Source organism: Neomonachus schauinslandi, chromosome Y (assembly GCF_002201575.2).
Source record: "Neomonachus schauinslandi chromosome Y, ASM220157v2, whole genome shotgun sequence".
Classification (NCBI taxonomy): Eukaryota; Metazoa; Chordata; class Mammalia; order Carnivora; family Phocidae; genus Neomonachus; species Neomonachus schauinslandi.
In genome coordinates, this window is record NC_058420.1 from 3,491,035 (window position 1) to 3,563,123 (window position 72,089).

Genomic DNA, 72,089 nt, shown 5'->3' on the forward strand with positions numbered 1-72,089 from the left:
AAGGGCCTTATTATTGTAATTAAGGGGTCTATTCATCAAGGAGATCTAACAGTTGTAAATATTTATGCCCCCAACTTGGAAGCACCCAAATATATAAATCAATTAACAGCAAACATTAAAAAGAATTCGTTGATAATAATACATAGTAGGCGACCTTCCAACACCCTACTATTGGCAATGGATAGGTCATCTAAACGGAAAATCAACAAGACAATCATCTTGTATGACACACTGGACCAGATAAACTGAATAGATATATTCAGAACACTTGAACACTTCATCCTAAGGCATTAGAATACACATTCTTTTCAACTGCACACGGAACAACCTCCAGAATAGATCACATACTGGGTCACAAATTCACCACATCCAAGTGAGATGTATTCCTGGGTTGCAAGGATGGTTCAACATCTATGAATATATCCACGGGATCCAAACCATTACTGAAAGGAAGGAGAAGCACCATATGGTCCTCTCCATAGCTGCAGAAAAAGCATTTGACCAAATACAGCATCCTTCCTTGATAAAAACGCTCAACAACGTAGGGGTAGGGAGCACACACCTCAACATCATTAAGGCCACATACAAAAGACTGAGAGCTAATATCCTCCTCAAAGGGAGAGTCTTTTCTCTATGGTCAGGAACAAGACAAGTATGCCCACTCTCACTCCTGTTATTCAACTTGGTACTAGAAGTCCTAGACTCAGCAAACAGACAACAAAAAGAAATAACATGCATACAAATTGGCAAGGAATAAGTCAAACTTTCACTATTTTCATACGACATGATACTCTATAAAAAACCTGAAAGACTCCACCAAAAAAACTGCTGGAAGTGACACAGGAATTCAGCAAAGTTGCAGGATCTAAAATTAATGCACAGATGTCAGTTGCATTTCTATACACTAAAAATGAAGCAGAAGAAAGAGAAATCAAGGAATCAATCCCATTTACAATAGCACCAAAAACCGTAAGATACCTAGGAATAAATCTAACCCACGCGGTAAAGGATCTGTAATCAGAAAACTACAGAACACTCATGAAAGAAACTGAGGAAGACACAAAGAGATGGAAAAACATTCCATGCTCATGGACTGGATGAACAAATATTGTTAAAATGTCTATGCCACCCAGAGCAATCCACACAATTCAATGCAATCTCTGTCAAAATAACACCAGCAATTTTCATGGAGGTAAAACAATCCTAAAATTTGTATAGCATCACAAAAGGTCCAAATAGCCAAAGCAATTCTGAAAAAGAAAAGCAAAGCTGACAGCATCACAATTCCGGACTTCCAGCTCTATTACAAAGCTGTCATCATCAAGACAGTATGGTACTGGCACAAAAACAGACACATAGATCAATGGAACAGAACAGAGAGCCCAGAAATGGGCCCTCAACTCTATGGGCAACTAATCTTTGACAAAGTAGGAAAGAATGTCCAATGGAAAAAAGACAGTCTCTTCAACAAATGGTGTTGGGAAAATAGGACAGCCACATGCAAAAGAATGAAACTGGCTACTTTCTTACACCACACACAAAAATAAACTCAAAACGGATGAAAGACTTAAATATGAGACTGGAATCCAACAAAATTCTATAGAACAGAGGCAGCAACCTCTGTGACCTCGGTGACAGCAACTTCTTGCTAGAAATGTCTCCAAAGGCAAGGGAAGCAAAAACAAGAATGAACTATGGGACTTCATCAAGATAAAAATCTTCTCCACAGCAAAAGAAACCGTCGACAAAATTAAAAGGCAAGCTAGGTCGTGGGACAAGACATTTGCAAATGACATTACAGAGAAAGGCCTACTATCCAAGATCTATAAAGAATTTCTCAAACTCAATACCCAAAAAACAATCCAGTCAAGAAATGGGCAGAAGATATGAACAGACCCTTTCCCATGGAAGACATCTAGATGGCTACCAGACAAATGAAGAGATGTTCAACATCGCTAGGCATCAGGGAAATACAAATCAAAACCTCAATAAGATACCACCTCACACCAGTCAGATGGCTAAAATTAACAAGTCAGGAAATGACAGATGTTGGCGGGGAGGCAGAGAAAGGGGAACCCTGCTACACTGTTGGTGGGAATGCAAGCTGGTGCAGCCACTCTGGAAAACAGTATGGAGCTTCCTCAAAAAGTTAAAAATAGAATTACCCTACATTTCAGCAAATGTACTACCACGTATTTACCCAAAGGATACAAAAATACTGATTCAAAAGGGTATTAGTTTATTGCAGCCCCAATGTTTATTGCAGCATGATCAACAACCAAAGTATGTTAAGAGCCCAAATGTCCATAAACTGAAGAATGGGGAAAGATGTGGTGTGTGTATATATATATATATGCAATGGAATATTACTCAACCATCAGAAAGAATGAAATATTACCATTTGCAATAACGTGGAGTACAGTATTATGCTAAAAAAAATCAGAAGAAGGCAAATACCATGTGACTTCATTCATATGTGGAATAAAGAAAAGAGATGAACATATGGACATATGATATGAACATATGGACATGTGGTATAAATGTATGTGCATAAGATATGAACATATCTTCTGTGGAGAAAGGAAAAAGAGAAAGAAGGAGAGAGATTAAAGAAAATCTGAGGAAACAAACTGAGGGTTGTTGGAGGGGAGGTGGGTGGCAGGATGGGGTAACTGGGTGATTGATATTTAGGAGGGCATGTGATGAAATGAGCTACGGGTATTGTATGTAAGTGATGAATCTGTGAATCTACTCCTGAAAGCAGTATTGTACTGTATGTTAACTAAAATTTAGAGAAAAACAAGAAAGCTCCTATTACTTGTAAGGGGCAAGTAACAGACATAGGAATAGGCTTCTAAGCCCCTATTACTACTAAGGAAGGACTGTATCAACCAGAACATAAAGTGGGAAAGTTTAAGAAATCTGGACTCTTTGACAAAAGTTTGGCCAGGCTTAATTAAATCACTGTTTTAACTCGTCCCTTTGACCAGAAGTCGAAATCTTTTGTCTATAATCAGGGTGTCCTCCACCACATATATTCACATTTTAAATAGTTGGGGGGAAAGAAAATAGTTTGTCATGTGAAAATTTCATAAAATTCAAATTTGTGGTCATAAATGAAATTATACTGAATACAGCCATACCTATTCCTTTACATGTGAAGAGCTGAAAATAGAGGATTTGGAGTTTTTCCTTGGTATACTTGCTTGGCACGCTACAAATCACAGTAAGTCAGTTATTAGTTAAAATAATGTTTCAGGGCGCCTGGGTGGCTCAGTTGGTTGGGCGACTGCCTTCGGCTCAGGTCATGATCCTGGAGTCCCGGGATCGAGTCCCGCATCGGGCTCCCTGCTCGGCAGGGGGTCTGCTTCTCCCTCTGCCCTCTTCCCTCTCGTGCTCTCTGTCTCTCATTCTCTCTCTCTCAAGTAAATAAATAAAATCTTTAAAAAAAAAAAAAAAAAAAATAATGTTTCAAGTGGCATATATAGTGCTACAGGAGTTCATTTTTTCTGATTACTAGTGCAAACTGATCACAAAAAGACTGGATAATGAACGTCAGGAATGGTTTAGACATCTGCATGTATAATTACAACTGTATCTGAATTACATCGTAAAAAATGTTTTTCAGTAACATGACAGCTATTAAAAAACACAATGTATACTGATATTACTAGATGAAGTACTCACTTCCAACGGCATACAAAAACATGAGTCAGAAAAAAGTAGAAAATTTAAAATAAGAGAATCTCATTTTAGCACGATTTTTAAGATTTATTTTAGACAGAGACAGAGAAGGAGCAGTGGGGAGGAGAGCACAGCCGCAGGCAGAGGGAAAAGTAGACTCCCCGCTAAGCAGAGAGCCCAAAGTGCTGCTCCTATTCCAGGACCCTGGGATCATGACCTGAGCTGAAGGCAGATGTTTAACTGACTGAGCCACCCAGGGGTCCCACCATGATTTTTTCTTAAAAATAAATATCATAATGGAATTAAAGTATGTTTTTAATTAGTCAATGACACCAATTAAGGAAAGTTACTTATAGATATTGAGTTAATTGTGTTTCATAACAGCAGCTTGAAGAACTGTGGCTCAATTGGTTAAGCATCCGACTCTTGCTTTTGGCTCAGGTCACGATCCCAACATTGTGAAACTGAGCCCCACATCTATTGCAGAGTCTGCTTGATATTTTACCTTCCTGTGCTCCTTCCCCTCTACTCACATACACTCTCTCAAAAAAATAAAAATAAAAAAACTGAGTATCCTTAACTGCCAAGGTGAAATTACTACTACTGCTTTTCTTATTTTTGAGAAGTCAGTGTGAAGTAGAAAGTAAAATAAAGGATGAGCTTTTATTAATAGCCTATATGGAACAACTACCAGTAACAGTATTTTTAGCGTAGATAAGAAAACACAAAATCACTGAATCCTAAAGTGGAGTATGTGAAGAGGTATTAGAAGTGCTGGTGGTGGGCGCCTGGGTGGCTCAGTTGGTTAAGCAACTGCCTTCGGCTCAGGTCATGATCCCGGAATCCTGGGATCAAGTCCCACATCGGGCTCCCAGCTCAGCGGGGAGCCTGCTTCTCCCTCTGACCCTCTCCCCTCTCATGCTGTTTCTCTCTTTCTCTCAAATAAATAAATAAAATCTTAAAAAAAAAAAAGTGCTGGTGGTAAAAATCATATAAAATACCATCATATATTGCTATACCAATAGTATCAATGAACTTTATTCTCATGAACAGTAATATTATTACTTCCATGAATTTTTGTCAGAAACAGAAGCTATTTAGCCTTTAAGCCATACCACACAGGACTTTGAAGGCTTAGTAATCGTGAAGTATTATTACAATTGCATTTTTTTTTCATAAAAATCAACATGAAAATTTTCCTGCAATAGAAAAATTACCCTGAATTATTATAAAGCACTAAATGGCCTTGGAAATTAACTTTATGCTACAGATTTGATGTTTTTTAATTCAACATACAATCACAGGATCATCAGCACTTATATACAAAACTTAATGATGCATCTTTGTATTTGGTTTTATGTTAGAACTTGCTCCTGAAGGGTGCCTGGGTGGCTCAGTTGGTTAAGCGACTGCCTTCGGCTCAGGTCATGATCCTGGAGTCCCGGATCGAGTCCCACATCAGGCTCCCTGCTCAGCGGGGAGTCTGCTTCTCCCTCTGACCCTCCCCCCCTCATGCTCTCTCTCTCATTCTCTCAAATAAGTAAAAAAAAAAAAAAAAAAAGAACTTGCTCCTGAAGTAAAACAAAGGTGGTCCAGAAAAAGATGTACAATTGTATTAGGAGCATTTTCCATTACACAGTGATTCTCAAATGGCCATATGCAAATATAAACTCTGGGAAAACAAATACAGGGAGCAAAGGCTGTATTTAAAAGATACTTTGGAGAATTAATAAAAATTTTCAGAGTGCATACTGAGAATCAAAAACCTACCACATATGTGTGGGAGAACAACACCTGTAAAACTTCAGAAAATAATTCTTGTATGTAGATGAAATAGCACAAGACTTTAATCTGATTGCTATGTTACAATAAGCTATTTTTCTGACAGATAAACTAAAACTGGGGTAGGAGGCTATGATTATGTTTGTAATCAACAAAGTTATGTCTGAGGATAAACTGATAGTGTGGAAAAGAAAGACAGGAAATAAGAGGGAGAAGACAACCAGGATGGTGACAACAATTATAGGTATGAAATTTTATACACACTAGGCACTTGGGTGGCTCAGTCAGTTAATTGTCTGCCTTCAGCTTAGACAGTGATCCCAGGGTCCTGGGCTTCCTGCTCAGCGAGGAGCCTGCTTCTCCCTCTCCCTCTGCTGCTCCCCCTGCTGCTCCCCCTGCTTGTGCTCTCTCTCTCCTAAATAAATAAAATCTTAAAAAAAAATTTATATAGAGAAATAGGTCTATACTGGCTGCGTAAACAGAAATAAAAAGTAAAGCATTCATTTTAAAGGATTCAAACCAGGTCCACAGAATCTGATTACCGAAAAGGATTGAAGAAAGTAGAATGTACGACTGGATCACTGAGACACACAAAAAGATAGATGTAAACTAAGGTTGTTGTACTAGTCTTGCTTGAGACATTTACATATTCATCTTTGTGAACTTTTAAAACAAATATATCAGTTATCATATTTTATCACCAAAAAGAACAGGGAAAGGTAAGAGGTATAATAAATTGTTCAAGTTCAGCTCTATCAAATTCAGGAGGCAAAGTAAACTGCATATAGGAAAATAAGTTTGGTACCAGGCTACCTAAAACCGTATGAAACAGAATAAAGAGGGAGGCATCATTCTACCATATTAGAAGACTTATTGAAAGTTAGTTACTTACTAAAAGTTAACAGTAATCAAGACAATGAGGTTCTGATAAAGAGATAAACATATACATCAATAATGAAGAGAACATAACAGACATACAAATATGGCCAAGAGATTTTCAACAAAGGAATAACAAAGTGATTCAATGGAGAATGAGTAACTCCCCAATGGTGGTGAACAACTGGAATCCATAGGGGAGTAAATTATCTTGATCTAAGTGTTGTATGTTATAAAGTTGACTCTTCACACACCCACCAAAAACGTATAACAGATAGTTCAAACCAGGTTTTTAAGTTTCCCAACTTAAGTCATTCACTGTTATACTGAAAGAAGTTCAAATCAGATCCACAGTTTTAAAACACACCAATTTGTTTTATTTTTAACAAAGGGAATAAAATTAAAATAGACAATAGTCTGAACCAAGAACTTCTTGTTTTGTTCTATTTTGGCTTTAACAAGTAATTACATAACAAAATGTCTTTTGTGAACCAAGGTGAGAAAAGGAGGTAGAATGTAGAAGAAGCCTTGAAGCACCAAAATATTTTTAAAATATAAGAAAAAAGGAAGAGAAATAGAGAGATATATTTGCCTTTGTCAAGTTTTATTTGCCCAAGTGCAGAACAAAACTGGCTTGGGAAATCATTCACTGTATGGTAGTCCCAGTAATGCTGGCGAGAAACTTCTGGGAAGAGGCACACAGGGCACTGACCTTAGGAACCGAGCTCAAAACATCACTTTTAAGACATAAGATATCAAAACTCTGAAGTGACAAATTAAGAAACAAAGTTCAGGACCTAGGAAGGTCCAAGAGGCAGTGGATTTAAAAAAACCCTTTTCTGCTTGGTGTCATAACTCTTCCTGTTGAGGGTAGGGCTGGTGTAGCAAGGGGGTTAAGGAAGGAAAAGAGGCTACAGAACCTGAATCCTTCTGTTGGAAGCTATTTTGGTTCCCTTTCAAGATGGGGCTATGGTCTGGAGATGTCAGGAAAATATTTTCACTATCTGTTTCCTCTTCAAACTCTTCTTCTTGGCCCTCATCAGGCTTAACCTCTGAGTTTCGGGCCTTTTTTGACTGCAGCTCTTCTTTACTTTTCCTACCCAGATCTATTTTCTCCTGTCGCCGCCGCCTTCGCTTCTCCAATGCCCGGCCTCTTGTCCGACTTCCTTGATGCTCAGGCTTCTCCAGCTACAATGATACACAGGAAAGCAGAAAGTACTTGTGGTCCAGCAGTCAGGCCTAATCTCCTGGCCTTCCCCACGACCTTTTTCCTCACCTCTAGAAGTGTACGGATCCGCTCTATGTCTGGAGGTTGTCCAGCTTGCAGTAGTTGCCAGATGCTATGGTTCTCATCCAGAGTCACCTCTAGCAGATCCCCCTCCAACATGAGCTCCTCCAATGGGGCCCGGGTTGCCTCAGGCAGGTTCAATACAGGGCCAGTCAACTTTGGCAATAGTGAGGACAATACCTCCAGGTCTGGGAAATTTTAGGGACAGGCTGAGTTAGAGGCTATGCGTAGTCTTATCCCCAACACCTTGACAAAGACAACAACAAAAGAGTTCACCTTTATGGCATCTACTCAACAGCCTACCCAAACCTAGATCTACATGTCTTACCTGAGCCCTGAATAGGAGCTATCTTTTCATGACTAGTCATACTGTCCACATTCGGCAGCAACCCTGGGACCTGCTAAGGAGAGTAAGAATGGGTAAGGTAACATGTAAAAGAAAAACCAGGTCCTAGTATTTTTTGCACCAACTCCAAACTTAGGACCTTTACCTCCTGGGGTAGGAAGGTACATACTGGCTGACAACAGGGAGCAGTCAGAGATCTGGAGAGGATGCAAAATGGGACCACGGAGGTTACACCAAGGGAGACTAAAAATTACAGGTCAGAGCGTAAAGCCTAAATAGGGATATGGCCAGGAGACAGACATTTAAGGGCAAGAGCTGGGCAGGGTAGCTAACCTTAGGCATATCGTTGCCACTGCCTTCTCTGTGTGGGTCACAGGCAGGGGTTGAAGGGTAGGTAAGGGGCTCCTCCAGTCTGGGTACATCCTGCAGTTGCTGGCGAAGCTCAGCTAGCTGTCCCAACAAAGCTGTCACATCCTCAGATGCTAGAACCTGCCTGGCACGGCCTTGCCAGACAATGGCTCTCTCTGTGAGGCACTGTAGGGCTTCACCCTCAGGCAGCCGTACTGGCAGTCTCTGCAGGGCTACCAGCAGTGCCAGGATGGTCTCCAGACGTGGGCGCCGTGACCGCATGCACAGTGGACACAAAAATTTGGTGTCCCATTCCCACCAGGCTAGCAGTGGTGATGAGGTGGAACTAGGCCTTGAAGAGCTGAGGAGGCGGGGAACTGACACACATTGACCATGGAACCAGTCCTGACACAGGTCACACTGCAGAGCTCCCACCCCGGCTGGCACCTGCCCACAAACACAGATGGAGGTTGCAGAAGAAACTGTGGTCGATGATGCCAGTGGACTGGGCTTGGCGGAATTCATGCGACGCAGCTGCAGGATACCCTCCTTCTCCTTCTGCTCCCCGTCCTTGAAGGCCATGATCTGACATGCCCAGGACAGAGGAAGAGAAGGTCAGCAGTCCATTCCATTCCCTTCTCTGGTGCTTTTACCATCTCACTCACAAACCAGGTAAGGTTTAGAGAGCAAATGGTCTGACTATAGTCACCCAGCTCAGATACTCTTATTGTAAGTCAGCATGCTCTTCTCCCCACCTATGCCCAAAATCCTTACCACAGAGCCTGGATCCCTGAGGTCCTGTGCAGACAGTCCAAGCAACTCTGTGTCAGATCTGTACAAGCCCAACTCCTTCTCTATCCACCGGCTACGCTTGCTGGTGTCTGAGCCAGCATCTGTACATGGGCAAAGTACCTGAAGCAGGCAAAGAGTGGGAGCATGGCTAAAGTTCCCCTCCCCTTACCACATCCCCCAATTCCTGATGTTCTCACAATACCCACGCTAGAGGCAGGAAAGGATGTGCGTTAGTCTCAGGTCTTACCTCCAGCAGGGTGTAGCATGAATTCTTCTTGAGGAAAGTCTTGGAAGCCTTCTCCCTCCACGAATGTGCTGTCAGAACCTGCAGCTCTAACTGTCTCAGCTCTTCCAAGCCTACGGGTAGGTCCCGGCCTACAGCCACCAGGCCTTCCAAGTCATCCAAACAGGGATAGTGGTCACCATTCTAAAACATGGACAACAGAAATTAAATTATGGCAATTACTTTGCATTCAGATTTATGCTGGTCAATGCTAAACATCATGCTGCATAGTTATAAAGAAAATACATAGACCATTCTAAAGAAAACAGTGGGATAGCAAATACTTTCACCAAGAAGTCATACTTCACTGACTCAGAAAAATATCCACTTCCGTGTCAAATATTTTGTTCTGGTTCCTTTGTATGGCCCCCTTCCTTTGGGATAGTCGATGTTCAGGTGTAGGCCCATGCCTAGGCTTCTCCTTCTGCTATTTTTATCCTGATATCCTCACAGCTCTAACCTGTCACCTCTACTTACTAGCACAAGAGAACTGTGTTATTAAAAAGCCAAAGGCGGAACTGTTTCTTCTGCCTATACATCTGCACTAGGAAAGGAGGAGGCAAGTCCTTACTTGGATCTCATCAACATCAGCAATCCAAGCGTGTGCTTTAGCCAGAGCATCTTTGAGTGCTTTGATGTTAGGCAGGTGAACTGGGATATTTTCTGCCTCATGGATTATGGCTTCCAATGTAGCTGGTGGATGCTTCTGCCTAAACATGTTTGGAAAGATAGGAATCCATCTTTCAATATTATATGCATAGGCATTTTTTTTTTGTCATAGGTTTCAGTATCAAAAGCATAAGAAACAAAAAGTTCAAAATAGTAAGTGAGCAATAATAATCCCTCAAGTCTCACTAAACACTGAAGCAAACATCTGAATCTCTCATTAAGTTAGGTCTGGTACGTGTGATTTGAGAACTACGCCCAGAAATATTTCAATTATTGCCTTTTAATACAGTAGTAAATAGACGAGTGGATGACATGTCACACCAATCCTTTACAGTTCAGCAGATGCCTAATTAGAGGCCTGGTGTCAGGGTGACCCACTAAAGCCATCCCCAGAGTCTGAGGGATGGAGTTACACAGTATATTTGAGGAAAGGCTGCGCCCCACCTGGCCTCCAGGCAGAAATGGGCCTTTTCTTCCCAGCGCTCTGCAATGGTCAGCAGCTCCTGAAGCTCAGCCCGGGCCTTGTCCACAGAAGGGCTGGAGGCTATCTTGGCACCTGTAACCAAGAGCCCCTGCATGATGACCAGAGAGCCCCTTTGAGCTGAAGGAGCCAGTGCTTGCTTCACCTCATCTAGCCATCGTGCCTGCTCCACCTGTTGCTGGAGCTGTTGGGCTTCAGGTACCTCTACACCCAGCTGCTGCCCCTTCTCCAACAAGGACCGCAATAGCCCTACACTGGGGGGCAGTGAGGCCAGAGCCTCCCGGGCCTCAATTTGATAGGCCTCCACCTGTTCCAAAACATCCTGCAAAGATATAGGATAAAGAAGACACTCTTTAGTTATCTAGATATGCAACCACCTATCCTCAATCTGTTCCCTTATGTTCTCTCTTAGGCATTTATACTTACCTTCAACCATATAATAAGACATGATATACTTACTATCAACAAAAGTCCTTTATTTGCCATGATAACACTGCTTTTCCTTTAGTTATCTCAAACTTACGCTTTCAGGCCCACTTTAATATGATCTTACCCTTTCAGAAAGCTTCCTGAGACTCTAAATTATAAAAAAAATCTGCCTATCTCCTTGACATTCTCCAATGCCAAGATCCAGATATCCAGCCCTGTGTTCAGTATGAACTATATAGCTACAAAGCTATTATAATACAGACAGTACTGAAGCACCCAACTCTGTAGTTTGTAACAAAGATTTATTATAAGAAGCTATTTAAAATAATCAGAGTTTCAAGCTTCCCTGCTAACCCAGATTTTACTAGTGTCTGTTCTAAATGGGAATTCCCTCCTTACCTTGACATCCCCAATTTGATGCATAGCACACGGAAGGCTGCCCATCTGCTCAAGAAGTACTCGCAGCTCAGTCAGAGTCAGTTGTGGAGTTTCAATCCTGTAGGAGTAAGGGAAAAAAAGATTCATTCACTGAAACTGCTAAAGCCATAGTGCATATGCATTTTCAGTAACCCAACATCTTTATCCTATTTCCATGTTACAGTAATACCTTTGAAGTCATCTTCAAAGTTCAGGGACTATCAATCAGTTAAGTTGAAAAAATGTGGGGACATTTTGTATTTGAAACTGTTAGAGAAGACTGAAGATATCAAAGTGAGACAATACAAGTTTCTGAAGAAAGTATGCTTTCTGCGATACCAGTAGATAGAAAAATTAAAATAAATACAAACATTTCTTTTTCAGAGAACAACAATGTGAGATGACTTCTTCAAAACTTCTGTTTCCTATACTAATGAAGGGTTATAAGGAAATCAAAATGAAGTATAGGAAGAAAAAAAAGATTCAATAGTATCTAAGAGTAGCAGCTTTCAGAGTGAGGCTAAAATTAAAATAAATGTTAATTACATTTAAAATAAGTATCAGAATTTTTAAGAAAAACAGACAAAAGAATTGAGAAACAAGGAGTGTGATGGGATGATGCAGAACAAAATTAATAATGGACACATTACTACAGACAAAAGAGGAATAAGTAAGAATTCATTATGTGTGAAATGCAAGAGCTCTAAAAATAAGTTCTTAGATGTACTCTCTGGTGTAATTGTCCATAAGCAAGAAGAATTAAAGAGGCCAGAAGTTAGATGAATTAGAACTGGAGACAGATTAAGATCACAAATACTAAAACCCACAGCCACCTGAATTCACCAGGTCAAGTTAGGAAAAATTTTCTTTCTTTTGAAGTAGAGAAGGAAGGGAAATTGACTATGAAAAGGGAATTCATTACTACTTTGACCTTTAGTTTTAAAAAAATTCTCTGAATTTGAAAAAATCTGACTTTGAGATATTGTGATTAATATCTTCAACTGTTTGTTTTATGTGAAATTTACAAAGCATATGTATATAATCATGTAATTTTTAGAAAGAAAAACTTAATCTATGGCAACTAATAGATAAATAAAATTTAATGTCTAAAACTGTATCTACCTATAAAGTCAATAATTAATTTTCTGGAAATCTGATGTCTGAATATTTTTATGAAATCTGCTAGCAAGTAGGACTGTAATGATTGTACTGCATCTTCATTCTCATTGTCATTGATGGTGTAAGTACGCTTCTTCAACTAGATTATATACATAAGTTTTGGATATTAACATGCTCATGCATATAAATTATTAACTTTATTATATGGATTCTTTATTTAGGACCTATCTTTTTTTTTTTAATTTTATTTATTTATTAGAAAGAGAGAGAATACAAGCAGGGGGAGGGGCAGAGGAAGAGGGAGAAGCAGACTCCCTACAGAGCAGGGAGCCCAATGTGGGGCTTGATCCCAGGACCCTGGGATCATGACCTGAGCCAAAGGCAGACGCTTGAGCCACCCAGGCATCCCTGACTTACCCATTTTTTGTTGTCCATTTTCATATACTAATATCCGTTTTTTGTCCTATTCTGTAACCTACCTGGCCTCTTGACCACTGACCAGCCCCAGGACTTGGGAGACACAAGCCTCTGCTTCATTTAGGCAGTTCCTCAATCGCTGAAGTAGGTCACTGTTAGGAAATCTCCTCTCACGAGCCTCAGACTCCAGTGCCCTTAGCTCTTCAAAGCCTGAAAATAGAGTAAAAGTTGCAAAAAAGTAAGCAGTATTAGGAAAAAGTGGAGTTGCCGGGCAGGGGGCGGCGGGGGGGGTGTCTTTCCATTTCTCATCACTTACTGCGCTTCCGGCCATCCTCCACTTCCAAGGCCACTCGTACTTTGTTGGCCCAGGTGTCAAAGGATTCAGCCCGAATCTTTAGCTTATGTAGCATGGCAGGAAGCTCATCCAAGGTGTACCGATACCTGGAGAAAGGGAGCAATGAAACACACATGTGGCCCAGCTCTGTAACCTCTTGTGTGTCCTTCAAGTAGACCCCATGGCTCACCGTAGATACTGCCGACTACTCGAGCACTTGCAGAGGTCATTGATGTGGGAAAGGCAGACTAGGCCATCTGGGCAGTCATAGCATGCCAGAGCTGATAGGAAGCACGTTGTCTTGCACTTCATGCACTGGCGCTCATCATCTGGAAGCAGCTCAAAAGCCTCTCGTTCAGCCTCCGTGATGCCCTGGGGGTGTTCAACCCACATATACTGTAAAGACTAGGAGCAGGGTTGTGGACACCCCACCTCAGCCAACACTGAACCCTGCTGCAGGCTCAACCTTGTAAGGATAGCTGTAGAGAAATCGGAAGAAAAAAATATAAACACATACAGTTTCTGTCTTTCCACTTCAAAATGTATGAGTCAGAGATGAGGCACGGAATGACTACTCAATTTTTATCTGTCTCCCTTCCAGAAGCCTACTTCACTGAATCCCTAAGCCATGCTTCCCACCACCCACCTTCTCCAATAGAGCTTTTCGTAAACGTCGCTCCTCTTGCACCATAATGAACATCTCCTTGTGCACAGCCACCGCCAAATTCAGATCCAACTTCTCTGGAAAGGCAGCCATCTTGCAGATGAGCTCCTCATGGGAGAAAACACAGTAACGCCGGAGCCGGCGGTAGTGTTCAATGCACTGGCGTCCAGCAGGTAGCTGTAAGTAGTTCAAGACTGTGTGTGGCCATCTGCAGCCACAGTATTTACATTCTCCACAATGATCTCTGTCCATATTCTTTGTCCCTTTGTATCTACAAGCCTACCATACTCCAGACTCACCCAGTCAGCAGTGCAAAAGTTGACAGCCTCAGCAAAATTATAGCCTTGGTTAAAGCCACTGTGATAAGCACGAGGAAATGTGATGACAAATTCTCCTGCACATTGGTTTGTACGGACAACCTAAAAAGAACAGAGGGGAGACTATGAGAGAATGTGCATTTAACAGTATCTTTAAATTTTGTTACAGGGATGCCCTGGTGGCTCAGTCGTTAAGCAGCTGCCTTCGGCTCAGGTCATCATCCCAGGGTCCTGGGATCGAGCCCCACATCGGGCTCCCTGCTCTGTGGGGAGCTGCTTCTCCGTCTCCCACTCCCCCTGCTTGTGTTCCCTTCTCACTGTGTGTCTCTCTCTCAAATAAATAAATAAAATCTTAAAAAAAAAAAATGTTATAGATCTGGGAAGTGATTGCAGAAACATATAGACTCTATCTTCATATATGTATACCTTACAAAAGAAAATGAGAATGTGAACTTTAAAAATGATAGGAAGGGCACACAGTGGCTTCGTTGAGCATCTAACTCTTGATTTCAGATGAGGTCTAGATCTTAGTGTTGAGAAGGACATTCTAGACATGAACTAGACTCTACACCCGCATGCAGCCCACATAAAAAAAAAAAAAGGTGACATGCGAAGAAAGAGACAAAGAAAAACAATGTGTAATTCAAGAAGAAAATACACATATGTCCGTAACATATGATAAACATTAACTTATTCAATAAATAAAAACATATAACTGAAAAAAAAACAGGACATGATGTCAACACAAATGACGGAAGAAGAACTCCAAAATCTCATCCCTCCACTAAAACAATGATTAAACTAACATAAAGTTGCAAAGTATTTTAAAAACTCTGTACTAAAATCACAAACTACAAATACTAGGAGGACACTTAGTGAAAAACAAAATAGCTTCTAAATTTTGGCAAAAGACTTTGTGGTAGTGTATCTTTCCTGCCTACAATCCCTCCATCATCACCAGCCACCTTGGAAACAATACTATTAAGATCCTGGTGCAGTATCTGGTGCCACAGAACATGGATCTTGTTTCAAAGAACTGAGGTGACATGGTTTGACCTGACTCATCTCCTGAAAAAACTGGCTCAAGAACCTGCTTTTATTTAAACTTCCTCAGAGTTTAACTAGAACAAAAGTGGATTCCCAGGCTCTGCTAGCTGAAAATACTTAAACACAACTGGATTAGCTACAACCTCCTGTGGTAAAAGAAAAGACTGCACAAACAAAAGAAATTCTAAAATGCCTAGGAAGGAAAAGGCAGGGGAAGGAGGTATTTGGAAGAATAAAAGCTCTGAAAAACTCCCATGTATTTTTGGGAATTGAGAAAGCCATAAACATGCTAAGAAAAACTTAAAAGACCCTTAGCTCCATCTGTGGTTGACTTTCAGGCTAAAGGCTAACATAGTTTTAAACAGCTTCCCAAAGAGGTGAAAAGCAGTCCAAAACAGAGCCAATCTGGAAAGAGTAGAAGGCTATTTATTATTTTTTTTTTTTAGAAATATGGGGGATGGGTTAGCCTGCTGATGGGTATTAATTTTTTTTTTTTCATTTTCTGATTTAAGGAAACTCCATGGTGACAGAACAGAGAACTACACACTTGACAAGATTACTTCTAATCATAATAAGCTGCACAGTATCACTAGTCACTAAGGAAATGCACATTATAGCCAGAAGATACCACTTCTTAAAACTCTCACATCCATAATTTTTTTTTAAACAGGGAAACTGTAAGGTTGGCAAGGAAATGAAAAGAAGGCAACACTTGGTGTAATGTAATTTATGTAAATTAATGCAGCCACTCTGGAAAACAAGAAAGAGGTTCCTCAGAAAATTAAACACAGAAATACCCTTTCACCCAGTAATTCCACTTCTGGTTATATAACCTAAAGATTGGAAAGCAAGGACTGAAAAGATAAATCATATTTATACCCCAATGTTCACAGCACTGGATACAAGAAGATTCAGCCACTCTGGAAAACAGTATGGAGGTTCCTCAAAAAGTTGAAAATAGAGCTACCACATGACCCAGCAATTGCCACTACTGGGTATTTACCCCAAAGATACAAATGGAGGGATCCGAAGGGGTACATGCACCCCGATGTTTATAGCAGCAATGTCCACAATAGCCAAACTGGAAAGAGACAAGATGTCCATCAACAGACGAATGGATAAAGAAGATGTGCTATATATATACAATGGAATATTATGCAGCCATCAAAAGGAATGAGATCTTGCCATTTGCAACAACGTGGTTGGAACCGGAGGGTGTTATGCTGAGCGAAATAAGTCAATCAGAGAAAGACATGTATCATATGATCTCACTGATATGAGGAATTCTTAATCTCAGGAAACAAACAGGGTTGCTGGAGTGGTGGGGGTGGGGGAATGGGGTGGCTGCGTGACAGACATTGGGTGCTATGTGCTATGGTGAGCACTGAGAATTGCGTAAGACTGCTGAATCACAGACCTGTACCTCTGTAACAAATAATACATCATACGTTAAAAAAAAGAAGAAGTAGAAGATAGCAGGAAGGGAAAAATGAAGAGGGGGAAATCGGAGGAGGAGACGAACCATGAGAGACTACAGACTCTGAGAAACAAACTGAGAGTTCTAGAGGGGAGGGGGGCGGGGGATGGGTTAGCCTGGTGATAGGTATTAAAGAGGGCACGTACTGAATGGAGCACTGGGTGTTATACGCAAACAATGAATCATGGAACACTACATGAAAAACTAATGATGTAATGTATGGTGATTAACATAATAAAAAAAAAGATTATATACTGATAAAAGGGTCAATTCATCCAGAAGCTAAATGAAATACGTAAGAGAAAAAGAGCAGAGAATGAATAAACGCAAAGCTACTTCCTTGAAATGATTAACAGAATTGACAAACCTTTAGGTACAGGAGACAAAGAGATAGAAGACTCAAATTATTTATATCAGAAATGAGAGTGGGGATATTAAAACTACCAAGTTTACAAAAATAAAAGAGAGATAAGACAATACTATAAATAACTGGAAACTGGCAAATTAGATAATATAGGTAAAATGGACATATTTCAGTCCAAAATATGCGTGGGAGTGTATGCTGAATACATGAGGAAGAAAAAAAACAGTGAGTAAGCCAAGAATCGTGAGGCAGAACAAATGGTGTAACTAGACAGCTGCATGATTTCATCAATATTCATATTTACTTTTTTTTATGAGACAACAGTAATGTTGAAAAAGAAAAAAGTGCAAACAAGAATTTATAAAATGTCAGTAATCGAAGGAAGCCTTGGAAATGCCAAGATCATTTTATGATATAGAAAAATTGAAATGGACATGAGTTATAAAAAAATTGTGTAGAGGTTGACCTATACCTTACAAAAGCACATATGACAACATTACAGTATGTTGCAAATATATTTACTTACTTATTTATTTATAAAATATTTTATTTGACAGAGAGAGACATACTGAGAGAGGGACCACAAGCAGGGGCAGAGGCAGAGGGAGAAGCAGGCTTCCCACTGAGGAGGGAGCCCGATGTGGGACTGGATCCCAGAACTCTGGGATCATGAACTGAGCCGAAGGCAGGCAGACGCTTAACCAACTGAGCCACCCACGTGCCCCAGTATGTTACAAATTTAATGCACTTTTTTTTATTCTACAGATTGCTGGGTACTTACATTTTCTGAAAAACTGACTGATATAAATCAATCCTAGCAATTCCCAAATCTGAAACCAATCCTCAACCCCAATTTAAGTTTCATAAAATTAGAATTTATGCCCACTGATGTTAAAAAAGAACCAATCCTAGAGCAGGAGGCATATTAAAAGGCCAAAATCCAGCTTTTAACTTTTATGTTATTTAAGTAACTATCTGATCTCTCCTTTCCTTCCTCTTAAGTATATACTAGTGGTCTGTATAGGATTGCAGTTTGACAGCAATACAGAAAGGTAAGAAGACATATGAGACTAAACCTAGTCTCCACATCAAAATGCATGTAACTTTATTTCCTGTGAAACTAAGTTCTTCCTCATTTCCTTTCCACCTTAGCACAGGCCTTAAATCTGTTTTGTCCCTTATTTCCAGGTACTCACTGGTACACCATGGGACATGAGCGTGTTGGGATTCATGAGGGTGACAAGCTGGTGTAGCAGGTCAGGCTGGCTATCAAATAGCTCAGGTGTCAGCCTCTTCATCACCTCCTCCAACTGCTCTGCTGCCAATGAGGGTACCCCATACCAGGTTTTTGGTTCACCCCTGATTAGATAAAGAGGAGATATATGAAGTCTGGGCATATCCTTGCACATGGAAGAAGTCTTAATATCCATCCCAGCCATTTGGACCCCACTCACCAGTGCAGATAGTTAATAGAGTAACTCCAGTGATCCTCAATATGCCAACAAAATGCTGAGAATACCATGCCTACATACAGCCAGGGAACCTTCATGCCTGAGATGTCTGCATTGATATGGCACAGAACAGACTGATCCAGTACTGGCATTACATTCAGATTCCAACCACTGGTTGCATATTCCTGTTAAGTCCAAGATTTGCCAGGGTAAGTAGGAAGCAGGATGGGGTGAATAAAAACAAACTGAACGAGGCATATATAATATAGAAGACAGTAGTGATTTCAGGGCATGCTATTTGCTTTCATTTAAGAATACAGACTCAATACTAATGATATCTTAATATTCATGATACCTCATGATACCCCAGCCATGATAATTTGCATTATTTCTGAAAGCACATCTTTCTTTTAGGGAGACAGAAAACACTGTAACTCAAAATATTTATCCATAATCCGGATTAAGATTCATCTGTCCTAAAACTAACAAGCACTGTTCATAGGTTTTCTCTTAAGTCACTTTATCCTATTATCAGCTAGCTGCTATGCACTAGGTACAGCAATTAGGCCCCTAATTAATCCTTAAGTAATTTACATCTTCTAAATGTCATAATCATATTATTCTCTTATATGCATCTGTATTACTGATCCAAACCCAAAACAAAAAAAAATGTTATGCTCCAAATCTCACCTGAACCTTAGCTATACTGAGCATACAATATTTCAGACTCTCCATCACTCCCAAACTACTAAAATTATACTACTTATACCATCTCATCCATTTCCTAACTCAGAATTACCTCAGAGTTCAGAAGCAGCTATGAAGAACATTTCTTCAAAATACTGATGGGCAAATAAATCTACCAATCCTTTAGAGCAAAGGATAACAGCTGCATCAAACAACAGACATGACAAAAAGTCTGCACGAAAAAGCTAAGAGTGAGATGCTTTGGGGATTAAGGATTTTGAAAAGCTTCTATCTATTCCAAGAACCCAGAAGGCCGAAGGTACCCACGCTAGGAAATAAGCTCAGAAAAGGTACCTAGATTTTCATCTCTGCCTAATCTTCAAGCTCTAGGCAAGCAGGAAACAAAGAGTTTTAGGAAGATTTATAAATGACCTATCTAAGCACTGAAGAGTCATACAAAGAGCGAATCTAGAAAGAATGGAAGAGTATTCAGGAACAATGTGACAAAAAATACTGTCTGTACAAAAACAGTTTTGAAAAGTCACTTTAAACAAATACAAACTCTAAGGAGCAGCAATAAGAAAATAAGGGGCAGGAAAACTTAATTTCCAGACTCCTCACATGAAAACATTCAAAATATCAACATTCAAAATGCTAACAAAAATTATGAGACATGCCCATAGATGTGATCTCAGTTAAAGACATTTGCTTTAAAACCAAAGATATGAACAAGTTAAATGGGAAAGAATTGAAAAATAAAAAAATGTATTTCATGCAAATTATAACCAAAGGAGATGGGAGTGGGCATGTTACTGTCAAACAAGATAGACTTTAAAAAATACTTAAAACAAAGAACAAATTTTACATTGATAAAAATGGTCAATCTACCAAGAAAATAAGTTATGTACATGTACCTAAAAATTAGTGCCAAGATAAATGAGGCAAAAGTTGATGAAACTGGGGGCGCCTGGGTGGCTCAGTTGGTTAAGCGACAGCCTTCGGCTCAGGTCATGATCCTGGAGTCCCTGGATCGAGTCCCGCATCGGGCTCCCTGCTCAGCAGGGAGTCTGCTTCTCCCTCTGACCCTCCCGACTCTCATGTGCTCTCTCTCATTCTCTCTCTCTCAAATAAATAAATAAAATCTTTAAAAAAAAAAAAAGTTGATGAAACTGAAGGGAGAAAAAGTTCTGCAGTGATAATTGGATATTTTACTACTGCACTGTCAACAATGATAGAGCAATGACAGCCAAGAAGCCAACAAACACAGGTGACACAGACTACACTACCTAACAACACAATTCACATTTCTCACAAGTATAGACAGAACACTCCCCATGATAGGGCGCCTGGGTGGCTCAGTTGGTTAAGTGACTGCCTTCAGCTCAGGTCATGATCCTGGAGTTCCGGGATCGAGTCCCACATCGGGCTCCCTGCTCGGCAGGAAGTCTGCTTCTCCCTCTGACCCTCCTCCCTCTCATGCTCTCTGTCTCTCATTCTCTCTCTCACAAATAAATAAAATCTTAAAAAAAAAAAAAACTATCTTATTTGAGGGGTGCCTGAGTGGCTCAGTCATTAACCATCTGCCTTCGGCTCAGGTCATGATCCCAGGGTCCTGGGATCGAGCCCTGCATCGGGCTCTCTGCTCAGCGGGGAGTCTGCTTCTCCCTCTGATCCTAACTCCTCTCATGTGCTCTCTCTCATTCTCTCCCAAATAAATAAACAAAAAAAATAACATTCCCCATGATAAAATGTTAGGTTATAAAGCAAAACGCAATAAACTAAAAAAAGAGTATTTTAAACCACATACTCTTAAAAGTCATAAGTCAAAGAAGAAATCACAAAGGAAATAAGATACTTTGAAAAACAAACAACACAATTGACACTATAATTTTATGCCAACAAAGCATGTAACCTAGATGAAATGGACAAATTTCTAGAAATACACAACCTCTCAAAGCTGACTCAAGAAATAAAAAATATGAAGACTGATAATAGATGCAAATCAGCAATGTAAGACCTCTGAAAAAAGAAATGCTCAGAAATTGAATAGTTTCACTGATGAATTCTGCCAAATATTTAACATATAATTACACCATCTGTCTCAAACTGTTTGGAAAAAAAACCCAAAAATGATTAAATATTTGTTAACTGAACTTAACGAGGGCAGCATTATATTGATAATGATGTCAGAAAGACATCAAAGAAAACACAGAGCATTACATATTACCTAAGTGGAATACTTCAACAAAATACAAATCATTCAGTCAGTTAAACGTCTGCCTTAGGCTCACATCATGATCCCAGGGTCCTGGGATCCAGCCCCACATCGGGCTCCCTGCTCGGCAGGAAGCCTGCTTCTCCCACTCCCATTCCCCCTGCTTGTGTTCCCTCTCTCACAGTCTCTCTCTGTCAAGCAAATAAAATCTTAAAAAAAAAAAAAAAATAGGGCGCCTGGGTGGCTCAGTTGGTTAAGCGACTGCCTTCGGCTCACATCATGATCCTGGAGTCCCAGGACTGAGTCCCACATTGGGCTCCCTGCTCAGCAGGGAGTCTGCTTCTCTCTCTGACCCTCCCCCTCTCATGCTCTCTCTATCTCATTCTCTGTCTCAAATAAATAAAAAATCTTTAAAAAAAATAAAAATAAATAAAAAATAAAAAATTATATATGATGATCCAGTGAAAGTGTGCCAAAAAGGTAAAATGTTCAAATATGAAAACTAATCAATACAACACATTAGTAGAATGAAGGGGGGAAAAGCCTGACCGTACTAATTGATGTAGAAATGAACTTAAAAATAATCCACATCCTTTCCTAATCATTATGTTTGATAAATACACTTTTAGTTGCACAAAATAAAAATTATGAAGATAGACAATGGTGATGGCTGCAGAACAATGTGAATGCATTTAATGCCAAAGACCTATATACTTAAAAATGTGGTATGTTTTTGGCTCGGGATCAGGGAAATCCAAATGTAAACCTCAATGAGGTACCACCTCACACCAGTCAGAATGGCTAAAATTAACAAGTCAGGAAACGACAGATGTTGGCGGGGATGCGGAAAAAGGGGAACCCTCCTACACTGTTGGTGGGAACGCAAGCTGGTGCAGCCACTCTGGAAAACAATATGGAACTGAACCACCAGTATGGAGGTTCCTCAAAAAGTTGAAAATAGGGGCACCTGGGTGGCTCAGTTGGTTAAGCAACTGCCTTCGGCTCAGGTCATGATCCCAGAGTCGTGGGATCGAGTCCCACATCGGAATCCCAGCTCAGCAGGGAGCCTAATTCTCCCTCTGATCCTCTCCCCTCTGATGCTGTTTCTCTCTCTCTCTCAAATAAATAAAATATTTTAAAAAAAAAGTTGAAAATAGAGCTACAATACGATCCAGCAATTGCACTACTGGGTATTTACCCCAAAGATACAAATGTGGGGGGGGGGGCGGAGCAAGATGGTGGAGGAGTAGGAGACTTGGATTTCATCTGGTCACAGAATTCAGCTGGATAGGGATCAAACCATTCTGAACACCTACGAACTCAACAGGAGATTGAAGAAAAGAACAGAACAACTCTCTCATCAGAAAAGCGACCACTTTCTGGAAGGTAGGACGTGCGGAGAAGTGAGTCCGAGTATTCGGGAGCATAGACAGCGGGGAAGGGGCCTCCGTCAGCCGCTTCTGGCAAGTGATAGAGCCGCGGAGCACAAAAGCGGAACTTTTAAGTCTGCTCTGCTGAGGGATGTCATTCCAGTGGCTAAGCGAGGGGTGGAACCCTCACGGGACAGTGTGGTCTCAGGACCCTTGGGGTCACAGAAAGACTGGGGGTGCCTGAGTTTGGCAGAACTCCCAGGAATCGGAGCGGGGAAGCTGGCTGCAGGGACAGAGCCGAAGCTCAGGCTCTCAGCTCAGGGTTGCCATAAACCATGATCTGCGGCACAGTCGGGCCACTGCTCCTCCAGCAGGGACCCAACAAGCGGCAGATCCGGGGAGACTGCCGTTCCTCCCCCGGGACAAGTTGCTTGGGAGCGCAACGCAGGGATCTGCTGGGTTTGGAGACTCCGCACCCAGTCGGGTGCCAGAGATAGAAACGCGTGGTCACAGGCCGGGTGAGCACGGAGTGCAGCCGGAGACCAGGGAGACGGGAGTGACTGACGGCTTTTCTCTGGGGGCACACTGAGGAGCGGGGCCCTGAGTTCTCAGCTCCTCTGGGGCAGAGATTGGGAGGCCGCCATTCTCACTCTTGGCCTCCAAAGCTGTACGGAAAGCTTGCAGGGAACAAAGGCTCCGGAGAGCAACCCGAGCAGATTACTTAGCCCGGACAGGGCAAGGTTGGGGCAATTCGCCTCTGGCGAAGACATCTGGAAACCACGGCAACAGGCCCCGCCCCCAGAAAATCAGCGAGAACAGCCAGCCAAGACCAAGTTTACCGATCAATGAGAACGGCAGAACTCCAGCGCTAGGGGAATACTGCACATAGAATTCATGGCTTTTTTACCATGATTCTTTAGTCTTTCAAAGTTAATTTTTTTTTAACTGTCTTTCTTTTTTGAATTTTTCTTTCTCCCTTTTTCAACCGACATCTTATCAATCCCTTTTTTAAAAAACATTTTTATTTTTCATTTTTAGAGTCATATTCTATCCCTTCATAGTAGTTACCCTTATTTTTGGCATATATATATATATAAGTTGTTCTCTCTTTAAAATTTTGAGATACTTTCTTCTAACAGATCAAAATGCACCCTAAATCTCTAGTATATGGTTTTTTTCTACTCCCGTCTGATCACATTCTCTCCCTTTTTCTTTTTTCTTTTTTTAAATCCTCTTCTTTTTTCAAACAACTTCTCAATTCGTTTTATAAAATTTTTTATAATTTCCATCTTTACAATCATATTCCATCCCTTCATTACATCAACCCTTTTTTGTACATATATAAGTTTTTCTATCTTTAAAATTTGGGGAGGCAATTTCTTCTAACAGACCAAAATACACCCAAAATCTAGTTAGTGTGTGGCACTGATCTATATATACCAGCCTGATCATATTTGATCATATTCTGGTTTTTTTTGTTGTTGTTGTTTTGTTTTGTTTGTTCTTATCTTAATCTTTTTCTCTTTCTTTTTTTTATTTTTCTTTTTTCTCTCTTTCCCTTTCTTTTCCCACTGCTTCAGGTCTTTTCTGATTTGTTTAGAGTATATTTTCTGGTGACGTTGTTACCCTGTTAGCATTTTGTTCTCTCATTAATCTATTCTCCTCTGGACAAAATGACAAGACGGAAAAAATCACATCAACAAAAAGAACAAGAGGTAGTACTGACTGCCAGGGACCTATTCAAAACAGACATTAGTACGATGTCGGATCTAGAGTTCAGAATCATGACTTTAAAGATACTAGCTGGGCTTGAGAAAAGCATGGAAGTGATTAGAGAAAGCCTTTCTGGAGAAGTAAAAGAACTAAAATCTAACCAAGTTGAAATCAAAAAGTCTATTAATGAGGTGCAATCAAATATGGGGGCGCTAACTGCTAGGATAAATGAGGCAGAAGAGAGAATCAGTGATACAGAAGACCAAATGATGGAAAATAAAGAAGCTGAGAAAAAGAGAGATAAACAACTACTGGATCACGAGGGCAGAATTCGAGAGATAAGCGATACAATAAGACGAAACAACATTAGAATAATTGGGATCCCAGAAGAAGAAGAAAGAGAGAGAGGGGCAGAAGGTATAATGGAGCAAATTAGAGCAGAGAACTTCCCTAATTTGGGGAAGGAAACAGGTATCAAAATCCAGGAAGCACAGAGAACCCCTCTCAAAATTAATGAAAATAGGTCAACACCCCGACCGCTAATAGTAAAACTTACGAGTCTCATAGACAAAGAGAAACTCCTGAAAGCAGCTTGGGAGAAGAGATATGTAACCTATAATGGTAGAAACATTAGATTGGGAACAGACCTATCCACAGAGATCTGGCAGGACAAAAAGGACTGGCATGATATATTCAGAGTATGAAATGAGAAAAATATGCAGCCAAGAATACTCTGTCCAGCTAGACTGTCATTGAAAATTGAAGGAGAGAGGGGCGCCTGGGTGGCTCAGTTGGTTAAGCGAATGCCTTCAGCTCAGTCATGATCCTGGAGTCCAAGCATCGAGTCCCGCATCGGGCTCCCTGCTCTGCAGGGAGTCTGCTTCTCCCTCTGACCATCCTCCCTCTCATGCTCTCTGTCTCTCATTCTCTCTCTCTCAAATAAATAAATAAATAAAATCATTTAAAAAAAAAAAGAAAATTGAAGGAGAGATAAAAAGATTCCAGGACAAACAAAAACTAAAGGAATTTGCAACAATTTGAAAGGGGTCCTCTAAGCAAAGTGACCCTAAAAGCAACATAGACCAGAAAGGAACACAGACAATATACGGTAACAGTCACCTTACAGGCAATACAATGGCACTAAATTCCTATCTTTCAATAGTTACCTGGAATATAAATGGGCTAAATGCCCCAATCAAAAGACACAGGCTATCAGATTAGATTAAAAAACAAGACCCATCGATATGCTGTCTGCAAGAGACTCATTTTAGACCCAAAGACACCACCAGATTGAAAGTGAGGGGGTGGAAAACCATTTACCATGCTAATGGACACCAAAAGAAAGCTGGGGTGGCAATCTTTATAGCAGACAAATGAGATTTTAAACCAAAGACTGTAATAAGAGATGAGGAAGGACACTATATCCTACTTAAAGGGTCTATCCAAGAAGATCTAACAATTGTAAATATCTATGCCCCTAACATGGGAGCAGCCAATTATATAAGGCAATTAATAACAAAAGCAAAGAAACACATCGTCAACAATACAATAATAGTGGGGGACTTTAACACCCCCCTCACTGAAATGGACAGATCGTCTAAGCAAAAGATCAACAAGGAAATAAAGACTTTAAATGACACACTGGACCAAATGGACTTCACAGACATATTCAGAACATTCCATCCCGAAGCAACGGAATACACATTCTTCTCTAGTGCCCATGGAACATTCTCCAGAATAGATCACACCCTAGGTCATAAATCAGGTCTCAACCGGTACCAAAAGACTGGGATCATTCCCTGCCTATTTTCAGACCCCAATGCTTTGAAACTAGAACTCAATCACAAGAGGAAAGTCGGAAAGAACTCAAGTACATGGAGGCTAAAGAGCATCCTACTGAAGAATGAATGGGTCAACCAAGAAATTAAAGAAGAATTAAAAAAATTCATGGAAACCAATGAAAATGAAAACACAACTATTCAAAATCTTTGGGACGCAGCAAAGGCAGTCCTAAGAGGAAAGTATATAGCAATACAAGCCTTATTCAAGAAACAAGAAAGGTCTCAAGTACACAACCTAACCCTACACCTAAAGGAGCTGGAGAAAACAGCAAATAAAGCCTAAACCCAGCAGGAGAAGAGAAATAATAAAGATCAGAGCAGAAATCAATGAAATAGAAACTAAAAGAACAGTAGAACAGATCAACGAAACTAGGAGCTGGTTCTTTGAAAGAATTAACAAGATTGATAAACCCCTGGCCAGACTTATCAAAAAGAGAAGAGAAAAGACCCAAATCAACAAAATCATGAATGAAAGAGGAGAGATCACAACCAACACCAAAGAAATACAAACAATTATAAGAACGTATTATGAGCAGCTCTATGCCAGCAAATTAGATAACCTGGAAAAATGGATGCATTCCTAGAGATGTATCAACTACCAAAACTGAACAGGAAGAAAGAGAAAACCGGAACAGACCTATAACCACTAAGGAAATTGAAGCAGTCCTCAAAAATCTCCCAAAACACAAAACCGCAGGGCCAGATGGCTTCCCAGGGGAATTCTACCAAACATTTCAAGAAGAATTAATACCTATTCTTCTGAAACTGTTCCAAAAAATAGAAATGGAAGGAAACTTCCAAACTCATTTTATGAGGCCAGCATTACCTTGATCCCAAAACCAAAGACCCCATCAAAAAGGAGAATTACAGACCAATATCCCTGATGAACATGGATGCAAAAATTCTCACCAAAATACTAGCCAATAGGACCCAACAGTACATTAAAAGGATTATTCACCATGACCAAGTGGGATTTATCCCTGGGCTGCAAGGTTGGTCCGCAAATCAATCAACGTGATACAATACATTAACAAAAGAAAGAACAGGAATCATATGATCCTCTCAATAGATGCAGAAAAAGCATTTGACAAAGTACAGCATCCTTTCTTGATCAAAACTCTTCAGAGTATAGGCATACAGGGTACATACCTCAATATCATAAAAGCCATCTATGAAAAACCTACAGCGAATATCATTCTCAATGGGGAAAAACTGAGAGCTTTCCCCCTAAGGTCAAGAACACGGCATGGATGTCCACTATCACCACTGCTATTCAACATAGTATTGGAAGTCCTAGCCACAGCAATCAGACAACAAAAAGAAATAAAAGGCATCCAAATCGGCAAAGAAGTCGTCAAACTCTCACTCTTTGCAGATGATATGATACTTTATGTGGAAAACCCAAAAGACTCCACCCCAAAACTGCTAGAACTCATACAGGAATTCAGTAAAGTGGCAGGATATAAAATCAATGCACAGAAATCACTGGCATTCCTGTACACCAACAATAAGACAGAAGAAAGAGAAATTAAGGAGTCGATCCCATTTACAATTGCACCCAAAACCATAAGATACCTAGGAATAAATCTAACCAAAGAGGCAAAGGATCTGTACTCAGAAAACTCTAAAATACTCATGAAAGAAATTGAGGAAGACACAAAGAAATGAAAAAACGTTCCATGCTCATGGATTGGAAGAACAAATATTGTGAAGATGTCAATGCTACCTAGAGCAATCTACACATTCAATGCAATCCCCATCAAAATACCATCCACTTTTTTCAAAGAAATGGAACCAATAATCCTAAAATTTGTATGGAACCAGAAAAGACCCCGCATAGCCAGAGGAATGTTGAAAAAGAAAAGCAAAGCCGGCGGCATCACAATTCCGGACTTCCAGCTCTATTACAAAGCTGTCATCATCAAGACAGTATGGTACTGGCACAAAAACAGGCACATAGATCAATGGAACAGAATAGAGAGCCCAGAAATGGACCCTCAACTCTATGGTCCACTCATCTTTGACAAAGCAGGAAAGAATGTCCAATGGAAAAAAGACAGTCTCTTCAACAAATGGTGTTGGGAAAATTGGACAGCCACATGCAGAAGAATGAAACTGGACCATTTCCTTACACCACACACAAAAACAGACTCCAAATGGTTGAAAGACCTCAGTGTGAGACAGGAGTCCATCAAAATCCTAAAGGAGAACACAGGCAGCAACCTCTTTGACTCAGCCGAAGCAACTTCTTCCTAGAAACATCGCCAAAGGCAAGGGAAGCAAGGGCAAAAATGAACTATTGGGACTTCATCAAGATAAAAAGCTTTTGCACAGCGAAAGAAACAGTCAACAAAACCAAAAGACAACCGACAGAATGGGAGAAGATATTTGCAAATGACATATCAGATAAAGGGCTAGTATCCAAAATCTATAAAGAACTCATCAAACTCAACACCCAAAGAACAAAGAACCCAATCAAGAAATGGGCAGAAGACATGAACAGACATTTTTCCAAAGAAGACATCCAAATGGCCAACAGACACATGAAAAAGTGCTCAATATCGCTCGGCATCAGGGAAATCCAAATCAAAACCTCAGTGAGATACCACCTCACACCAGTCAGAATGGCTAAAATTAACAACTCAGGAAACGACAGATGTTGGCGGGGATGCGGAGAAAGGGGAACCCTCCTACACTGTTGGTGGGAATGCAAGCTGGTGCAGCCACTCTGGAAAACAGTATGGAGGTTCCTCAAAAAGTTGAAAATAGAGCTACCATATGATCCAGCAATTGCACTACTGGGTATTTACCCCAAAGTTACAAAAGTAAGGATCTGAAAGGGTACATGCACACCAATGTTTATAGCAGCAATATCCACAATAGCCAAACTGTGGAAAGAGCCAAGATGTCCATCGACAGATGAATGGATAAAGATGAGGTGGTATGTATATACAATGGAATATTATGCAGCCATCAAAAGGAATGAGATCTTGCCATTTGCAACGACGTGGTTGGAACTGGAGGGTATTATGTTGAGCAAAATAAGTCAATCAGAGAAAGACATGTATCATATGACCTCACTGATATGAGGAATTCTTAATCGCAGGTAACAAACTGAGGGTTCCTGGAGTGGTGGGGTGGGGTGGGAGGGATGGGGTGACTGGGTGATAGACACTGGGGAGGGTATGTGCTCTGGTAAGCGCTGTGAACTGTGCAAGACTGCTGAATCTCAGATCTGTACTTTTGAAACAAATAATGCAATATATGTTAAGAAAAAAAAAAAAAGAAGAAGGTAGCAGGAAGGGAAGAATGAAGGGGGGGAAATCAGAGAGGTAGACAAACCATGAGAGACGATGGACTCTGAAAAACAAACTGAGGGTTCTAGAGGGGAGGGGGGTGGGAGGACGGGTTAGCCTGGTGATGGGTATTAAAGAGGGCATGTTCTGCATGGAGCACCGGGTGTTATGCACAAACAATGAATCATGGAACACTACATCTAAAACTAATGATGTAATGTATGGTGATTAACATAACAATAAAAAATTTAAAAAAAAAACTAGAGAAAAAGCAACAAATGATGCCTAAGCCATGCATTAGAAGAGAAATAATTAAAATTAGAGCAGAGATCAATGAATTAGAAACCAGAAACACAGTAGATCAGATCAACGAAACTAGAGTTAGTTCTTTGAAAGAATTAATAAGATCAATAAACCACTGGCCAGACTTAACCAAAAGAAAAGAGAAAGGACCCAAATTAATAAAATTATGAATGAAAGGGGAGAGATCACGACTAACACCAAGGAAATAGAAACAATTATTACAATTTATTACCAACAACAAAATGCCAATGAACTGATCAATCTGGATGAAATGGAGGCCTTCCTGGAAACCTGTAAGCTGCCAAGACTGAAACAGGAAGAAACTGACAACCTGAATAGGCCAATAACCAGTAATGAGATTGAAGCAGTGATCAAAAACCTCCCAAAAAACAAGAGTCCAGGGCCTGATGGATTCCCTGGGGAATTCTACCAAACATTCAAAGAAGAAATAATACCTATTCTACTGAAGCTGTTTCAAAAAACAGGACCATAAGGAAAAGTTCCAAACTCATTCTATGAAGCCAGCATTACCTTAATCCCCCTACCAGGCAAAGACCCCATCAAAAAGGGGAATTTCAGACCGATATCCCTGATGAATATGGATTCCAAAATCCTCAACAAAATCCTAGCTAATAGGATCTAACAATACATTAAAAGGATCTTCTACCATGACTAAGTGGGATTTATCCCCGGGATGCAAGGGTGGTTCAACAACCGCAAATCAATCAGTGTGATAAAACACATTAATAAGAGGAGGGAGAAGAACCATATGGTCCTCTCAATTGATGCAGAAAAAGCATTTGACAAAATACAACATCCTTTCCTGATTAAAACTCTTCAGCGTATAGGGATAGAGGGAACATTCCTCAAGCTCATAAAATCCATCTATGAAAAACCCACAGCGAATATCATCCTCAATGGGGAAAAGCTGAGAGCCTTTCCCTTAAGATCAGGAACATGTCAAGGATGCCCACTCTCACCACTATTGCTCAACATAGTACTAGAAGTCCTAGCAACAGCAATCAGACAACAAAAAGAAATAAAACGTATTCAAATTGGCAAAGAAGAAGTCAAATTCTCTCTTTTTTGCAGACGACATACTTTATGTGGAAAACCCAAACGACTCCCCACCCCCAAATTACTAGAACTCATCCAGCAATTCAGTCATGTGGCAGGATACAAAATCAATGCACAGAAATCAGTTGCTTTCTTATACACTAACAACGCAACTGTAGAAAGAGAAATTACAGAAACGATTCCATTTACAATAGCACCAAAAACCATAAGATACCTCGGAATAAACCTAACCAAAGAGGTAAAGGATGTATACTCTAGGAACTACAGAACACTCATGAAAGAAATTGAAGAAGACACAAAAAGATGGAAAAATATTCCATGCTCATGGATCGGAAGAATAAACATTGTTAAAATGTCTATGCTACCCAGAGCAATCCATACCTTCAATGCCATCCTGATCAAAATTCCAAAGACATTTTTCAAAGTGCTGGAACGAACAACCCTAAAATTTGTATGGAATCAGAAAAGACCCCGAATCGCCAAGGAAATGTTGAAAAAGAAAAACAGAGCTGGGGGCATCACGTTGCCCGATTTCAAGCTATATTACAAAGCTGTGATCACCAAGACAGCATGGTCCTGGCACAAAAATAGACATATAGACCACGGAACGAATAGAGAACCCAGATACGGACCCTCAACTCTATGGTTCAGGAAAAAACATGCAATGGAAAAAAGACAGTCTCTTCAATAAATGGTGCTGGGAAAATTGGACAGCCACATGCAGAAGAATGAAACTCGACCATTCTCTAACACCATTCATAAAGATAAACTCAAAGTGGATGAAAGACCTCAGTGTAAGACAGGAATCCATCAAAATCCTAGAACAGAACATAGGCAGTAACCTCTTTTGACATCGCCCACAGCAACCTCTTTCAAGATACATCTCCAAAAGCTAGTGAAACAAAAGGAAAAATGAACTTTTGGGACTTCATCAAGATAAAAAGCTTCTGCACAGCAAAGGAAACAGTCAACAAAACAAAGAGGCAACCCACAGAATGGGAGAAGATATTTGCAAATGACACCACAGATAAAGGGCTGGTATCCAAGATCTATAAAGACCTTCTCAGGACGCCTGGGTGGCTCAGTCAGTTAAGCATCTTTCGGCTCAGGTCATGATCCCAGGGTCCTGGGATGAGTCCTGCATCGGGCTCCCTGCTCAGCGGGGAGCCTGATTCTCCCGCTCCCACTCCCCCTGCTTGTGTTCCCTTTCTCGCTGTGTCTCTCTCTGTCAAATAAATAAATAAAATCTAAAAAAAAAAAAAAACTTCTCAAACTCAACACCCAAAAAATACATAATCAAGTCAAAAAATGGGCAGAAGATACGAAAAGACACTTCTCTTTAGAAGACATTCAAAGGGCTAACAGACACATGAAAAAATGTTCATCATCATTAGCCATCAGGGAAATTCAAATCAAAACCACACTGAGATACCAGCTTACACCAGTTAGAATGGCAAAAATGGACAGGGAAAGAAACAACAAATGTTGGAGGTTGTGGAGAAAGGGGAACCCTCTTACACTGTTGGTGGGAATGCAAGTTGGTACAGCCACTTTGGAAAACAGTGTGGAGGTTCCTCAAAAATTTAAAAATAGAGCTACCCTATGACCCAGCAATTGCACTCCTGGATATTTACCCCAAAGACACAGATGCAGTGAAAAGAAGGGCCATATGCACCCCAATGTTCATAGCAGCAATGTCCACAATAGCCAAACTGTGGAAAGAGCCGAGATGCCCTTCAACAGATGAATGGATCAAGAAGATGTGGTCCATCTATACAATGGAATATTACTCAGCCATCAGAAAGGATGAATACCCAACTTTCACATCAACATGGATGGGACTGGAGGAGATTATGCTAAGTGAAATAAGTCAAGCAGAGAAAGTCAATTATCATATGGTTTCACTTATTAGTGGAACATAAGGAATAGCATGGAGGACATTAGGAGAAGGAAGGGAAAAATGGGGGGGGGTGGGAATTGGAGGGAGAGATGAACCATGAGAGACTATGGACCTGAGAAACAAACAGGGTTTTAGAGGGGGGATTGTTTAGCCCGGTGATGGGTATTAAGGAGGGCACGTACTGCATGGAGCACAGGGTGTTATACGAAAACAATGGATCGTGGATCACTACATCAAAAACTAATCATGGAAAGATCCAAGATGCCCTTCAGCAAATGAATGGATAAAGAAGATGTGGTCCATCTATACAATGGAGTATTACTCAGCCATCAGAAAGGATGAATACCCAACTTTTACATCAACATGGATGGGCCTGGAGGAGATTATGCTCAGTGAAAGAAGTCAAGCAGAGAAAGTCAATTATCATATGGTTTCACTTATTTGTGGAACATAAGGAATAACATGGAGGACATTAGGAGAAAGAAGGGAAAAATGGGCGGGGGAACTGGAGGGAGAGATGAACCATGAGAGACTATGGACCTGAGAAACAAACAGGGTTCTAGAGGGGGGAGGGGGGATTGGCTAGCCCGGTGATGGGTATTAAGGAGGGCACGTACTGCATGGAGCATGGGTGTTATATGAAAACAATGAACTTGGATCACTACATCAAAAACTAATGATGTATTGTATGGTGACTAAGATAACATAATAAAATTAAAAAAAAAAAGAAAGAAACATACGTACAGCCTAAGTAAAATAGGTAAAAAAATTAGTAATAGTACAAGCCCCTACTGGAGAGAATACTATATTGTGAAAATACTGCAAGTACTTGCATGTCTATACATACATACATAGTCACATGTCTAAGCATTACACATGCACTATAAGTACCTGGGGACTTCTAACAGTTTGTAGACAATATAAATTGTATACTTTTAAAAGTCTACACTTGGAACAACCACTTCCAAATACGTAACCTAGAGACTCTTACAAATACTGAAAGCGATCCAGCAGAAAATGGATAATAATGGTATAATCTCAATGGAATATTATACAATAGTGAAAAACCAGGTAAGTTCAAGCTTTAGGCAACATGTGAATGATTTTTCAAAGCGTAACATTAACTTCAAAAATTAAGTCAGAGGTACACACAGCATAAGATTTACAAAGCTCAAAAATTAGGTAACATGCTTTTTAGAAATACATTCATATATAATTAAACACTAAAAAATTAAAAGAAAATTATGACAATAAAATTTTTATCTGTCTCCTTTCGGGGCTTTTGAGGTGACACAGGGAGATATGACTTGTGGGGAAACACGGAAATAGATGTAATATTAGAAAACATCATTACATTCAAATGTGGGTTCGAGGATATTATTTAATATTATGCTTTATAACTGATAAATAAACTACATTATTCTGCTGTGGTTTTACAGTATCATGATTAAATTGTTTCCAATTTCCAAAAAGTAACTCAAAGAACACCAAGATGTCAATAAAGGACTACAGGTCATTTCCCAGTTTCCTTAGTTAATACTTTTCAATTTTCCACAATTGATACATAAGACTTTTAAGAATCTAAACTACTGGGGCGCCTGGGTGGCTCAGTCGGTTAAGCATCTGCCTTTGGCTCAGGTCATGATCCCAGGTTCCTGGGATCGAGCCCCGCATCGGGCTCCCTGCTCAGCGGGAAGCCTGCCTCTCCCTCTCCCACTCCCCCTGCTTGTGTTCCCTCTCTTGCTCTCTCTCTGTCAAATAAATAAATAAAATCTTAAAAAAAAAAAAAAAGAATCTGAACTGTTTTTTTATTAAAACACGCTGTTAAGGGGCGCCTGGGTGGCTCAGTCGGTTGAGCGCCTGCCTCTAGCTCAGGTCATGATCCTGGAGTCCCAGGATCGAGTCCCGCATCGGGCTCCCTCCTCAGTGGGGAGTCTGCTTCTCCCTCTGACCCTCCTCCCTCTCGTGCTCTCTGTCTCTCATTCTCTCTCTCCCAAATAAATAAATAAAATCTTTAAAAAAAAAACACGCTGTTCAAATGCTGTTATCTATGTACAGATACCGGTCTCTCTCTATATATTCTCATATAGTTAATATAAGTTAATATACTTACACATAAAAGCTGAGTAAGCCTTCCTAAAAATTTCTCACCTCTTAAACTGCTACTTTTTTATTTGGAACAACTGCCTCATAAGGGTTTACATGGGGTCAATGTATATACAAAGCTGAACCGTATTTGTCCAGGCTCTAGCCATCATGGTAAAACAAAAATGAGAAAAGGAATAACTGCTCAATAATACAGAGATGCATTATCTTTTAGCTTCTTTTTCCCAAGTAAGTTCTGCTTCACCCATACTGTTTGGCTGTTCATAAGAAATTTCTAATGTAATTAGTTAAATCTTCAGACATCTAAATGGGTGTGACTCTACATGAGATCACCTTGGATAAGGTAGTTTTCATATTACTCAATTTGTTCCACACGATGAACACAAATTAAAATGTCAATGAGGGCATTTCCCAATTTTCTTTCAAATTTATATATAAATATGAATAAACTGGTGACAGCAGTTGTTTTTGTCTATCATGCAGATAACCAAAAATGATAAACTTTAAGTATTTAGTTTCAGGGAAATCAGAAGAACCACTGTAGCTCCTAATTGATAAATCCAAGGTTCCATACTATTCCTTGGGGTTTTTTTTTGCTGTCACAAATGCAGAATGGAAACAGTGATGGTAATGGTGGTTATGCACACTGTGGGTTACTGACAGATCAACCAATGCCAGTAAATCTGACCTTTATTCCTGTTATGTGAAAACAGCACTATGTGGTAGGACTCATGAGTACAGATGGTTTCACATGCTAAAATGTGCTGTTAATATGAGTTACAAATCACATTACCTCTTCCTCGGGGGACAGGTTCCCTTTGCTACTGCTTACAGGAAAACCACTGCCAAATTCTTTGGAATGAATGTCTGCTCCATACTCAACTGTGACATCCTCCTCAATGCTGCTCACCAGTCTCCAGAATTCCTTCTCCACAAGTTCTGTAGGTACCATCTGTGACAAAAGATGTAAAAGATGATCACAGCACTTTGTATTTTGGCCCCATCTCTGTATGAACACTAAGACTTATCAGACACTAAACCGTATATCTCTACTCCACAATCACATACATGCACAGGCATGTTGAAGTAGTCAGCCTTGAAGGAATCAGCCATTTCACCAAAGCTCTGCAAAGTGTACTCCTGGGTAGCCTGCTCAAAGCCAAAGGCTTCAGGGGGCCTCTTACACTCCTAAAATAGAAAGTATTTCAGCAAGAAAAAGAAAATAGGCAAACAATCCAAAAAGAACAGCAGGAGAGAGATCTTATGTTCTACCATCCACCTTTTCTTATGTTTCAAGGTAGGATGGTTCCTTCACTATCTACTAAAACTATTCCTTTCTCTTTCCTCATATGGTTCACATCCTTTGTATTATGGTTCTTACTGTTTTAAGTGTGTACAATCTGTCTAACCATTCTTGCTTAATAACTCATAGATAGATGATCAAAACCTGACAGAAATATTAAGTTAGAAAAGGGCAACCATAACATCTACTCTAGTATCCCTTAAAAGCAGGAGCCTAGATTTAAATCACTAAGAACTAAATTTAAAATATTCATATTCAACAGTCATACCGCCATGATACACTTTGGGCATCTCCAGACCCCTCTGGGGATTTCAGGAAGGGGTGGTATTAGGCAGAAGATGTGGTAATTGTCATCGCAGCCATCACACAGAAGTAGTTTATCATCTTCATCCCCTCGGGAGCATATTCGACAAACATATGAGTCAATCTACCAGGAAAAATGAAAATATAAGTGCATACTCCATGATACCTTATCTCAGGTTTCCAAACCACTTATTTTGAACAGCTCCCACCAAACAACTACTACATTATGCTGTACTCATGAGTTCACGATATGGGGAAAAATATGATAGGACATAAACAATTATTAAATAATATAACACATCCAGAAATAAACCATGGTTAAGATGCTTACAGAACTACAAACTAGATTTTTTATATAAGATTTAATGGTACAAACCTAAATCATGAAGCTATAAACTGGCATGGATCATTCAAAAAACTACATATGGTTAATAATAAAATATGCTCACTGCAAGTTGAACATAATAACCCCAACTGACCAAATATCCAGTAACACCTGTTATTGTTATAAAGTTTAACAGGCATCCATTTTCACTCTAAATTGTGTCTTTGATTTTCGTAACGAATTGGTCACCATAGTAGTATGCCGTAAGAACAAAACACTAGGGGGCAAGGCCAAACAACTTGGATACTTAGATACCACTGAGATAACCTAGTATTACCAGATAAAAAACAAAACATATCAATACATTTTTACCAGGATATTAGAAAAACCACCTGAAGTGAGACTAGGCTATACCAGAAGAACCGAGAACTAAAATGATCACTAAAATAAAAGAGGTGACTCACAGAGTAAGACAAAATGTATGATGTCTGTATAAAGCTAGACAGATACATATATACAACTTTCATATTAATATAGGAGACACACATATACATCAATGTACAAATATATATACATATATGTATGTACTTACACACACATATGTACATTAGCTTACTTACCTATGTATGTGTGGCAGTAACCTTTAGTCACAGAAATTTCAATCCTTTCACATATACAATAAAAATGCCTATATATCTTTCCTAATGGCATGTATTTTAACATTACTATTATTCAATTTATCTTGAAACTGCAAACTACCAAAAATTCCATGAACAGTAAAAGAGACTAAAAAATCATAGCTGTATTTTTAAGAAGCGTACTTAATAAAACCCAATACGAGAACTTAACACAATATAAATACTCTAAAGTGTATCAATAAACAAGGCAACACAAGATTATATAGTGATACTACTTATTTAAAGTACAAAAATAAGCAAACCTGTTTTTATGTATTAAAAATTTTTTTTTAAAAAAAAGCACATTTTTCTGTATGCATGCTGTAACAACAAAAAAAGGCAATAGAACTAGATAACCAACTAGATATAGGGGTAACAGAAAAGTCCTAAAAGACTCCCAGACTTCACATTTGGATGACAAGATCTTGCTACAGCCCATAACATAAGAAACACAACGTCAACTGGGGAGGTAATGATAATATAGATAATCCCTAAATAATTAGAAAGAAATGATTAAGAGAAATGCAGGAGCTGAAGTTCAAAACAGAAGTCTATTCAAAGATAAAATTTCTAGGGGCGCCTGGGTGGCTCAATCGTTAAGCGTCTGCCTTCGGCTCAGGTCATGATCCCAGGGTCCTGGGATCAAGCCCCACATGGGGCTCCCTGCTCAGCGGGAAGCCTGCTTCTTCTCCCTCTCCCACTCCCCCTGCTTGTGCTCCCTCTCACTGTCTCTGTCAAATAAATAAATAAAATCTTTAAAAAAAAAAAGGTAAAATTTTTAGGAACATTAGTAGTATCAGAGTAGGAGTGCTCAAACAAAAATTATAAAAAAAGTAAAATTTGCTAGAAAAGAAAAAGGACAATCAAGAAAGAAAATTTACCATTTTATAAACATACAGACTCCAGAATATTCAAGTGATTCTAAAAATCTTTCTAGTAAAAAGTACAAAACAGGAAAAGAACAAAAGGCAAGATCAGAGAAGAGAGACACTGCTATATGAGATGTGGGATTTCTGAAGCATCTGCCAAAAACAAATAGCTTTCACATTATGTCCTACCATACACAGCTGTAAAACAAGCTGACAAAATACTTATCACTGTATTAGAAAAGATTCAGCAGTTTGGTGGAAATTTCAGATTTTAAAAATAAGGAGACACAGGGGCACCTGGCTGGCTCAGTCGTTAAGCATCTGCCTTCAGCTCAGGTCATGATCCCAGGGTCCTGGGATCGAGCCCCGCATTGGGCTCCCTGCTCAGTGGGAAGCCTGCTTCTCCCTCTCCCACTCCCCCTGCTTGTGTTCCCTCTCTAGCTGTGTCTCTCTCTGTCAAATAAATAAATTAATTAAAAAAAAAAAAAGGAGACAAATTTTCCTCCTAACTATAATACCTTGAATATGTTTCTTTCCCTTCCTAACCATCTGTCTGTTATATATGAAGGGCCCAGAAATAAATGGAAGGGAGGAGAATGTAAGCTGGGATAACATAACTTCAAGTTCCACCTAGTTCTGATAATTCAAAAAGAGTGTTAGAAAATCATAGGTTAAGTCCTTCCATGGAGCCCTGGGTGTTATACACAAACAATGAATCATGGAACACTGCATCAAAAACTAATGATCTAATGTATGGAAACTAACATAACATAATAAAAAAAAAAAATCATAGGTTAAGTACTTACAAACTGGGCACTACTGTGACTCCTCCTCAGTTGCATAGTCATCTTGGTGCAGGGCTCTATGCTGTGATTCAAGTCCTCTCTGCGCAATGGTGACATCACTTTCCCATCCTCTCTTGGTTCCTCCTTCATCAAAACAGTGCGGGGGCATATGACACCTTCTTTATCTAGGGCAGTTAGAAACAAATCTGAAAACAAACAAATCTGTTCTCCCATCAAAGTCAACAAACCCACTGTCCCACTTTGTACTTTAACGCACACACTGCTTCTTAGCCCTATTAAGCTTCACCTTTCTTCCGTAAAGTCTTATCCTTAGCCATGAGCCCCAAGCCCATCATCTTGGGACCAGCCCCATAGATCTGCAGCTTCTTCAGCTCTGGATTCTTCTCAATGTCTTCCTCTGTAGGTTCTGGCTATTAAAACAAGGTTTAAAGAAGGAAAGGAGTTACTTATATACATATATACATACATATATAAATATATATTTTAGGCATGATTTAAACTTGCATTATTTGCAAATTATTGTGAGAGGTATTCCAAAAGAGGTCATAGATTAATGTCAATCAACTGCTTCCACTTATTTTTAACTATTTATTAATGATGTATTTTTACCTGTAAGTAAGATGTGGCCAGATAGGAGTTAATGAAAGAGAAATCTGAGTGGTAACTACCTTTCTCAAATGTTTTCAAGCTACAAACAAAATAATTAAATAATTCTGTGTCTGCAAGGTAGTATCATAAAATATATAGCTTATACTAAAGAATTCAATAAATATAAAGAAGTCTCTATAGTTCAGTTGAAGATGCAAATGGGAAGTTAGGAGGATTCCAGTTTGAACTCAGACCAATAGAAGTAACTTTCTTCCCACAAAATAACCAGGGATCCTGGAAAAATGTAAACCCATTATGTGCCATAAATGCATGTATTATATACCATTTTCAGCACGTCTTTTTACTGGATACCATGAGGTATGTTTTATCTGTGTATGAGTCCCTTTTTTTCTACTTTTAAATTAAAGCCCTACTGTAGTTCTTTTTATTTAAAGTTTAAGGTTTTTGGAGATTTTATTCTACACCTATATACAAATACACATAAAAACTTATTTTCTGATTTTGATCTTTTCCTAAAGTAACTTATGCAGGAAATAATATATACTGTACAACAATACCCATGATAAATACAGGATCAACTGGGGACAGAGTGGTGGTAGTAAAAATAATCTCTCACTAATCAGACACAGATCAAGAGAAACAAAGTCTGGAGCTCAAAACAGAGGTTTGTTCAAGGATAAAGTTTCTGGAACCATCAATACATATGTCTGTCCTATAATTTCTTATTGTATTATAATGGTATTCCACAAGTAACTTAAGCTTTTCTTATTATATATTACTGGTATTATTTCTATTTTTTGGTATTATAAACAATGATGTAATTAATTGTACTAATCACATTTTAATTTTCTGTATTTTATATTTTGACATCTTTTGGGAGATCTTGCTGGCCTAGGAAACTTGCTCCGATAAAGGTTAGCTAATTCTTAAATGCAGTAAATTCGTAGTTGAGTCCTCCTTTCACACACAAACCAAGCAATATCACATCCCAACTCCCAACCACCTCCTTATCTAACCTTCACACACTAAGACATTATTTCCCCTTTCCTAAATCAACCTATGGCCAGGTCCGAAACAACTTCAGAGAAAGTCCCTGTGCTCCAAAGCCTGGTGGAATTATTCAAACTATTCAATCATAAGATGTTTATTCCACCCTGCCTTACCTTTCCCAAGGAAACTCCAATAAATGCTGTGGCCTATGCCTTCCCCTTGCTTTCTGTTCCTTACTAAGATTAATGCTTCCTCTTGTGGCCCAGTATGATGTACTATCACTATCACTCTTGTTTCTAGGAGAACTGTAACTTTAAACTTTTCTTTTAGTGGCACTGAACTCTCCATGTTGTCATTCAGTCACTTTTATACATTAAGACCTGTACATAAATTATTAATACCCGTGTATTTGTTGTATACTGTTGTGAAAGATTTATTAATAGAAATTAAAAGAGGAGGGCACCTTTGAAATTTTAATAACTTGAAATTTTAACTTCAGTACAATCTTTTAATACCAACAGTGTACAAAGATGCCTGGTTCCTCATTCTTTACACATTTTGATTTTACCAATCAGTTATATAAAAAGAAACACATCATTATTTTTATAATTTCAATTTATAAATGAGATTAAACACTTCCGAGTTATCATTCAGTATGGTTTACTACAAGACAAAACTTGAAAATAGGTTGTGAAAGATGATTCTATCAGCATAGGAGGCATAAAACTCCTAAGTGCCATTATTTTACAATTTTACATTATATATTCATTATACTACATACATTATACTTAACACCATTATCTTAAAATATAGTTTCCTAGCAAAGTACCTTTTAAAAGAGCTAATGCTTGCTTTCAAATATGAAATAATAGGTATTATTCTTAAACTTTCAGACATCTTACTATCCATTCTTGTACTACATATACCTATGTCCAAACTGGGAAAAAAGACATTAGTCCTAATTTGTCACTTCTTTTCTGCTTTATGCAGAACTTATTTATAATTTTTTCGCTCTTAGTATTATAGAAGTACAATCTCTTTGTTTTGGTAACCATACAGTTTTAAGAATTTTTAAGACCTTTCCAGCAAAGTGAACAACTTCATTCTCAAGAAAGTAAGTGTCTAAAGATTCCTTGATTTTGGGGGCGCCTGGGTGGCTCAGTCAGTTAAGTGTCTGCTTCGGCTCAGGTCATAGTCCCAGAATCCTGGGACTGAGCCCCACACTGGGCTCCCTGCTCAGTGGTAAGCCTGCTTCTCCCTCTCCCACTCCCCCTGCTTGTGGTCCTGCTCTCACTACCTGTCTGTCAAAAAGAAAAAAAAAAGATTCCTTGATTTGGAAAAATTTTTGTATCCTTAGCTGATAATTACTACTTTTGAACAAATTTTACTGATTCCCAAGATTAGAAGCTCACTTTTCTTATTCAGATAATTATCAGATACCACCTTGTTTGAAGAACTAAAGCACTAATGCAGAATCTATCTGAATTGCATTAATCTGAGCTAGATTACCATTTCTCCTTTCTTCCTTCTACATCCAAATATTAAAATATTTTAAAATTTAATATTAGGATTACTCACAAAATATCTAAGAACAAACAGTGCTATCCTAATTTAATATATTTTAGAAATACAAATATCCAAAATTTAATGAGAACATATGTGGACACACAAAACAGGTGTTTTTGTTGTTGTTGTTTTTAAAGACTTTATTTATTTATTTGAGAGAGAGTATGAGGAGGGGGATCGGTAGAGGGAGAAGCAGGCTCCCCACTAAGCGGGAAACCCGATGCAGGACTCAATCCCAGGATCCTCAGTCGAAGCCAAATGCTTAACATCACATCCCAACTCCCGAGTCGAAGGCAGATGCTTAACGACTGAGCTACCCAGGTGCCCCCACAAAACAGTTTTAGCAAGATGAGAAATTTTAAGGCTGTTTTGTTTGTATTTTTAATTTTCTGATATTACACTGTTTGACACGTGAAAACCCCTGCCTGCTTGGGGAGAGACTGCTCCTCTGAGGCTAGCCAATTCTTTGAGATACCAAAGGATCCAGCAAAGAGCTTGCATTTCATACACAAACCAACCAATCTAGAGCCATACTTCCTGTTAGGCTTCAGCACAACAGGAGGGATTATTCTTCTGCCTTAATCATCCCAGGGCACGAGGGAAATAGGGGTGCTCCGACGAGTTAGAGCCCACTGCAACTGTTCAAACCAGCCAATCCTAAACTATTCCTGGCTCTGCCTTGCCTTTCCCTGGAAAACCCCAGTAAGGCCATGACCTAGGCTTTCCCCTTGCCCATGCCCCTTCTACAACCTGACCCATGCTTTTGCTTTGCACTGGGGCACTGTGTGGCAAGTGTCCTGAGTATAAGTGTTTTTCCGAGCTTCCCGAGCTGACTCTGTCTCATAAAAAAATACAGAACAAAAAGTAACAAAAAATAAACAACAATACAAAGTCTGTATAAACCAACCCAAGATTCATAAAGTAACCCCTAAAACTGTATTAAAAAGATGGGCACCTGGGTGGTTCAGTCGGTTAGGTGTCTGACTCTTGGTTTCAGCCCGAGGTCCATGATCTCATGGATCATGAGACTGAGACCCCTCTCAGGCCCTGTGCTCGGCACAGAGTGAGCCTGAGATTCTGTCTCTGCCCCTCCCCCTGCTCATGTTGTCTCTCTCAAAGAAATAAATAAAATCTTAAAAAAAAACTGTATTAAAAGAATATGTTTGTTTTTGAAATGTGTAAAAACAAAACTACCAAAACAAAAATATTTCAAATAATACCCACAAAAATAAAATAACCCATTCATTTTCAATTAAATCCTTACTCAACCAGCTATACATTAAAAATAAAAGAATGCCTGGGGCACCTAGGCAGCTCAATCATTAAGCGTCTGCCTTCGGCTTAGGTCATGGTCCCAGGGTCCTGGGATCGAGCCCCGCATCAGGCTCCCTGCTCAGCGGGAAGCCTGCTTCTCCCTCTCCCACTACGCCTGCTTGTGTTCCCTCTCTTGCTGTGTCTCTCTCTGTCAAATAAATAAATAAAACCTTAAAAAATAAAATTAATTAAAAAATAAATAAATGAAAGAACATCTTATATATATGAACTGAACAAAAACTTTGAAGCTTATGGGGAAAAAAACAGGCACTCACATCAGGCTGTAGTCTTTTTCCCCGCCGACTACAGCTACTGAACTTGGAAGGCTGCACAGACTGTCTTAAGGGAATGCTGTGGGGTTTGTATTCCTTGTCTTTTTCCTCATTGTCAAATGGGTGAGTGTTACACTGCTGGGAACATGAGAAAACATAAGATCAGGAACTCAGTCACATTCATAATCAGCAAATAATGAAGTGATTCCTTTATCTTAAATCTCCAACAATGAAAGCTGTACTTCCTTCTCAATAAATTACACAAATCTATCCTTTATACTTTCTGTGATAACAGCACACATACAATGAAAATTCTTCTACATCTTTGAAACCAGACTACCAGGTTTGAACCTAGGCTTCTATTCTTACTTTGTGTGCCTTTTGCTATCTATTCCAATTTCTTTGTCTGAAAAATGGATAATATAAATATCAAATCCAACAGAATTACATAGATTAAATAACCATTTATAAATATTCATATATACACACAATTTTACAAAATGCTTTGAAAATAATAAAACCTAAACATTACATACCCAGCCAAATCAGTTCCCACTCCTTCCTGAGTTAAACCCAATACCAAAATTTTATCCTTAAACTAACTCTCTTTATCTGAACTACCCTTAGGAAGATTAGTAATTTCATAAGATAATTACCTTATCAAGGAGGATGGCCTAAAATAAGAACTGCTTTCTCTAACTTATACTTTGATATCCTCTCCATAAAAATATCCTAGTAACTCCCTAGAGAGGAAGACTGAAGAAAAATATCCTCCAGTTCTCATGTAGCTGCTCTAGCAGATATGAAATTTCTTCAAAATATACTTCATACTTCTTCACAAACTGAAAAATATTTTCCGGAGCCAATTCCCAAAATTTCTTTTTTTTTTTTTTTAAAGATTTTATTTATTTGACAGAGAGAGATACAGCGAGAGAGGGAACACAAGCAGCGGGAGTGGGAGAGGGAGAAGCAGGCTTCCCGCGGAGCAGGGAGCCCGATGTGGGGCTCGATCCCAGGACCCTGGGATCATGACCTGAGCCGAAGGCAGACACTTAACGACTGAGCCACCCAGGCGCCCCAATTCCCAAAATTTCTATCAATGTACTTAAGATACTAAACCTTGACTATTTAGGAGAAAGCTCAACCCAGAAAAAGGAAGACAAGAGTAGAAAACAAAATCATATTAGGCCCCAAATAAGCTAAGAGCCCTCACCACAAGGTTGGCTCCAGACTGAAACATTTCATAGGGGTAAATGATTCGCTCATAATGAGATCGTAGCAGGGAACCAATATTTTTGCCTGGTGGGTAGTTGAGTCGTTGGGCAACTCGGGTCCAACGACGGTCCTTGCAGATAGCTTCATAGCCACCTTCCTCCATCACAATCTGCAAAGATAAAAGTATAAATTAACTGTGTGCAAACTGAGAGACCTAAAAACAGCAGTGACGGTAAAATATGAGGACTGTGCACTGCCCCCCAATGTCAGTTGTTCCAAGACAAAACGATTTTGTGAAGAAATGCTGGCAGGCTCTCTGCTATCTGCTTTCCGGCCTAGAGACACAAAGTTCAACCACAGGGTCTCCTAGCCAAAGGTTTTTACTTCTTTTCCTCTTTAAAGCAAAAGTACTCTTACCTTACTAAGGCTGTAGAGATCCAATATCCTCCGTTCCACATTGGGAATTTTTAATGAAGAATCTTGGATTTCCCAGAATTTTGCAATCTGGTCCAAATAGTTCAGTTTTACTCTGGTCTGGGCCTGGGAAAGAGAGAGTCCTATGAGACTGGCTTACTCCTTAACCTGACTTTGGTCCAATGTGACTTCCATAAAAAAGTATTGTTTTGTACAATCTATAGTGCCCTACTAGGCTAGAACCTAGATTTTATTGCCTATCTTACCACTAGTGTCTAAAAAGGCTCAACTCAGCTGATTCTTCAATCTGAAAAGAAAGCTCAAAGAGTGATGCCTCAAAGTCAAAATCTTTCATCCCCAAATCTAAAGCATTATCCTTGGACTTAGTAAGGGCTAAGCAAGACCATTTAGGCTTAATCTAATATCTTCCTTAAGACAGCACTCTGTAGCCTATACATGGAAAAAAAATATTTTTCTATGCTATGTCAAAAATTTCTACACGACACCAGTTTCTGAATTATCCTTCTCTTATCCTAAGTCATTTTGGAGTTTCTAACCAGTAACCATGGTCAAAACTCATAATAGCAAAAGAAAATGCCAAATCATTCATATGCTTTCCACATTTAATAGTACCAAGCTGAATATGCAGGCTGTTGATTGCTTTATAAAATAAGATTTGTCTTTCCTACTTACTCTGACCCATATCAAAATACAGTCTTTTCCTATTCAAGAAGAACTAATGTATTACCACCGGTCTTAAGTGCGAAATTTAGCTGCCCATGTATCTGCCCTGAACTTTGCTCTTATGAAAGACATCAGGGAAACTCCAAAATGATAAAACATGTGGGCATGGGTAGGAAAAATCTATCTTTTTCATATGTCTAATTTTAGCCCATTCGATGGCAGAAAAATATGTCATTCATTCCTGAAAAAAAACCCTTCTTCCTGTGCTGTCATTCTGCAGAAGACTTTCTTGAAGATCAGTATTCTGGGAAAAAAGTGGAACTGGCGTCAGAATAAAAATATACCTGCTTTAAAAACTTATATATTTAACTACACTGTTATATAACTACTAGTAAAGCAAGATCACAGCTTATATTCTACCATAATAGGGATGACTTTCCATTTTACCTCCAGTTCATTTAGCCTCTGAATGCGAGGTGTGAATCTGAAGTTGTCAACTTCTACTGCAAAGGGAGGTTGCCAGTCCTAGAAGAAAATAAAAGAACTTATTATGGCACAACAAAACATGTAAAGGTGAGAAGTAGAACCGTTTGTCTCCAATTTAATATTCCTCCCTCTTAAGACTTCCGGTTGCTATTTTTTGCTCCTAAAGGTTCATATGGTTGCCTCTTTAATATCACCTAGTGAAAAAGAACAACAACAACAAATCCAAAAAAAAACCCCTTTGAAACTCCTTGGTACGTATCCTCCCAAAAAACCCCACAAAAAAAAAACAAAATTCCAAATCCTCAGAAAGGGCCTAAAAGATCAATTTGAAAGTAATGAAGCACACCCCAATGCAGACTCGCTCATTTGGGTTCTTATTAATGTGAAGAAAATGTTATATGGAGAAAAAGTGATTCTGAAAGTTGGACCATTATTTATTCCCGCTGGTAATAGTGTTTTAAGAATAGAAGTATATTAATAGTAGTGAGTAAAGTATATACATTCAAACAGAAGAAAATGTAATCCCGTTAAGCATCTGACAAATGAGCAAAATAGCGTGCAGTAAGAGGGCATACGCTGAATTTTCATTTTAGTTGTTTAAAGTGATAGCGTAGACACTTTTAAGTCTGCATTAATTTAGAGAAACCTAACAGTTTCAATGAGCAGTTCTGAGTAAACCTAATCCAGAGGAGAGGCTTGTCTGTGAAACACGAAATTAAATGGTAGGAAGATTCCCACATCCGTTCCTATTTTTACCTGAATTTTTTACAGCATTAGATCAGGCCCAATGGTCAATAAGACAATCCATATTTTTTTGCTTCAGTTACGTATCAAGCTCTTGGGTACGTTAAAATTTTTTTGAATGTAAATATAAAAGACGTTAGTATATTAGGGACGCGTATATTGTGGCACAGCATACAAACAACTTCAAATTCGCTCTTTTCATTTCTAAAATACATCTTTACAACTGCACGAGGTCCGACGATTCGAAACTAGCTCTCTGATACCAGCGTATTACGGTTATTTACAAAACGAGAAATTATACCTACATACAGCATTTAACCAAGAGCAGGAACTACCGAATTATGGCCTTGTTTACTAGTACAGTGCCCAAACGCTCGGAGTTAACGCAACCCCGTTTCCAAATTTTGCTTGAGAACCTTACCGCGGGTGGGCGGATCTTGCAAATACCCGACTTCTCTGCAATGGGCCTGATTTTCGCGATGTAGCCAAGCGGGTCTCGAAATTCGGCCCACGTAGGTTCGAACACTGGGCACTCTGGCGGCGGTAGGAAGTCATCGGACCCCGGCTCCATGTCGCTCTCAGATGCTAATTTGTAAAATGATTTCCTCTTTCTTCAGTGGCCTATGAATCCTTCCTCGCCAAAACGTGGGCCCCAGAAGGCCTGTATTTTCTTTTAACTCCTACAGTTATTTTAATTCATGCAATTGCTCAGGCCTCCCAGTTCTATAACCACCATCTTGACCGTCCAGCTTTTCCGGCTGCTTTACACTTCGTGTCACTCCGCGGACTGATTCTTCAGGCGCTGAAGCATCTTCAAAACGGAGATGTTCTATGTGGGCTAGTAAAAGCTAAAGACACAGAAGGGAGTCCACTAAAACGAAACAAGCGTCACAAACCAAGCAGTCGAGTAACCTTAAATAGTTCTTCCACGGAACAGAAAAGCGCAACTACAAATAAAACCGCCGGATCTTTTTTTAAGGGACAACGGCGCATGTTACGCGTGCGCAGTAGACGGAAAGTCTTAGTGTGGCTGAGCGGTCCTTTCCTTTTTTTCACGCAGAGAATACCCCGTTTGCAGGAACTGGAAGCCTAGTTGTCCCCGTTCCTTTACCCTTGCAATCCACGAGGACATGAGCACCCATTCCAAAGTCCTTGAAACACTTGAAACTTACTGGCTTTTCAGTTACCCACCTGCCTTTATGATAAGGGGGTACCAGTTACAACACTTTTACAATCCTACAAGTATTTGTAGAATACAAATTATTTCTATTCGGTTACGCTATTTCACTTATAACGCGGCTGGCATGCATACATTTTCTTATTGCATTTGAACAAACTCAATATTGCATTTCTTTACACCTAAACAAAGGGGGAGGGGCACTAAACGCTTTTATAAAAATGATTGCCAAATAGATGCATCCCCTAAAAATTAGTTAGAAACACAATTAAATAAAAACTGAGTGCATTATTACAAAGACCTAGTCAAATAATGACATAGGCCCTTCACTGCAATTCCTAACTATCCATACAATCAAATAAAACAACCAGACTGGGAAAATGTGCACTCTAATTTCAATATAAGAAACAAAAAATAGAAAACCTACTTGCCTTCTGGAAGAGCAGTCCCCTTCTTGAACAAACATGGACATTATGCAGCTAGTAAACAAAATGTAAAATACTCAAGTATCAAATAAAAATAAAATACCCACTATTATATCTCAAAGGAATACCATATTCGTAAGAAAGAGTAAACTGTTCTGATCACAACCCCCAGGAAAGTCTAATTTGGAAGGATTATGCAAACTATAGCTTGTCCCTTGTTAGTTTCTACACTGGTCTCTCAAGGGATGCAATCACTGTCCTTGCTATCTCTCAAATTATAATTAGTTATGAGGTGTTATTTCAAAACAAGCTGTTACAGTTAGCTGTCTACAGATTTTTTTACCAGTGTTTTACTTTTATGTCAATAAGAGAAATTTGCTATGATTTGTTGTCCTCCAATTAGCTTAGAGTCAGTTTTACGCTGTGAAATTCATTTTGCGTATCTTATGCTATGTGTTTGAAGGATTGCAAAATAAGGAAGTGCCCATTTATTCCTTTAAAAGTTACTCTTGGGCGCCTAGGTGGCTCAACTAGTTGAGCATCTGCTTCAGCTCAGGTCATGATCCCAGGGTCCTGGGATGAAGACCTGCGTCCAGCTCTATGCTCAGCCAGGAGTCGGCTTCTCCCTCTCCCTCTGCCTCTGTTCTCTCTCTCTCTCAAATAAATAAGTAAAATCTATAAATAAATAAACAAACAAACAAGTAAATAAATTAATTAATTAAATTACTCTAAAAAATTAACTGTTATGCCCCATTTTGACAGCGGAGGAGAAATCTTTGCTTTTAGGTTTCTTGATGTGATTGGAATACTGTTTTATTTAACACTACTCTTGATATTCCTTTTTTTTTAAAGTTTATCCACTTGACCTAGGTTATCAGCATTATTAATTTATTAGATTAAATATATTATGCTTAAATGTTTATTTTATCTTTTTATTTTGTTTTCACCTTCTAGCATTTTCATTTATATTTTTCTTTTATATTTCATAAAATCAGATTTGCCATTGATTACCCTATACTGTTAATCTTTCATATGCTTAAATCTACTTTCCTCCCATAATCTGAGAATCACTTTTTATTAAATAGGTTTATTGAGATAGAATTCACAGAGCACAATATTTTCTGTTTTAAAGTATACAATTCAGTGGTTTTTAGTTTATTTACAGAGTTATGCAACTCTGACCACTGTCAAATTCTGGAACATTTTATTACCTCAGGGAGAAGCCCCATACACATTAGCAGTCATATTCCACCCCCTCACAAGCACTAATCAATTTTCTGTTGCTATAGATTTGAATATTGGATATTTCCTAAAAATGGAATCATGAAGTATATGCCTGACTTCTTCCTTTGTGTCTGGCTTCCTTACTTTCACATAATGCTTCAAGATTCACCCATGTGGTAACATTTTTCAAAATTCCACAAGATTGGCTATTTTAAGCATTTGTAAGTGTACATTTCATTTTAGGTGTGCAAATCAGAATTTTATATTTGATGGCAGAAAAATATTCCATTGTATAAATATACCACATTTTGTTTATTCTTCAGTTGGTGAACATTTGAGTTGTTTCTGCTTTTAACTATTATGAGTAATGTTACTGTCAACATTTGTGTACAGGTTTTTTGCATGTGTATGTTTTTCTCTTAAATATACACAGGCCAATATGATTGCTGGGTTATTTGGTAATTCTATGTTTAAACTTCTCATGAACTGCCAGACTATTCTCCAAACTATCTCTATGACCTTAATTCCCACCAAGTGTGTAAGACATTCTGATTTTCATTTCTTCACAACACTGTTGTTGCCTTATTGATATGGTCATCCTACTGCGAGTGTTGTATCTCGTCATTCTTTTGATTTGCATTTTCTGAATTACTAAAAATTATGATCATCGTTTCATGTGCTCGTTGACCATTTGTAAGTCTTCTTTGGAGAAATGTTTATTCAAGTTCTTTGCTCATTTTAAAATTGGATTGTTTGCTATTTGTTGTTTAGTTGTGTTTTTTAAAATAATCTAAACATTTTCTGTTGTAAGAGTGTGTGAGATCTAAAACAAACAAAAAACTTTTTCCAATTCTGTAGATCGTCTTTTTACTTTTCTAATCATGTCTTTTGAAGTATAAGTTTTTAATGTGATGACTATCTGTATATTTTGCTTTTGTCACTTGGACTTTGAGTGCTTTAAAAGGGAAGGGTTTACTAACCCAGAGTCACAAATATTTATTCCTTTATACTCTCTTCTAAGAGTTTTATAGTTTCAGATTTTACATGGAGTCACCTTTATGTGTACTGTAAATTAGTGGTCCAACTGTATACCTTTGAGTGTAGGAATCCATTTGTGCCAACAAAATTTCATGAAGACATGATTATGTCTTCTTTGATGGGTCTTGGCACCTTTGGTGAGAATCAATTTGCCTTCCATAAGTTTTTTCTTCCCCAGATTCCTAATTCTATTCCATTAATTTATATATATATCCTAATGCAATACCACATTGTTTGATAACTGTAGCTTTGTTGTATGTTTTTAATTGGGAAAAGTGAGTTTTTCAATATTGGTTTGGCTATTGTATGTGTATTGCATTTCCGTATGAATTTTTGTATCAGCTTGTATATTTCTGCAGGGTTTAGAAAGGGAATGTGTTGAATCTGTAGATAAGTTTGGGGTATATTGCCATTTTAACAATATTATAATTTTCTAATTCATGAGCAAAGGATGTCTTCTTATTTACTTAGGCCTTCTTTAGTTTCTTTCAACAAAGTTTTGTAATTTTAGGGGCACTTGAGTGGCTTAGTCGTTAAGCATCTGCCTTCGGCTCAGGTCATGATCCCAGGGTCCTGGGATCCAGCTCCGTATCAGACTCCCTGCTCAGCGGGAAGCCTGCTTCTCCCTCTCCCACTTCCCCTGCTTGTGTTCCCTCTCTTGCTTTCTCTCTGTCAAATAAATAAATAAAAGTTTTTTTAAAGTTGTGTAATTTTAAGTGTACACATTTTATACTTCTTTTATTAATTTATTCCACATCATTTTATTTTGTATGTTATTGTTAGTGGAATTTAAAACATTTCATTTTTTGATTGTTTATTGCTAGTGCATAGAAATGTAATTGGTTTTTCTCTATTGATCTTGTGCCATGCAATCTTGCTAACTTCAGTTATTCTAATAGTGTTTTTCTTGTGGATATTGTCAACCTTTTACAAGAACAAAGCTTAAAGACAAGGTAAGAGATACAGCCAGCAAAATAGAATTTATTCAGGAATATCAGAGGAATTGCAATTTGGGACAAACAAACCATGGTGAACCATAGCCAAGTCCAGAGGAAGAAGGAAAAGAGCATCCTATTATAGAAAGGAAAGGAGGAAGCTGAGAGAGGTTGTTTTGAACAAAAGGATTTTGGAGGAAAAGGGGAGTTTGATGTGGTGGCAGATTCTCATTGGCTGCAGGCAACTAAAGTGGTGAAGGCCTCTAACTGGCTATTCATAGCCTTCACCCAATTAACCCAACCCCTGGCCCAACTCCCTCCAGCAACTCTCAGTTTATTCTCTAGTGTTAGGAGTCCACTTTATTGTTTGCCTCTCTTTTTAGTTTTTTTCCCCTATGTTCATCTGTTTTGTTTCTTAAATTCCACATATGAGTGAAATCATATGGTATTTGTCTTTCTCTGAGTAACTATTTTTGTTGAGCAGAGTACTCTCTGGCTTTATCAACATCATTGCAAATGGCAAGATTTCATTCTTTTTGATAGCTGAGAAATATTGCATTTTAGATATATATATACCACATCTTCTTTATCCATTCATCAGTTGATAGACACATGGGCTGCTTCCATAATTAGGCTATTGTAGATAATGCTGCTATAAACATCGGGGTGCATGTATTCCTTTGAATTCATATTTTTATATCCTTTGAGTAAATAGTAGTGCAATTGCTGAATCATAAGGTATCTCTCTTTATAACTTTTTGAGGAACCTCCATACTATTTTCCAGAGTGGCTGCACCAGCTTGCATTCCCATCAACACTGTAGGAGACGTTCCCCTTTCTCCACATCCCCGCCAACATCTGTCGTTTCCTGACTTGTTATTTTTAGCCATTCTGACTGGTGTGAGGTGGTATCTCATTGAGGTTTTGATTTGGATTTCCCTGATGCCAAGTGATGTTGAGCACTTTTTCATGTCTGTTGGCCATTTGGATGTCTTCTTTGGAGAAATGTCTGTTCATGTCTTCTGCCCATCTCTTGACTGGATTATTTGTTCTTTGGGTGTTGAGTTTGAGAAGTCCTTTATAGATTTTGGATACTAGCCCTTTATCTGATATGTCATTTGCAAATATCTTCTCCCATTCTGTCAGTTGTTTTTTAGTTTTCTCGACTGTTTCCTTTGCTGTGCAAAAGCTTTTTATCGATGAAGTCCCAGAAGTTCACTTTTGCTTTGGTTTCCCTTGCCTTTGGAGACATGTCTTGCAAGAAGTTTCTGTGGCTGAGGTGGAAGAAGTGGCTGTGGCCAAGGTTGAAGAAGTTACTGCCTATGTTCTCCTTTAGGATTTTGATGGATTCCTGTCTCACATTGAGGTCTTTCACCCATTCTGAATTTATTTTTGTGAGTGGTGTAAGAAAGTGGTCCAGTTATTATTTCCTATTTCTTAAAGAGTACTATATTTTTTTGGTATAATATATCTCACCTATGGCCTGTCCACAAACACAGAGAAGTTATTAGAAAGTGATTTTTATTAAAATCAAAATTAAGATACTATTTAAAAATATGATGTGAGGGGCACCTGGGTGGCTCTGTCGTTAGGTGTCTGCCTTCGGCTCAGGTCAGGATCCCAGGGTCCTGGGATCGAGCCCTGCATCGGGCTCCCTGCTCAGCAGGAAGCCTGCTTCTCCCTCTCCCATTTCCCCTGTTTGTGTTTGCTTTCTCGCTGTGTCTCTCTCTGTCAAATAAATAAATAAAATATTTTTTAAAATAAATAAATAAAAATATGATGTGACATTATGCAACTAAGTGGAGCTATAAACAACAGGATTCTGTTCTTACCACTTCCGTTTGCAGCTATAAACCACTTCAGCAAAGTTGCAGGATACAAAATCAATGACAAATATCAGTTGCATTTTTATACAGTTGAAATAAACAATCCAAATATAAAATTAAGAAAATAACAATTTCTTGCATTTCTATACACTAATGATGATGTAGCAGAAAGGGAAATTAAGAAAAAAAATCCCAGGGTTACCTGGGTGGCTCAGTCAGTTAAGCGTCTGCCTTCTACTCAGGTCATGATCCCAGGGTCCTGGGATCAAGCCCCGCATCGGGCTCCCTGCTCAGAGGGAAGCCTGCTTCTCCCTCTCCCCCCCCGCTCATGCTCTCTCTCGCTATCTCTGTCTCTCTCTCAAATAAATAAATAAATACAGAAGGAAAGAAAGAAAGAGAGAGAGAGAGAGAGAGAAAGAAAGAAAGAAAGAAAGAAAGAAAGAAAGAAAGAAAGAAAGAAAGAAAGAAAGAAAGAGAAAGAAAGAAAGAAAGAAAGAAAGAAAAAATCCCATTTTCAATTGCATCAAAAGGAATAAAATAGCAAGGAATAAACTTAACCTAAGAGGTGAAAGACCTGTACTCTGAAAACCATAAAATATTGATGAAAGAAATTGAAGATGACACAAAATGATGGAAAAACATTCCATGCTCATGGATTGGGAGAATAAGTGTTGTTAAAATGTCTATCCTACCCAAAGCAATCTATACACTTAATGAAATCTCTATTAAAATACCACCAACATTTTCACAAACCAGATAAAAAGTCCTAAAATTTGAATTGAACACCATAGATCCTGAGTAGCCAGAGCAATCTTGAGGAAGATGAAAAAAGCTGGAGGTATCATAATCCCAGATATCAAGATATATTGCAAAGAATTAAAACAGTATGGTACTGGCACAAATATAGACATAGATCAATGGAACAGACTACAGAGCCTAGCAATAAACCTACAATTATATAGTCAATTAATCTGTGACAAAGGAGGTAAAAATATGCAATGGGAAAAAAACAGTCTTTTCAAGAAATGGTGTTGGGAAAACTGGACATGCAAAAGAATGAAGCTGGACCACTTTTTTTTTACAATCTATAAAATATAGGGGCACCTGGGTGGCTCAGTCAGTAAGCGTCTGCCTTCAGCTCAGGTCATGATCCCAGGGTCCTGGGATCGAGCCCTGCATCGGGCTCCCTGCTCAATGGGGAGCGTGCCTCTCCCTATTCCTGCTGCTCCCCTGGTCGTGCCCTCTCTCTCTCTCTCTGTCAAATAAAGAAATAAATAAACTCTTTTACATATATATGCATATGTAAAATATAATATATAATAATATATGTAAGATATACTTTATATATATGTATACATATATATATATTTTTTTAACTCAAAATGGGTTAAAGAGCTAAGTGTGAGACCTGTAACCATAAAACCCTTAGGAAAAAATATAGCATCCCTATATGACCCAACAATTCTAGTTACAACTAAATATCCAAAAGAATTGAAAATAAATACTCAAACAAAAGTTCCATATGAATGTTTAAAGCATCAGTATCCATAATGGCTATAAGACAGAAACAATGCAATTTTACACCAACATATTAATGGATTTTTACAAGTGTGGTAGGTATATACAATGGAATATTATTAACCATAAAAGGAATGGAGTAATGATACATGTTACAACTCTAATAAATCTCAAAACATTAAGTGAAAGAAGTCAGATACAAAGTGTTACATACAGTATAATTCCTTATATGTGAAAGTTCCAGAATATGTCAACTTATTGAAACAGAAAACAGATAAGTGTTTTCAGGGAATGAGAAGTAGAGAATAGGAAGATTGCTTAATGGGTTCTATAACTGCTTTGAGGGTAATAAAAATGTTTTGGAAATAGATGTGCACAACATTGTGAATGTACAAAATGCCACTGTTTTGAACACTTTAAAATAGTTGATTTCACTCATGAGTGGAATTGAAGAAACAAAATATATGAGCAAGGGGAGAAATAGGAAGAAAAAGAGAAAAGAAGAAGATAAAGTGAGAGAGACAGAGAGAGACAAACCAAGAAACAGACTCTTAACTCTAGAGAACACACTGCTGGTTACCAGAGGGGAGCTGGGTTGGGGGTGGGTGCAAAGGGCGAAGGGGATTGTGGAGTGCTTTTGTGATGAGCACCAGGTGATGCATGGAAGTGCTGAAACATTATATTGTACACCCGGAACACTAATATAATACTGTATGCTAACTAATGGGAATTTAAATGAAAACTTAAAAAATAAAGTGGTTGATGCTATGTTCTATGAATTTCATTTAAATAAAAAAACATAATACTGCTTTGTCCTGTGTCAAAAATATTTTAGCCTCATAAGTATTCCACTTCAAAATTACATTGTTTTAAATTCATTTTTATGTAACTTGGGTTTGCTCTTTATTTTCCAAAGAAATTGAATTTTAGTCTTAAAGTATAAAATAGAATTTTGTGATAGATGAGTTTAATAATGGCTGTGGAGAAGTATTTCATTTTACATAAAAAGAAGCTTCAAGGCTTACTTGTAAATGGTCTAGGCAATGGCAACTTTTCCCTTCCTTTGTATTCTACAGGAATGAGAAGAGGCTTGTGTGTATCAGTGTCTCTTAGGGTAGGCACCAATACCATACTAATGGTTTTACACATTAAGAAATCACTTGTGAAGCATCTTAAACATTCTTTTAAATTAATGACAAGTTACATGGATTTTTTAAAACTTATAAGTAGCTTTTATTTTTAAATGTGCTTGAAAAAAATGTAAAACATCAAAGAAAGGTATAACCAGCTTCTAAGACCCAGAGTTAGGTCAGAATAATAATAATTCAGTTTAAGTCTATGAAGTCAACAGAATAATATCTCAGAATCAGAGAGGCTTATGTTAGCATTTCCTCTATGATAGTCATAAAATGACCTAGATATGTCATTTTATTCTTTTTCTTCCTCATCCTTGTCATCTTTTCCTCTTCTTTTTTTTTTTTTTTTAAAGATTTTATTTATTTATTTGAGAGAGAGAGAGCACATGAGAGGGGGGAGGGTCAGAGGGAGAAGCAGACTCCCTGCTAAGCAGGGAGCCTGATGCGGGACTCGATCCCGGGAGTCCAGGATCATGACCTGAGCCGAAGGCAGCCGCTTAACCAACTGAGCCACCCAGGCGCCCCTTCCTCTTCTTTTTTATGGCAGTACCATTTGTGTTATGGATTTTCTTTTACAATTTATAACCTGCAACATTGTGTAGTATGGAAAAGAGACCCAGATAAAGTAGATGGCAATATTAATTATTTATATAGTTCTTTGGATAATAATAACAAAAGAAGATTTTAAATGCTAAGAACTGTTTAATTCTGGGAAAACAAAAATGATAAATTGTAAGTACTTAAAAAGATTCTTTTTGGGGTCATCAATTTGAAATTGACATTTTACTAGTTCAGCAAAAAAAAATTTACTTTTTCAAGGCAAAGAGAATTCTTGAGTATCAGGAAATAAATTTATAGTATAGTTATATACAAAATTAATTGTAATAAAAGCTCTATGAAGTTTTAGGGTGCATAAGAAATGAATGCAATACCAAGTATTTAAGCAGCTATAATTATAGAAAGAAAAGGAAAAGGAAACGAAAATTGCTAAGGAAAATATTATTTTCATCTAGTATATGCTTGCTGGAGATATAGCACTACCGTAGGCTTTGAAGACAGAATAAATATTTCAATATTTAGCAACTCTATGAAATCAGGACCCTTGATTTGTCATGTTATAATTACAGTTTTATCATGATGACCAGTTTTGAAAAAAACAAATAAACAAAACTTTTATTGTCTGATTCTCATTTTTAAAATGTAAAAATTTGGGTGCCTGGGTGGCTCAGTCATTAAGCATCTGCCTTCAGCTCAGGTTATGATCCCAGGGTCCTGGGATCGAGTTCTGCATCAAGCTCCCTGCTCAGCGGGAAGCCTGCTTCTCCCTCTCCCACTCCCCCTGCTTGTGTTCCCTCTCTTGCTGTGTCTCTGTCAAATAAATAAATAAAATCTTTAAAAGAATGTAAACATTTCATTATACTGAGTGTGGCAATCATTTCCTTTATAAATCAACTAATTTTAAACTTGAGGCTTTTTTGCAACTAAAATTGTAGTAATATTTATCTATTATTTTCTGCAGCAGTTTTTGATTTTGTGTTTACATATAATAAGTTTTACAGTTCTATAAATAAATATATGGAGGCAAGGAAATGTGAAAGTATTATGAACAAAATTGTTCAGTTTAGCAGCCTTAAGACCACTTGAATGAGAGTACTAAATTACAAAAATAAACTGCATTGAAATCAGGATCAACACAGATGGTAGGCTCAACTACACAAATGCCCTCATTCTCACTCTTAAAAATAGGATGTAAGTTAAAGAAAATATTTGAAGTCTTAATATAATTATCTTATCAGGAGACTTGAAACTGGACTGAAGATATCATTAGGTGATATAATAAGGTAGCCCAAGATAAAAATTTGATTTAGGGTAACAGAAGTGGAATTTTAAAAACACGAGAATGTAAGATTTATGATAAGATTGGCTAGTAACTGGAGGGTATGGAAATGGGGAAACCTTGCAATTTTCAAGTCTAGTAATTGAGTGGGACACATAAGTTACAATACAGAGAAATAATACATGAGTAATATATATGTTAAGTAATAATACAGTATGTATCACATATGTTATAATTAATATGCATAGTATATATAAATCATATTATTACTAACATACTATTTATATTAATATGTATTCTCTATATGTTAATACTATAATATATATGGTAGTTATAAATAATTATATATATGATAATATGTACTAATTATGTGTACACTAATGTAGTAACTATAATATGTGAGTTACATAGATTAGTGTAATATATATACATTATATACATGAATATACATTACACATATACTTACTATAGTTCTCTGTATAATACGTAATAATACAGAGAAAGTGAAGGTAACATTGGGTAGAAATGAGATAAAGAATTCATTTGAGGGGTACCTGGGTGGATCAGATGGTTGAGCATCTGCCTTTGGCTCATGTCATGATCTCCAGCTCCTGGAATCGAGTCCCACATTGGGCTCCCAGCTCAGTGAGAGGTCTGCTTCTCCTTCTCCCTCTGTCTCTCTCCCTGCTTTTGCTTTCTCTATCTCTCCCTAAAATGAATAAATAAAATCTTCTTAAAAAAGAATTCATTTGAATTCATTTCAAGATAAATCTTTATATTTGGGTACCAAATACCTTATCACATAATGAATTCAATCTGTGCTTGCCATATCCAAACACTATGTAATTACTAGTATAATTTTGATACAAGGTATTAAATTTCATTAAATCACACTTGCTGTAATTTGATACATCATTGATTTTAAGTACTCCAATACATTATATACCAATAAGAAAAACACTGCTGATTAAATATAAGGCTAAAATGCCTTAAAAAATCTTAAAAGCGGGCGCCTGGGTGGCTCAGTCGGTTAAGCGACTGCCTTCGGCTCAGGTCATGATCCTGGAGTCCCGGGATCGAGCCCCACATCAGGATCCCTGCTCAGCAGGGAGTCTGCTTCTCCCTCTCCCGCTCCCCCGTCTTGTGCTCTCTCTCTCACTCTCTCTCAAATAAATAAATAAAAAATCTTTTAAAAAAATGTTAAAACCTTTCCCCAATATTGGAGATGTTAAAAAGTAACAATATGAGAATTCTGAATATATAAAAACATTACTTTTTGTGACATTAGAATCTTTCTTTCACTTTTCATTGTTTTAGAAGCATCCATTTCTGTCATATCACAGCTTGTCTCTATTTGTGATTTCATCAAATTTAGGTTTCTCTTTTCCTGAATAATCCGAAGGTATAAATTCACATACGATAAAAACTGCATCCACCTAGATTTAACACTTTTCTACTTGTCTATTTAGAAAAGTAGGAAGTCACTTGATGCTTTCAGGTAGAAGAAATAATTTATGGGGCGCCTGGGTGGCTCAGTCGTTAAGCGTCTGCCTTCGGCTCAGGTCGTGATCCCTGGGTCCTGGGATCGAGCCCCGCATCGGGCTCCCTGCTCGGCGGGAAGCCTGCTTCTCTCTCTCCCACTCCCCCTGCTTGTGTTCCCTCTCTGGCTGTCTTTCTCTCTGTCAAATAAATAAAAGCTTTAAAAAAAAAAAAAGAAATAATTTATAAATTTTACCTCTTAGTCATTAAAATAATTATTTTAGTTCTGTAACAAAATATATATGCTATATAAAAATATTTTAAAACTATAAAAAAGTAAAATTTAAAATTAATAGTGACATCCCCAGTTGATGAACTAGGAGACCCAGTCTACCTGTCCACAAGTATCGGTAGACAAAATAAGCTCTGGGAGAGCTCAGGTGTTGTCTTACAGAAATTCCATTGAGGGAGACGAGTGGGGACATTAACTTTGTGTCATCCTATGACTACAATAAGTCATCCAACCACTGTGAAGCATGAGAAATCAATGGGAGGTCAAAGTAATAGTGCCTCCCTACAAGCAGAAAGCTGACCACGTTTTGGATGGTAGGAGATGTGCAGACTTGAGTGCCCAGGGACAGAGCTGAAGATAGGGCAGTGAGGAAGGAGGCTGTTGCAGGAGGCTACTGGCAAAGGATTAGAAGCCGCAGAGCACAAACTGGGGACTTCTAGAAGTCTGCCATGGTGCCTGGCTTATAGATGCTGAGGTTGCCCATTGGAGCAGAATCCCCGGTGCGACGGCATGGTCTGGGGATCCCCAGTGATGCCAGAAGAATAGGTGGGGCCTAGATCCTGCACAGTTCCCAGGCATAGGTGTGTGGAAACCTGCTGGGGATGATGAGGCTAGGTGCTGGCTTTGTGATCTGTGTTGCCATAAAGTGGGAAGTGCTGATCTATCCTGTGACCACTTTCATGGGTTGGGTCCAGCCAAAGGTAGACATGAGGAGGGAGGAAAAGTGGCGGTCTGCCCACGGGAGTCCCTAAAAGTTGGACTTTGGAAACTCAGTCCCGAACCTGAGAGAAAACAACGTAAATGACATTAAGTAAGTACTTAAATACACGACACCATAAGTACATACATACATATATAAGTAGATCAATCAATAACTAAATAAGCATGTGAATACAGAGTTCTGACAGAAAACAGGGGACACAAGTGCGATTGATTGCTCTTCCGAGAGGGCACCCTCAAGAGTGGGGAGCCAGGAATTTTCAGCCCTGGGACTAGAGAGGGAAGGCAGTGCCATTTTCTTTCTTTCTTTTTTTCTTTTTATAGATGCACCAACGTTTATTTATTGAGCTGCCTTTTTTTTATTATGTTATGTTAATCACCATACATTACATCATTAGTTTTTGATGTAGTGTTCCATGATTCATTATTTTCGTATAACACCCGGTGCTCCATGCAGAACATGCCCTCCTCAGTACCCACCACCAGGCTAACCCATCCTCCCACCCTCCTCCCCTCTAGAACCCTCAGTTTGTTTCTCAGAGTCCATCATCTCTCATGGTTCGCCTCCCCCTCTGATTTCCCCCCCTTCATTCTTCCCTTCCTGCTATCTTCTTTTTTTTTTTTTTATAACATATAATGTATTATTTGTTTCAGATGTACAGGTCTGAGATTCAACAGTCTTACACAATTCACAGCACTCACCATAGCACATACCCTCCCCAATGTCCATCACCCAGCCACCCATCCCTCCCACCCCCCACCAATCCAGCAACCCTCAGTTTGTTTCCTGAGATTAAGAATTCCTCATATCAGTGAGGCCACATGCTACATGTCTTTCTCTGACTGACTTATTTCGCTCAGCGTAATACCCTCCAGTTCCATCCACGTCGTTGCAAATGGCAAGATCTCATTCCTTTTGATGGCTGCATAATATTCCATTGTATATATATACCACATCTTCTTCATCCATTCATCTGTCGATGGACATCTTGTCTCTTTCCAGTTTGGCTATTGTGGACATTGCTGCTATAAACATCGGGGTACATGTACCCCTTCAGATCCCTACATATGTATCTTTGGGGTAAATACCCAGTAGGAGGCAGTGCCATTTTCATCCCACCCATCATTGCTGAAACACTTTAGGGAGGAAAGCACCGCCACCTACTGGAGTCCGGGAACTCTCACAAGTAAGCCCTGCATCCCCATGCCCTGGACAAGCCTTTCTCCTAGGGCAAGTCCTGCCTGCAGTCTGCACAATAGGCCTCTTCCCCAGGAAACCAGCACACACAACTGCTCCCACCAAGTTTCCTGAGCAGAGAGAACTGCGAGGCTTCAGCTTTAGGGGAAAGAGTATGTAGCATCCTTTCTACTTTAGGTCTTTCATTGGCTTGTGATTATTTTTTCAGTTACTCTCTTGTTCTTTCAATTCCTTCTCTTCATTCCTGGTACATTTTTATCTCTACTTTATACATATCCCTTTCTTAGATTTGTTCCTTTTCACTGTTTTTTTCTTTTTTTAAAAAATCTTTTCAACTTTTTGTGTATTCTCTTTCAATTTTCATTTTCATGGATACTTTCCAATACACACATACACACACACACACACACACACACACACAGGAATATAGGTCTCAGATTTGACTCATCTGGTTGTGTTTATTTTCCTTCTAATCTTGCAATCTAGATTCTTTGCACAAGCGGTCCAAAACACATCCAGGATCTGCTTTTGTTGTTATCGTTTTTTTTGTGGTGCTGGGGGTGTCTGGTACTTTTGTTGTTTCCCTGTTTGTGTTTTCTTCTTTCTTTTCCTTTCTCCTCTCATCTTCAGGACAGCAGGACCCAATGGAGAAATTCACCCCAGAAGAAAGCATAGGAACTCGTCCTCACAGCCAGGGATTGAATCAATATGGGTATCAGTCAGATGTCTGAAGTAGAATTTGAAACCATGGTCAAAAGCATACTCGCTGGGCTTGCAAATGAAAAAAGAAGAAAAGAAAAGAAAAGAAAAAAAGAAAAGAATGGCTCTAGAAAACCCATCACTCTAGAGACAAAAGTACTCCACTCTAGTCTGGCCAGAGTGGAACATGCTAGGACCAAGAGGCAGGACCAAGTGGAGAGCATCAAACTGAGCATGGCCGGAGCAGAAGAGCCAATCAGTGCTCTAGCAGAGATAATATGGGGAAAAATAAACTTGAAAAGAAGAGCACAAGACCACTATTTGATCACAAAACCTGTCTTAGGGAATTTGGCCATCATATTAAGCAAACTTCTATTCCTATTGCAGGAGATATGGAAGAAACAAGCATGGAAAGAGGGCAGAAGAGTTAGTGGAAGAAGTTATAGCTGAGAATTTCCCTAATCCGGGGAAAAACACGGGTACTTTAGTCCAAGAGGCACAGAGAACTCCCCTCAAAATCCACAAAAATAGGGCAACCCCACGACCTATCAGACTGATACTTGCAAATGACAGGGAGAATGAGAACAGTCTGAAAGCAATTTGGAAGAAAGGTACTGAACTAACAAGGGTAGACACAGAAGGATTGCAGCAGACCTGTGCACAGACAGCTGGTGGGCCAGGAAAGGACTGGCATTTTGTCTCAATGGGAAACATATGCAGCCAAGGATCCTTGATCCAGCAAGGCTGTCATTCAGAAGAGAAGGAGAGATCAAGAATTGCCATGACCAACAAATACACAAGGAATTTGGGAACCCTAAACCAGCCCTGCAAGAAATAGTAAAGCAGACCCATTGAGCACAGAGACACCAAAAGTCACAAAGCCCAGAAAGGAACAGTCACAATCTACAGACACAATGACCTTACAGCTTACACAATGGCACTGAATTTATATCTTGCCATCACTACTCTAAATGTAAATGGACTAAATGCTCCAGTCGAGAGACTCGCGGCAGCAGGATCTAGAAAATGCACACCACACCACACCAAATCACGTGAAACCACAATGCAACAAGACCATGGAGAGCTGTCGTACAAAAGACTCATGTCTGGCCCCAAGACACCTCCTCATGGACAGAGACGGGGTGGAGAACCATTTGTCATGCCAACAGACATCCGAAGAAAGCTAGAGTAGCAATACTTCTCGTAGACAAATGAGATGTTCAGCCTAAGACCGTGAGAAGACATGAAGAAGGACACTATAACCTACAAACAGGGCCTACCCAACAAGAATGTCTAACAACGGTACATATATATGCCCCTATGATGATAGGAGCAGCCACACAGGAGCAGCCACGTAGCAATTAATTACCACCTTAAAGCCACTCATTGATAACAAGGAAATGATCCTACTAGGGGACATGAACATCCCACTCACAGCAAAGGACAGATCATCTAAGTAGAAGAGGAACAAGGAAACAAGGGCTGAAATGACACACAGGACCAGGTGGCCTTAACACACCTATTCAGGGCATTTCTAAGGCAGCAGAATTACACCTTCGCTTCCAGTGCCCACGGAAGAGTCTGCTGAGGAGATCCCATTCAATTTTCATTACATGTGCGCATGTACTTTTAAAGTTGTTTTGAGGGCTCCTGGGTGGCTCAGTCAGTTAAGGGTCTTACTTCGGCTCAGGTCATGATCCCAAAGTCCTGGGATCAAGCCCAGCCTCAGGCTCCCTGCTCAGTGACGAGTCTGCTGCTCCCTTTCTCTCTGCCTCCCACTGCCCCTGGCTCATGCTCTCTCTCTCAAATAAATAAATTAAAAAAAAAAAAGATAAATAAAAACCATCTAAGTGACCTTACGTGCTTTATGCAACAATTCATGAATCAGGCCATAACCACTTAGCAGATGGAAAAGAGCTACACTGAGGTATACAAAATGACAGATTTTTTAATAGGCAGATGGTAGTGAAAGAAGTTATAATAGGCTAAAAAGTGGGTTGATAATCTAAGGTCACTTTCCTTTAGGGGACTGTTGGGGTCTATCAGTCCTGACCTAACCAGTGTTGACCAGGCAATTCCTGATTGACTTGCTTAACATTCCATATTTGGGGGAGCCAAAACTCTAATTATCCCAATTTGGTGAGATGGGTCTTGGCTTGAGCCTCTCCTTTCCAGGCCTGCTGTTTTGTAGTTAACAAGTCAAAACCATTACAGGAGACAAAGGACATTATATATTGACAGATGAGCAAATCAACCAAAAATATATGACAATCAGATATACACACCAAAAAACAGAGCCCCAATTTATGAGGGAAAAAAACACAATAATCCATACTCAATAATAGATAAAACAATTGGAAAAAAAGATGAAAAAAGAGAGGAATTGACACAAATAGAACACTCACTCCAAATGTATAGTGAACTATACCTTCCTCTCAAGTGCACATTGAACATTCTACAGGATAGACCATATCTTAGGTCATAAAACAAACCTCAAAAAATTTTAAGAAGCTGAAGTCATATGAAGTATCTTCTACACCCACAATAGGATATAGCTAGAATCAGTAAAACAAACAATTCACACCTCCTCACCGAAAATTATCAAATATGTAGAAATTAAGTAACGTACTATTACTGGGTGCTTGAGTGACTCAGCTGGTTAAGTGCCTGACTCCTGATTTCCGCTCAGGCCTTGATTACAGGGTTATGAGATCGCCCCTCATTGGACTCCACGCTCAGCAGGAGTCCGCTTGAGATTCTCTGTCTCTTCCTCTGCCCCACCCCCTGCTCACCCATACTCTCTCTCAAATAAATAAATCTAAAAAAACCAAGACAAAACAAAAAAATCAAACTGCCAGTTTGGGCCAAGGAAAAAAAAATCACAAGTGAAATTAGGGAAAACCTTGAGTAAAATGAAAATGAATGTAAGAAAGCAAAATTACAGAAGCAGTGAAAACAGTTCTCAGAGGCAAATTTTAGAAACACGTATTAGAGAAGAAGAAAATTTCAAAAAGTAACCATTTAAACCTTAATACAAAAAGTAGAGCAATCTTTTTTAAGATTTTATTTACGGGACACCTGGGTGGCTCAGTCAGAAAAGCGTCTGCCTTTGGCTCAGGTCATGATCTCAGGGTCCTGGGATTGAGTCCCGTATCAGGCTCCCTGCTCAGCGGGAAGCCTGCTTCTCCCTCTGCCTCTGTTCCCCCCGCTTGTGTGTGCTCGCTCACTCTGACAAATAAAATCATTAAAAAATATATATTTTATTTATTTGAGAGAGAAAGAGAGACAACATGAGCAGAGCGGAGGGGAGGAACAGAGAAGATGGAGAAGCAGATTCCCCACTGAGCAAGGAGCCTGATGACAGACTCTGTCCCAGGACCCTGGGATCATGACCTGAGCCAAAGGCAGACGCTTAACTGACTGAGCCACCCAGACATCCCAAGAAAGGTAAATTTTATTTACTTATATTTGAAGATTTTTTAAAAATTTATTTGACAGAGAGCACAAGCAGGGGGAGTAGCAGGCAGAGGGAGAGGGAGAAGCAGGCTCCCCACTGAGCAGGGAGTCCAATGCGGGGCTTGAACCCAGGACCCTGGGATCATGGCCTGAGCCGAAGGCAGATGCTTAACCAACTGAGCCACCCAGTGCCCCTAGAGCAATCTTTCATAAATTAACTGTTTAAACTGTAAAGTACTACAAAAAGTAGAGCAACAAAACACAATGCAAAAAAGAAAAAAAATTAGTGCACAGATAAATGAAACCGAGAACAGAAAGAGAATTAACAAACCAAAAGCTGATGCTTTGACCAAACTGGTAAAATACTAGCTAGACTAAAAAAAAAAGTGTTAGAAAACTAGCTAGAAAAAAAAAGTCAAATTACTTAGATCAACAATGGATGGTAGGGCTATTACTACTGGACTTATATAAGAAAAAAAAAGTTAACATCATAGAATAATTCAAAACCAGCAATTTAGATAACCTACATGAAATGAACACATTTTTAGAAATGCATGAGATACTAAATCATGAAGCATATCTGCATACCTATAACAAGTATTAGATAGTTAATTCATCACACACAAAAAAACTCCCAACAAAAAAAAGCTCAGAGTAAGACGGATTTGGGACGCCTGGGTGGCTCAGCTGGTTAAGCATCTGCCTGTCTTTGGCTCAGGCCATGATCTCAGGATCCTGTGATCAAGCCCTGCATTGGGCTCTCTGCTTTGTGAGGAGTCTGCTTCTCCGTCTGTCCCTCTCTGTTTGCGCTAATAAAATCTTAAAAAAAAAAAAAATGGCTTCGATAGTGAAATTTAACATTAAGGAAGAATTAACACCAATCACTGAAATCTTCTGAAAATAGAATACTTCCTAACTCTTCTATGAAGCAGCATTATCTGATACCAAAGCCAGAGAAAGACATTATAGACTAATTACAGAAAATTACAGACTAATATTCCTGATAAATGATACAAATATCCTTAGTAAAATATTAGCAAACCTAATGAAGTAGCATATTGAAAGGATTATACACCATATGGTATATATACCTAACATGGGCTATAAAAGATGTATATTCAAGTGTTGTAATATACCAAATTAACAGGATAAATGACAAAACACCATTATCATCTCAACTGATTCAGAAAAACACCAGACATAATTCAATACTCTTTTATGCTCAAAACAAATCAGGAATAGAACGAATTACCTCAACATAAAATAAAGGATATATATGAAAAGTGCATTGGTAACTTCGTACTTAATAGGGAAACTTGAAACCTAAAATCAGGATCAAACAGAGATGGTAGGTAAATAAACCAATGACACACAAAAGCAAATACTGTACAATTCTAGTTTTGAGATAAGCTTAAGTCCTCTTTCTACAAAAGTAGAGAGGTGGTTACCAGGGAAGTGGTGGGAGTGAAGAAAGGAGAGTTATTTAATGAGTACATAGCTTCAGAATTTCCAAGATGAAACAGTTATGGAGATCTGTTTTACAACAGTATGGATTCTTAACCTAGTATAGTTTATAGTTAAAAGTGCTTAAGACGGGGGTGCCTGGGTGGCTCAGTCGGTTAAGCGTCTGCCTTCGGCTCAGGTCATGATCCCAGGGTCCTGGGATCAAGTTCTGCATCAGGCTCCTTGCTCCGCGGGAAGCCTGCTTCTCCCTCTCCCACTCCCCCTGCTTGTGTTCCCTCTCTCTCGCTGTCTCTGTCAAATAACAAAAAAGTACTTAAGATGGTAAGTTCTATGTGTTTTTCTACTGCAATACAACAGATTGCTGAAGCCAATGCAATTTCGATATAATAGGTATAGAGCGCACCTAAGGTTTTGCACTTATAAGCAATTTCCAAGTAACGTTGATGGTGGCAACCCTTGGTTAACAGTTCAAAAGCCAATGCTCTGAAATGTTACATCTTTAAGATACTGACTGGTCATAAGGGTTTGCCTTACACAATCCCTAGAATTTGTGGGAAATAGAGGAAATTATAAAATTGAGATTTCAAAGAATAGGGCAGTAAATTATAGAACTAGTTGGGGGCACAGGCTGGGTTAGCTGTTTTTGTTAAGTGTTCTAGCATAGTTATTTAGTTGCGGTGGTATTGTCTTACTTATAACTCTTGCTAGTGACATTTATATTGTCTTAACAGTTAACTCAGATTTTTAATTTTTTACATTTTGAAGTATTAAGCAAACACACATTCCTCTGTTAGAGTTTAAGGACTGAAGAATCTTTAAAATCAAAAGATATTTTGGAACTAAACAAGTTATGGTTGCACAACATTGTCAGTGTACTGAAGACCACTAACTGTACACTTTAACATATGTTCTGTGCCTTTTAGCTCAATAAAAACCAAATGTTTCAATCTTAAAAAAAAAATTTCCTATTGTAGACTGAATGTTTAGTCCCCCTAATTCTTATGTTGAACCCTAATCTCAAGAAATGGTTATTAGGAGGGGATCAAAGAGATCTTTGAGATAAAAGAGATCTTTGAGATAAAAGAGATCTTAAAGAAATCTCTTGCTCCTTCTACCAAATGAAGGAACAGTAATTAGGAAGTGTGTCATAATCACCAGACACTGAACCTGTCTGCATCCTCATCTTGTTCCAGCCTCCAGAGCTGTGAGAAATAAATTTCTGTTGTCCACCCAGTCTGTGATGTTTTATTATAGCAGCACAAACAAAATAAGACAACTTCTCATAACTTTTACACAACTTCAGATTTTAACCCAACTAAAAAGTGTGCCAGTGTCCACTACAGCTATCCAAACCAGGCACAAAAGACAACTATATGGCAGGTCTTTTTCTATGGAAATAATAATAATCTTCACTAATTGCTATGGAATTATACTAAAATGAACTTTAAATGCTTTAAACATCACTTCATGTATTAATTTTCTAAGACCCCAGAGGAAATGAAGATGCTCAAACAGCAAATCTTTTATGGAAATAAAAGAAAAAAATAAGTTTCATGCATATACTGATCAAAGAACTCACCAACTAGCTCTTTATGATTCTAAAATACTACTTGTAAACTCACAGGATTAACATCTGCATCCAAGTCACAAAATCAAAAGCAAATACGCATCTTGCATTCCATTTCTAAGAAATGGAGAAATAAAATAAATAAATATAATAGTACACCTGTTAGTACATAGTACCTGTTAGTACGATAGTACAAAACTGCACATTTTTTACAAAAAACGTTACCTTAATAGCAATATCAAATAGAGTAAACACTGATTAACAAGAAAATATTTTTATTTTTCATGTTATTCTCAAGTACACATTTACAATAGTGTCACACTTTTCTATATGAATTTCTTATCAAGTATTTTACTTTAAGTATTTTACAATGTGTACAGAGGAAGACACATATATTTAATAGGCTATTTCAACAAAACAATAACTTATGCTCTTGTAAAAATCTGTACCTCTTTAAAACATTAAACCAAAACATCCAAACTTATTAGCTTTGCTAATCAAATTGTTTTAAGAATGAAAACAACCTGCAACTAAATATCAGTACATAACAGTAAGTACAATTTCATGTTTTCTTTATGAAGACAAATGTTTTATCATATTCACTTGACCAAATCCTTAAGTTACCTTTTAAAGGTTTCAATATTGTGCTTAAAAAAAAAAAAAAAATTGTGTAAGACTTCAGACTATGAGAGAAATATAAAGTATGTAAAGTGTTGTGTTCTTTATCTTTCAGTTTCTTTTTAAAATATAATTAAATAGCTATTTATCTGTATTAATTTTACAGAATGTTTTAAAATTCTTAAATGTAAACTTTTATTTAAACATTTCCTTTTATATTACTCCAGGGAAAAACCAAATGCAAAGAAAATTGAAAAGATCTCACACAGAAAATAAAGCTCTTTAAGAACAGGACAATGGATACTAAAAATGGGGTGAAAGATATATGGGAGTCAAGAAGGCTTAAGAGGTTCTAAATCCCTCCTGTTGCTTCGTTGGCATTAGGTTTAAATTCTTATGTGCCCAAAGCACTTGATTTAAAAAGATTAAATTAATGCAGCCTTCAAAACCCCAAATATTTAAATTCCTAACCTTATAAATATAACTTCTGAATATGAATATTAGTGGCACAGAGAAAAGGCAGAAGGCAAAAACTTTACAGTAAGAGTAGAAGGAAGCACCATAATGAAGTTGCAAGGGAGCTATCAAGTGGGAAGAGAAATTTCTATTCTTGTATAATGTGTCACTACGTATGTGCCAATACCCAAATTAAGTAAACATTTTAAAAGTATTTCCTATTTTTGAAAATTCATATTAACACAAACCAAATTCCAATTAACTGTTTAAATTCATTTTGTATTTATGACTCACTGACTGCTTAAAATATGCCAACTCTCAAAAAAAAAACCGAACTGTGAAACACTTGGTAATATTCCAAATGAATTCTCACGTTTTCATCACATACTTTAAACATATCTTCTAATCAAAGCTAACTTGAAGGTGAAATCTTTTTCAAGATTTTTAACTAAGAAATTAAAAAACAGGCTGAACTTGCCAATTTTAATTAGCACCCATCCCCTGCAGCCATTCATCTTCTTAATCCTCTTTACTTTGTGAGAAGACATTTCCTTTACATGCTTCTCAGTGACCATTGAGAGATTTATGGTTAGATATTCAGCTTCTCAGAAAAATGTCAGGTATGAAGCTAAAATTATATAAAAATATTCTCTCTAGAAATACCTTCTCTTCTTCAACTACCAAACATTATTTAAGGAAAATACCTTCACTCTTTAAAAATACCACTGTCCTTATGTTCCAATTTTCCCCTCAAGTTTAATTTAATCTCTATGAATAGCAAGTTTGCAAAATGTTCTTTCATATATCTCTGGATCTTTCATTTTATTGTATATTTAATACTTTTCATTATAGACTTAAATTTGGGATTGTGTATGTAAATATGTAAAACAAGTAACACACAGGCACATATAAAATCTGGGCTACACTTACAGATCCAGTTGCAAAACAGCCCAAGAGCCACCATTTATCTCTAATATTCCAAAACTCAGTTCACAGTTAAGTCTAGTATGTAGAACACAAGTATTCCAAAACAAAACTACACAGAGTAACAGGAATAAGCAAAACCTTTCAGTAACTTTCTAAAAGTGTGTTATGCTGATAAAAGATGTACTACATGGAAAGTCACAAGAAAGCATATTTTGTCTGTTGAATAAAATGAAAATTAAACACAAATCTAGCAAATGTTCTATATTTAGCAATGCTAGAGACTCAAATGGAAAAGTTTGTCACGTAGTCTGAAAATATTAAGCAAGACAAGGAAATTATTTTCATGTAATGATTAGATTCAATAGTAAAATCTGTTTATTATTATAAGCAGATGTTCCTATTTAATGTGAAAGATTTATGAGGAAAA

At 38.5% G+C, this 72,089-nt stretch overlaps 1 protein-coding gene across 6 annotated transcripts; it reads right to left on the reverse strand.

Moving 5' to 3' along the window:
* Positions 1-6,837: 6,837 nt before the first annotated feature.
* LOC110591787 (lysine-specific demethylase 5D) lies at positions 6,838-48,490 on the reverse strand. 6 transcript variants are annotated; one of them, XM_021702691.2, is made up of 26 exons: positions 48,092-48,490; positions 46,888-46,965; positions 45,760-45,882; positions 45,341-45,511; positions 44,131-44,262; positions 39,663-39,786; positions 39,377-39,540; positions 36,665-36,823; positions 36,162-36,281; positions 35,887-36,045; positions 18,589-18,770; positions 18,331-18,493; positions 14,229-14,348; positions 13,912-14,106; positions 13,456-13,637; positions 13,248-13,372; positions 12,994-13,141; positions 11,378-11,474; positions 10,513-10,871; positions 9,971-10,109; positions 9,364-9,543; positions 9,099-9,236; positions 8,310-8,909; positions 7,950-8,028; positions 7,619-7,818; positions 6,838-7,530 (listed from the first exon to the last, which is right to left on the reverse strand). In XM_021702691.2, the coding sequence occupies exons 1-26, from the start codon at positions 48,239-48,241 to the stop codon at positions 7,192-7,194; spliced, it is 4,626 nt and encodes a 1,541-aa protein (XP_021558366.1). In that variant the 5' UTR covers positions 48,242-48,490; the 3' UTR covers positions 6,838-7,191. The 6 variants fall into 6 exon arrangements, with proteins under 6 accessions (XP_021558366.1, XP_021558365.1, XP_044767968.1 ...); XM_021702690.1 differs by having other exon boundaries at positions 7,959-8,028; positions 39,377-39,531; positions 44,131-44,265; XM_044912033.1 differs by having other exon boundaries at positions 7,959-8,028; positions 44,131-44,265.
* Positions 48,491-72,089: the final 23,599 nt, after the last annotated feature.

Bases quoted from the DNA above. Each gene is read 5' to 3' on its own strand.
- LOC110591787 (XM_021702688.2), bottom strand. From the start codon at position 48,241: ATGGAGCCGGGGTCCGATGACTTCCTACCGCCGCCAGAGTGCCCAGTG. The intron at 14,349-18,330 runs GTGAGTACCTGG...TGTTCTTTTTAG, and splicing joins TCATGTCCCATGGTGTACCA to GTTGTCCGTACAAACCAATG. The intron at 14,107-14,228 runs GTGAGTCTGGAG...AACTACTTACAG, and splicing joins ACTTTTGCACTGCTGACTGG to CTACCTGCTGGACGCCAGTG.